The sequence below is a fragment of the Syngnathus floridae genome, chromosome 4 (assembly GCF_059516105.1).
Source record: "Syngnathus floridae isolate MCC-2025c chromosome 4, RoL_Sflo_1.0, whole genome shotgun sequence".
In the NCBI taxonomy this organism is placed as follows: domain Eukaryota; kingdom Metazoa; phylum Chordata; class Actinopteri; order Syngnathiformes; family Syngnathidae; genus Syngnathus; species Syngnathus floridae.
In genome coordinates this window covers 4,937,296-5,009,384 of record NC_142416.1, presented here as the reverse complement: position 1 = coordinate 5,009,384, position 72,089 = coordinate 4,937,296, and the positions used below count along the sequence as shown (strand labels likewise).

Sequence of the window (72,089 nt, the reverse complement as noted above, 5' to 3'; positions counted from 1 at the left end):
TCTTCATTATATTTACTTGCTTATGTTTGTTAATCGGGGTGACAATCATATGATAAACAGGAGGGAAATGTTAGGGTTGATAGACTATTTTGATCGTATGATTATGTTGGAATGATTAATCAAACTTCTCCTGCTCTCACAACGCAGTAAAATAAAGTGGTTGCATCCTCTGCACTGGTTGACCAGAGGCCGGGGGTTCACCAAACCTGTCCACTCTCACCCCCACCCTGTTTTCTCTCAATAAATACTCTCTTGCAGGAATCCAAAGTCAGACTTCGTTCGAACATCACTTTATGCACAGTGACGAACGTTTTCTCCACATGCAAGTGTCAAAAGGGCATACTGTCTCCCGTGTGGTTCTTGCAAATAAGTTAGTGAGCACCACTCTAACATGAGCCGTGGCAGGTGCTGGTGATTGGCTTGATTGGGTGCGTGGCTGGAAGTCACGTGACGCAGGAATGTGACAGGAAGAATGCAAAGTATATGCAAGTAAACCAGCTACTGTAACGCCAACTCCATCTTCCTTTTTTCTCCAATAATTTTCGTGTGCGGGGAAAATCTGTTCACCCTCAGAATTGGTTTAGCTAAGATATGGGTCAAAAGTCGGCATCAAATCAAATTACATCAGAAATGAGAAATTACATGTGATCAGAAGAAATAAATGTGTAAAGTGGGTATGATAATCGTTTATTGTTTTGAAAATATGTCAAAAATGAAAGGCTGTAACAATAATGACGAGCAGAGACTGTAGAAGAGAAAGCAAAGGCAAAGAGAAAAGATAAGCAGAGACAAACAGGAGATAGCGAGTAGGGCAAGCAGTGAAGCATGGCTAACATGTTGGCAGCCAAGGCAAAAAGAAAGGTGGAGCAGAAGGCTTGTAAATGTTGGATGAGAGAAGTATACATGGCTCTGTGACTCACTGGAGCTGCCCCGGCACTTGTGAGGGCAAGTGCTTTACACTCTCTCGCACACACAAATTAACACATGTACGCAGGCAGGCAGGCAGGTGGGCAGGCGGGCAGGCCGGGCAGGCAGGCAGGCCGGGCAGGCAGGCAGGCCAGGCAGGCAGGCCAGGCCAGGCCAGGCCAGGCAGGCAGGCCAGGCAGGCAGGCAGGCAGGCAGGCAGGCCGGGCAGGCAGGCAGGCAGGCAGGCAGGCCCGGCAGGCCCGGCAGGCAGGCAGGCCAGGCAGGCAGGCAGGCAGGCAGGCAAACAGGCAGGCAGGCAGGCAGACAAACAGGCAGGCAGGCAGGCAGACAGACAGACAGACAGAGAGACAGACAAACGCACACATGCACGCACACACACACACACACACACACACACACACACACACACACACACACACACACACACACGGACAGCCCACTATTCTTTTCTTTCTTTTTCAATTAAATACAGTATTTCTGAAGATACTATATTTTGGCAATGCGTTGTCAAGGTGAGAATAGTGTGATCCTTTCTCGAGCAAGGTGGGAATTATCTGATGAAAGCAGAATTAAATGTCGGCAACAATTTCCATTTGCATGTGTGTGTCCTTGTGTCCATGTTCTTGTTTTTCTTAATGATTTATTTTTCTTTTACTCATGAATTGTCATATGGGGGAAAAAAATCGTATTTTCTTTTATCAAAATAAACTTAAGTCACGATTGTCTTGTGGAGTTACAATTCTGTTGGGGTCCTGAAAAAAGGTTTATGGTGGATGTTTTGGAATAAAATATTAATGAATTTTCGAAAAACACAATACTGCATTTTGTCAAGGCTTGATAATAGGATAAAACTTACTCACTCATTCATTGACGATTTCCCAAATGAAGGTTACTGAATAGGTAAAATAAAGCAGAGTGGCTTCTTAAATGTAATTACAACATAATTACTCACATCTGCATTATTCATCAACTGTAATGAACACGTTTCTTTTACTCTTCTGAGGATTGCACAGCAGACAAGTATAGTGCATTTTGCTCCCTTGGTTGGGCAGTTAAAATATTTACGAGTGTTTTAACCTCTGTCTGACCCCATTGCAGCATTACACAAGGTTTTTTAGAGCGTTGCTAAGAAAAAGGGATGACATTGGGTGGTCTACTGTGAAGAAAGCACAAAAAACTATCTACAATGACTAATTTGTACTAAAATTGTGAATAAAAATGTCATTAATATTTTTATTTTTATAAATTGTGCAAGCATTAATATTACCATATTTTTCCGGACTATAAGTCGCTCCGGAGTACAAGTCGCACCAGCCATAAAATGCATACGAAAGAAGAAAAATACATATAAACGTCGCACCGGAGTATAAGTCGCATTTTTGTGGGAACTTTATTTACTTATTATACTTTTGGGGGAAATTTATTTGATAAAATCCAACACCAAGAACAGACATCTCATCTTGAAAGGCAATTTAAAATAAAAATAGAATAGGCAAACATAGGTTGAACGGTACAGTATGCTAACGTTACATGAACACAGAAACAAGGAACTAAGAATGTGCCTGACGTAACATATTGAGTTATTCAGATAACTATAGCATAAATAACATGCTGAGAAGTTCGACCAATCCGTGTCACTCCACATAATTAAATCTAACGAAATCTTCATCCTCTGTGTCCCTTATAAAAAACACCGCTAACGCCGGAAGTAGAAGACGTGGCGCTTCCTCTTCTATGTCACTTACGTCAGATTTATCGTCAGTTGCAGTTCGAATTATTACACAGGCCTAGAGCGCTCTCTTGCGGTTTAGTGTGAAAATAACTTGTGAAATGATATGTGTCAATAATTTCACAAATAATTCGCTCCTGAGTACAAGTCGCACCAGACGATGAAACAAAAACTGTGACTTGTAGTTTGGAAAATACGGTAGTAAATAATAGTACCTGGACTCACACCCCAAATCTCATTATCGATCAAGTGCCAGATTAGATTGAATCAATACATAATATGGATTATGATTTTTATTATTGACTAAATGTGATTAAAATGTGTTAAATTCTAGAGCAGTTCATGAAAAATCTAATGTGAATTTTGTGAAGATACAGATTTTAGAGTATATGACACACAAAAGACAAATACTTCACAAACTAACAAAATTATCAAATTATACATACGTATTTGCCGGTGTATAAGTCGACTCGGTGTATAAGTCGACCCCCTAAACTTCGACGGAAATTTACGATTTTATGATATATCCTTTGTATAAGTCGAGCTCAATTGTTGCATTATATTAAACTTCAAAATTCAATCAGAAATATGCGAAATTTATTGACGAAATGTGTTCAAATTCCGGGAGGCCGTGCGCATGCGGCTGTTTATAAGCACCGCGGAGGAGATCGCGGAGCCTCATTCGACTTCCAGCGGCCGGCGAGCTCGCGCACGCCGCCCGGCACCACCGGCAGGCCGGAAATAGCCGAGCGGATCGGCACTTTATAAGCACCGCGGAGGAGATCGCGGAGCCTCATTCGACTTCCAGCGGCCAGCGCACTCGCGCACGCCACCCGGCACCACCGGGAGGCCGTGCACATGCGCCAAGTGGCCAGAAATAGCTCCCGCCGAGCGGACCGGCTCTTTATAAGCACCGCGGAGGAGATCGCAGAGCCTCATTCGACTTCCAGCAGCCGGCGAGCTCGCACACGCCGCCCGGCACAGCCGGGAGGCCGTGCACACGCGCCGGGTGGCCGAAAATAGCTCCGGCCGACCGGATCCGCACTTTATAAGCACCGCGGATGAAATCGCGGAGCCTCATTCGACTTCCAGCGGGCCGCGCACTCGCGCACGCCGCCCGGTTCAAATTTTCAACGGCTCTTGCGCCATAAAGAGTCCGCCTCGGCTGGTTGCCCATGTCGGCCAGAACAAGTGAAAATTCGGCCTCTTCCCCTGGAAGTCCGGCCAAGTTTGGCGAATATTTTCTAAGTGCCAACGACTCAACCGCCGTAAAGTGTCCGCCTCGATTGGTTCCCCATGTCGGCCACCACAAGTGAAAATTCGGCCTCTTTCCCTGGAAGTCCGGCCAAGTTTGGCAAATTTTTTCAAAGTGCGAATGACTCAACCGCCGTAAAGTGTCCGCCTCGGCTGGTTCCCCGTGTCGGCCACCACAAGAGAAAATTCGGCCTCTTCCCCTGGAAGTCCGGCCAAGTTTGGCGAATATTTTCTAAGTGCCAACGACTCAACCGCCGTAAAGTGTCCGCCTCGGCTGGTTCCTCCGGTCGGCCAGAACAAGTGAAAATTCGGCCTCTTCCCCTGGAAGTCTGGCCAAGTTTGGCGAATATTTTCTAAGTGCCAACGACATTCATTTAGACATGGCGATTGAATGTTTACGTACCGGTAGTTATTGTCATTGCTTGACGCGCGATGACTCGCACATTCACTCAATACCCAGTACTTCCCCCTAGCAGTCATCGTCGCTGCCTGGCTTTCGATGTCCGTTATTGAGGTGAGAATATTTGAAATTGTTGCTGAGGATGCGTGTTAATGCGGCGAACGCTTTATAATGATTCAGTTTCTCGCTGTTTGATGAGCCTGACGGACGCACACCCACGCACAATGAGATGCATGAGAAACGGCCTTGGTTACCATCACATTTGAAGCGATGAATACGAAGTTAAATTTTATGACTCGGTGTATAAGTCGAGGTCGATTTTTTTCGGTCGATTTTGGATCGAAAAAGGTCGACCAATACACCGGCAAATACGGTATTTCTTGAACAGAAACATTTCTCACACAGTTAAATACTGTATAAATTAATATAAAACAATAAATTGAACACTCAATCTCTAATTTAGAAAAAGTGCAATGCCACATTTTTTTAAAATTTTTTGCATATATATATACATATATATATATGTTCATATATATATACTATATATATGTATATTTCCTCTGAGATTTTGATGCTGTGAGAAATGGTTGGTCTATGACTACTGCAAGACATGTCATAGTTGAGGCTCACTATGAGCTCATCTTTAGTTCAGCTGAATATTTGTTTCACACATCTGTCCACTTACTAATCATAAGACAAAATCCTCTCTACAAACCCAGTGGAAGAGGGGATGTTGTGGACAAAGGATACTGCTGCTTTGATTTTGGGGAGGTTGACTTTCAGGGGGACATAATTGTCAATAAATTGTACTTTTTTTTTTACACTCTAAATATTATGTCACATTTGTTCATTTCACTCAACTTTATTTATTAAGCACTTTCGAACCAACAGTAGCTAGACACAAAGTGCTGTAAATTAAACCACAATAATTAAAACAATAAATAAAATAGCGAGTATAATAAAACTAAACTAAACTGTAAACAGGCACTAAAACAAGAGAAGGCTCTCATGTAGAGTTGAAAACCAAGGAATGCAACTGTGTCTTAAGATGAGTTTTAAAACTGCACAATGAGGGGCCCTGTCTGATGGCTAATGGAAGATTATTCCATAGCTTGAGAGCAGCAACAGAAAAAGCTCTATCAGCCCTGAGCTTCTGTTAGGACCTCGATACCTCGACGTCACTGCTCATCAGAGCTGTAGAAAAACAAAATAGGAGCAAGCTTGGAGGACTCTGAATGAGAAACTTGGCATACCTTGTTTGTTTTTCCTTTTTTCTTTGTTCAGTTTTCAGCTGTTGAACTGTACGAAAATGCAACATTGTTTACATTACCAAATAGTGAATTGTTGGCCACTGCATGCGCTAACTTAATTTTTCTCTCATCAGAGGGGTTTTGCCATAAAAAAATAAAAAAGTGTGCAGTCTGCGTGTCCCGCTGATGTGAACACTTGTTGGGGAGTGGTGTGACACTATATTTATTTTTTGCTTAATTTACATTGTTGTTCAAATTTAAGTTCAAGGAAGTACTGGTCTATGCTGTTCTATTCTATGCAACTGTATTAACACATGCTCAAAAAATCTGAATTATTTTACATAATTGAATGTTTTTGCAAAAGTAGCGCAATAATTACACTCCCTAGTAACTAGTTACATACATACAGAAAGAAGTAATTTAATTACTAAATCAATTACTTTATGGGAAAAGTAACCAGTAACTGTAACCAAGTACATTTTGGAAGTATTTTGCCCAAACCTAACCCAACACTGATAGAGCTGGTCCATTGTTTCACGGCCAGAATGCAAACCGCACCGCTCGTCCTGAATCCGAGATTCGACCTCCTAATGGACCCTCCTCTCCAGCACCCCTGAATAGATCTTACCAGAGAGGCTGAGGAGTGTGATTTCTCTGTACTTGGAACACACCTTAAAAAAGGTCTGCCAATCTAGAGGCACTGTCCCCAATATCCACGTGATGCTGTAGAGGTGTGTCAGCTGGGATAGCCCCACAACATCCAGAGCCTTTAAGAGCTCTACTGCCTTGCCACAGAGGAGCTTTTTAACTACCTCGATAACTTCAACCCTAGAGATGGGAGAGCCCACCTCAGTCTCCAGGCCTTGTTTCCACAAGTGGTGGAATTGAGAAGGTCTTCGAAGTATTCCCCGTCCTGCATCAAGGTCAGCAGCACCCCGTCTCCACTGTACACAGTCTTAACAAGGAACTGCCACCTTACGACCATTGTTTTGATCAGCCACTTCCATAATGGAGCGCGGAACGTGGTCCACTCTGACTCAATTTCCCCCCCGCCTCCCCTGGGATATGGGCGAAGCTCTGCCGGAGGTAAGAGTTGAAGGCCTTTATGACAAGGGATTCTGCCAGACGTTCCCAGCAAACCCTCACAACACGTTTAAGTCTGCCAGGTCGGACCAACATCTTCCCCCACCATCGGAGCCAATATGACCATGTGGTAATCAGTTGACAGCTTTGCCCCTATCTTCGTCCCTGTGTCCGAAACATGGGGCCACAAATCTGACGACATGATATATCCATCGCTGGTATTTCTTTAATATATGTTTGTTTAATTTTTGTTATTTTCCCTGCTGACCTACACATGTATACGTCATGTGGATATGGATGTATACAGTATGTGTATATATTTCACTAGTTTCCATGTTTTTAATTTGAATACAGTCAAACCTCGGTTTTCGAACGTCCTGGTTCTCGAACAAATCGGAATTTGAAAAAAAAAAAAATCGAGATTTTTTTGCTTCGGTTGTCGAACAAAATTCGGAGGTCAAACCTCGCGAGATGAGCTGAAAGGACCCGAGAAAACCCGACTGCGCGGCCCGGATGCCGACTGACTACATTCGTTATTGTATTTTAGTTACTTTGAGGATTGTATTAACCCCTAATCATGCCTCCAAAGAAAACAAGTGGGAGCAGTGGAGCCATCCGAAAACACACTCGTTGCGCGATGGGACCAAATTAAGCTCCCTGCGCGCTGAGGTCCACTTAAATTTTGAAAAGTACATCAGGACTTTAAGAATATTGTCTAAATTTCAGTGACGGCTCTGTCACAATAATGCGACCAGCGCAGTGCAGTTGCGCGGTCAGCGGCGCGCTACGGTTGCGCGTTCGGCGGTGCGCTGCAGTTGCGCGAACGGGCAAAAATGCGCAGATGAATTTGTGCTTAAAAAAACGCATGTTTTTTAGTCTTGGAATGGATTAAATTTTTTGCCATTATTTGTAATGGGAAAAATTTATTCGGAATTCGAACGATTCGCTTCTCGAGCCGCCTTCTGGAACGGATTGTGGTCAAAAACCGAGGATTGACTGTATTATGATTCTGATTTTGTTTGTTGGCGCACTTCTTAAATTGTTTTACAATATCACAATTTAAAGTTCGTTGATGTGCAGGTAATGCAGCAGCCTACTTGGTCCTGCTCTGCCGGCATTCCAGCCTTTCTTATCTCCTTTAAACTAAAAAGCCTGTGATGCATTCGGTTGTCCTGCCTCGTTTTTGACAAATCGAAGCACAAATCAGAGATCCTGCTGATTCTGCTGACGCGAACGAAGTGTAAGACTGCATACAAAGGGCGACTACGGGAGGCTGAGATAAAGCGTGGTAGAACTGCACTTACAGTTCTGAGCCAATATCAAGGATACAGATCAATATGTTCCCATTGGTCTCGTCTCCTCTACCGGCTAATAGTGTGCTGTAAAGTAATATGGCCAGAAAAAGCACCGCGCTACACGAGATGAAACAAAAACCCGCAATGCTCCAAAATATCCGCACTATTTAATATTCTTATAAACTGCCGAGGCCGCAAAATACGTACCGCGAAATAGTGAGTAATCACTGTATCTTGTTTTACAAATTTCAAAAAGTGAAAAAAAACCTCCTTCGAATTGTGTTAAACATAGGCATATTGCTAAATTTATTACACATTGTACAGCATAAATTTTATTTTAACCATCTTAGTGACATATTTACATGGTGAACGTTTTATTCATTAAGCACTACATGGGGTTTGTAGCCAGTACATTCTGAGTGCCGGTCACAAGCCCGGGGATAAATGAGGAGGATTGTGTCAGGAAGGGCATCCGACATAAAACAAGCCAACCAAAACATACAAAATAAAAAACAAATTGCCATCCCGGATTAGACGTGACCCGGCTTAACAATGTCCGCCGCCAGTGCTGTTGCCCAACAGGGTGCCGGTGGAAATTGGGCTATTGCTGGATGAAGAAGAAGAGGAGGAGAAGGTGTCCACAGACAGTGGGAGAAGAGGAAAACAATAAGGGTTGTAGAGAGAGTTGGGACTTTGAATGTGAGTAGCATGACTAGTAAAAGGAGAGAGCTGGCTGACTTGGAGAGAAGAAAGGTAGACATACAGTATTGTGTGTGAAAGAGACCAAGTGGAAGGGAAGTAAAAGTAGAAGCCTGTGGGCTCAAGTTGTTGTATCATGATGTAGATAGGAAGAGAAATGGTGTTGGGGTTATTTAAAGGATTGATATGATAGGTGCCTGTTTGCGGTTACGTCTGACAGGGTGATGTGTGAAGCTGGAAATTGAAGGGGTGATGATGAACATGATCAGTGCATATGCCCCACATGTAGGTTGCGAGTTGAAGGTGAAAGATGAATTCTGGAGTGAGTTAGATCAGGTGATCGGGAGTGTGCCCATGAATGAAAGAGTGGTGATAGGAGCGGACTTCAATGGACATGTGGGTGAAGGGAACAGAGGTGATAGGTAGATATGGCATCATGGACACGTATGTGGAAGGGCAAAAAGGGCAGATGGTAGTTGATTAGGCAACAAAGATGGAAATAGGGGTGGTTAACATTAACATTAAGAAAAAGGAGGTGTCACACTGACCCGGCAGAAGTGTGGCTGTCGCCGTGCCCCGTCACTTTCTTTCCACCACACCCAGTGAAGGTACATGCACTGAAATAGCTGTGTGGTCACCAGCTGAGCGCAATCTAGACTAATGATTTAGGCGCATGGATCAGGTATAAAAACTGTTTGGTGCACCTCATTTTATCAAGCACATTGGAGCTGAGAGGATGGAAAGGTGCTGGTTTTCAGCGATCACTTTTGGACTCGATAGACCAGGGTTCACCAAGTTCGGTTCTCAAGGACGCCAATCCAGCCTGTTTTAGATGCGTCCCCACTGCAATACACCTGATTCAAATCATCAGGATCGCCTTAATAGAGCTGATCATTTGAATGAGATGTGTCGGGACCAATGTGATAGACTAATGGGCTCTCTTTGAGCTCTTTACAGGCTGATTTTGTTTTCTAGTTTTCATGTTGGGTTAAACAATAATGTGTGCATTGCATGTACCGTATTGGCCCAAATATAAGACAGCCCCGATTATGAGACGACCCTCTCTTTTTCAAGACTCAAGTTTGAAAAAAGACTTTTTAAACACCAAATTTAATTTTTATACAGAAAATAATTACATCTGACACAAATGAATATAACAATATATTCGAGAGAAAAAGCATGTTATTTTGCCTCATTCAAATCATGCAAAAACTGTATCACATCTTAATATCTGAACATTTAAATATGTAAACTAAAGTGCAATCACATTTGGAAATGAATGGCTTCTGGTTTTTGAAATGTAAATAAACCAATCTACTGTGATAAAATAACATTTCAATAACTGCATTAACCAGTAAAGTGAAGTCTAACTGTAGTCTTGAAACAAATCTTAATTAGGAAAAACATCGCAACAAAATAATGCAAACTGCTACTGCTATTGTTGGGGAGCCTGAAGACTGTATAGGGGGTTGGCTCGGATGGTTATGCTCCTTTCGCCCCCGGGTGTCGGTCAGAACACAGGAGGGAAGACGTGGTTCAGTTTTGATTGCTTTATTGAATATCGACAAAAAAAAAAAATAAATAACCATAAATGAAATCGATCGAGACAACAAAATACGTTTGCTGGCGACCATTAGTCGCTGTGCCGCTGCATAATGGCCACTCGTACGATGCGAGGCAAACTTAAAGGAGCACGCTGGAGCTGTCAATCAAATGGCGTGCACACGAAGCAAACCGCGATCGGACAAACGGCACAACAGTGGACAGTAGTAACAATGAAATGTATATACTCACTTTTTGTCAAAGACACACACGATCACAGGAACATACTCAGTCGATACCAGCAACCTTTAACTTACCACTGCGCACAAGTGAAAATGGGTATAATGTCTAGACCCCGAATATAAGACAACCCCCACTTTTTCAGTCTTATTTCAATGCAAAAAACCTCGTCTTATATTTGGGCCAGTACGGTAATATTTAAATGTGTATTTGGGATAAAAGATCACGTGTGCATTGCAAAATCTAATTTGTTTGTTAAAATATAATCCTGTAGTATAAAAATATAGTAAATGTTAAAATCTATATTTTGTCTTAAAAGATAAAAAATAAGTTTAAGATTAACTTAAAGCTTAAAGTATTATATGTGTTAGAGATTTGCTCACTCCAACTTATTTTGCAAGAACCACACGGGAGACAAGTAAGTCCTTTTTGACACCTGCAGGTGGAGAGTCCATTCGTCGCTGTGCGTGCAGCAAAGTTCGAATAGAGCTCTGGACTCTCCTTCCTGCAAGAGGATATTTATTAAGAGAAACAGAGTGGGGGTATGAGTGGGCTGAATAGAAAGCCCTTGTCCTCTAGTCTAAACATCTCAGGGGATGTTTTACGATCTTGTGATAAGGAGGACAAGGTAAGGTATTTATTACCTGTTGCATTCCAACATAATCCTATGATAAAGATAACCTGGAAAACCCTAACATCATGCACTAAAACAGTCAAAGCTAATTGGTTAAAATATTTTCTAAAAAAAAAGTGTTTTAATAGCATAAATAATTTAAATGGACTTTAGTAAATCTTTTGAAGCAAATGTTTAAAATATTCGAATTATTGCCCAGTAAAAAATAAGGAAATTTGGTTTAAGAATTGTATATTTATTTGTTTGGTTTATATCTGTTTAAGGTTTTCATCTACCACTTTTACTACCTCATCAACTATTTTTAACAATAAACTGAGTGAAACCGAGTCTGGTCTAAGTCCTTTACCAGTGTTGTGCAAAGATACAATGAACAAAAGGAGCATAGGGGAACCTATAAGGTTGGAGGAAGTGCACACAGGTGGACTACATACTTTGTAAGAGATGCAACTTGAAAGAACCTCGAGACTGTAAGGTGGTGGCAGGTCAGAGTGTAGCTAGAAAACATAGGATAGTGGTTTGTAGATTGACATATGAGGTGAAAAATAAGAGAGTCAGAGCTCAACATAGGAAGATCAGATGGTGGAAGCTGAAGGAGTTAGTTTGAAATTAAGTAAGAAGGTGAGGGAAGAAGTGGATGGTGGAGAAGCAATTTTATACAACTGATAAAGTACTGCAGATGTGGTAAGGAACACAGCTAGAAAGGTACTGGGTGTGACATCTGGACAGCAGAAGGAAGACAAGGAGATTTGGTGGTGGAACGAAGATGACCAGGAAATCATATGGAGAAAAAGGTTGTCAAAAAAGAAGTGGGATAGTCAAAGAAGTAAATTGAGTACAAGGAGATGCAGTGAAATGTGAAGAAAAGTAGCAAAAGCTAAGGAACAGTGTTAAGAATTCTTCGTTATGTTATTCAGCTGTGCTTTTATTTTGAACGCTGTGTTCATGCGAGGCCTCTTCCTGTTTTCCCGTTCGAGTACTTGTTCGTTTCTGTCATTGTTTTGGTGATTGAATTGGCCCACATGAAGGAAACCAACTAAGAAGTTCAGAATGAGTGTTTATTAGAGGAGATGCAGTGGAGGCTGAGCCGGAGGATCTGAGCCAGGAGCCAGGAGCAAGGAGCGGCAACGGCGGAGTGTGTGGAGTTCAGCCAGACGGGGTGGATCTTGGCGGTGAGCCGTGGAGGGAATCTGCGAGCAAAACACACAAGTCTTGGTCAGAGGATTCAACGTGGCTGTGGCGGGGATCTTACTGCAGACCGGAGAATCAGGAGAACGTGGCGTCGATGAGCAAGAGGGTTTCGAGGAGCTAGAGGCACAACTGTGGAAGTGATCACAACAGGTAGAACACTCAGGAAACGAGCGTTTGACAGCGTGCTCCTTAAGAGCCCTCCTATAACGAGCCTGATGAGCTGCACCTGGGACCTCTGCCACTCTGCTCATGGATGCTCCCTGTAGAAAAAAGGAGGTACACCACCCCGGACCCTGACAGTTTCAGTGGAAAAGCAGTCATTGACAACGTAACTTTGGTCTCCTAACAAAAGGAAATAACGATCATATGTATCTACCCTGGGCGGCTCGGTGACGCACTGGGTAGCACGTCCGCCTCACAGTTAGGAGGGCGCGGGTTCGATTCCACCTCCGGCCCTCCCTGTGTGGAGTTTGCATGTTCTCCCCGGGCCCGCGTGGGTTTTCTCCGGGCACTCCGGTTTCCTCCCACATTCCAAAAACATGCTTGGTAGGCCGATTGAAGACTCCAAATTGTCCCTAGGTGTGAGTGTGGGTGCGAATGGTTGTCTGTCTCTGTGTGCCCTGCGATTGGCTGGCAACCGGTTCAAGGTGTCCCCCGCCTACTGCCCGATGACGGCTGGGATAGGCTCCAGCACGCCCGCGACCCCCGTGGGGACTAAGCGGTTCAGAAAATGGATGGATGGATGGATGTATCTACCCTTTAGGACAATGTTTTGTTGATCCAAATGTTTGTTTTCTTTATTTAGAGGTCCGTTTCGCGAATTAGCATCGTTTCGCTTGCTCGTTAGCCTGCACAGTTAACGTGTGTGTTATTCACCGACAGTTTAAGACAGCATTGTAAATATAACGTCATCTGCGGTCAATAGAGGCAATTTATTTCCGAGAAGTGTTTAGTTACAGTGTCTGGGTTATATTTACATGGTTTTGAATTTGTCCTCATTTCTTTATATTTCAGAAACTGCTTATGCTTATTCTTGTATTTGTGCTTGCTACCGGCTGCTCACTTGCTAACTAGATGGCTTGTTTGTTTGCCTAAATACATGTTCTACTCCACTGCATAACTGCACGGCGTTGTACTGGAGCGCATCATTTCAAATGAAAGCAAGAAAATCTTCCCTGATGTCCAACGTGCTTTCTGACAGAAGCCCTGTCGTAGTCAATCACCTTAAAGTCCAGCATTAGAGGTTGCTATCCTCAACAAACAGCCTGTCCATATGATCAGCATTATGGTCAGCTCCATTTTTCCACGATCTCCTCTCACTGTTATTTCTGCTCCCCGGTCAGCCCCTTTCTTCCGCCTGCAAATAATCAGCACTCATTGCCTGACACCTGTTCAATACCACACCTGCTCCTGGCTCTCCTATTGAAACCCTGCACTCCCATCACTCCTGGCTGGTTCATCGGCTTTGACACATGTACACCTGCCACCTGTTGCTGCTCTGTTTCCTGACTCCTGTTTGCCTGATCTGCTGTGTAGCAGTATGCCTGCTTGCTTGCTTCCTGCCTTTTGCTTTCTCTGTAAGATCTGACCCTGTCTGTTCCCGACGACGAACTTGCCTTGCTCGTGTCTGCCTCGACGATGAACGACGCTCGCTCATCAACTGGCTTGCCAGCCTGCTTTGTGCACCGGGCGGACAGACGGACAAACAGATGGACAGATATTCTATTGATCCCAGTTCAGTGTCCAGCAGTATTCATACCCAAAAGTGGGCACATAGAAGTTACGTAGGATAACAGATTATTATGAAATTGGCATGCACCAGTAAGATATAATTAAATAAACAAAAAATAAACATCAATCATGTTAAACACGTCAAACATTAACCCATGATCAAATCCGTGATCATCCACTTGATCTTGTCTCACGGCACGGGGGAGAAATAATCCCCTCAGCCGTGGAGCAGGACGGTGTCAGCAGCCTTCTCTCTCTCTCTCTCTCTCTCTCTCTCTCTCTCTCTCTCTCTCTCTCTCTCTCTCTCTCTCTCTCTCTCTCTCTCTCTCTCTCTTGCTCTGAACTTTTGAACTCAACATTTCCTTATAACCAAGTGAGGGCACTCAAAGTGCATGGCACTTGTTTCTAAGTGACTCCATCTGGAAACTGAAGTATGAGTTGACAGAAAGAGTAGAAAGCCTTACCTGTGTTTTATTTGAAAACATCTGAGTGCAAAGGTTCTTACACACAAAAAAAGAGTGAATGGAACACAAATTTTGAATATTAGGGCTGATGTGTACCAAGGGGAAAATAATCACAGTTAAATAACTGACGCAAAATGGTCTGTACACATCCCCACATTATTCTGACAAGGGAAAGGCTATTTGCAATTTGGTGATCATTTCAAAGCATTAATAATAAAAGTGAACATGTTCTATCTAAAACTAATTATACTGTACAGTTTGTCTTCGATATATTGCGGTTCACCTTTTGTGCCTCAATGTTTTGCTGATTTTTTTTGTAGTGTTGGTATCCTGTTTTATTTATTTATTAATTTCACAACATAGGATTGGTTAATGGAAAATGAAGTGCACTTATAGTTTTTGCACTGCCTGACACACTGTGAGTTGCAATGGAGTCTGACAGGGGTGTGGTGTTAGAAAGGGGGGGGGGGGGGTCTAGAAAGATAGAAACGTCAACTTGTGTTTTGCATGAGCAGCCAGTGGATTATTGGGTATGGTGGCTTTGTTGGGTGTGCCTTGTCATAAACATTGTGTCTTCTATCAAGACTGATAGCATATTCATTTACCGTATTTTCCGGACTATAAGTCCCTCTGGAGTACACGTCGCACCAGCCAAAAATTGCATAATAAAGAAGAAAAAAAAAACCCACAAATAAATCATATCGGAGTACAAGTCGCATTTTTGGGGGAACTTTATTTGACAAAATACAACACCAAGAACAGACATAAATAGACAACAACAGGCTAAACGATACAGTATGCTGATGTTACTTAAACACAAATGAGGAACTGAGAACGTGCCTGACGTAACATATTATGAGTAATTCAAATAACTATTGTTAGAGGTGTGCACACTCCAACTTATTTTGCAAGAACCAAAGAGGAGACAAGTAAGTCATTTTAAGCACCTGCAGGTGGAGAGTCCATTCGTCGCTGTGTGGGCATCGATGATCGAATGAAGTCTGACTCAGGCCTCTTTCAGGAGCATTTTTATTGAGAGAAACAGAGCGGGGGTGAGAGTGGGGGTCAGAGGTCGACAGGATGGGGCCGAAGCCCCTGGCCTGCTGATCAAAGCACAGCAGGGGGTCTTTCACGATGTTGTGTAAACAAAACAACTTTGATCGCTTCCTCTGCAGCTAGTCAATCAGTTCAGAAGATCGTAGCACTTTGTTCTACTACTTTTGTTAAGACAGGATAAGCGAGTTTAATTATTACAGGTTACATTCCAACATAAGCATCCGATCAAACTAATCTATCAACCCTAAAAACTATAACATAAATAAAAAGTTTATCAAACCATCGGTGTCACTCCAAATCATTAAATCCATCGAAATCTTCATCCTTTGTGTCACTTATAAACAACGCCGCTGCTGACTCTGAGGTGCGTACGGAGCACCACTCAAGTGAAGTTGCCCCAGATGCAGGATTCCTGGTTGAGCAGCAAAGCAGACAAGTTCCGGGGCTTTGCAGATAGGAACGACATGAAGCGCTTTCACGACAGCTTGAAGGAAGTCTATGGCCCTTCTACCTCAGAATCACTGTCTCCTCTCTTCAGTGCTGATGGTAAACGATTATCACTGTTACAGTGTTCCTCACTCTAACTTCTTTGCAAGAACCACACGTGAGACACTTCACTGGTTTCTTTTATATCAAACAAATTGTTTTAAGTTCATTACCTGACATGTTTCGGCGGTTTCTTCTGCCTTCATCAGACTTCATTGACTCTGATGAAGGCGGAAGAAACCGCCGAAACATGTCAGGTAATGAACCTAAATCAATTTGTTTGATATAAAAGAAACCAGTGAAGTGATTAAAAAGGAAAAACAAGATGAACTTAGTACAAACACACATGAGACAGTTTGGCCATTTTACGCCTGCAAGCGGAGGAAGCCATCAGCACCCTGTGTGGTACAGAGATGCTTGAAAACAGTCTGCCTTTCACCTCTTGCAAGTGAGTATTTATTGAGAGAAAACAGGGTGGGGGTGAGAGTGAACAAGTTTGGTGTTCTCCTCGGCAGCTGGTCAATCAGTGCAGGGGGTCTTCACACTTTGTTTTACGATGTTGTGGGGACAGAACAAGTTTGGGTGTGTCCTCAGCAACTGGTTAATCATTATAGTCTACATTCCAACATAATCATACGATCAAAATAATTTGTCAACCCTAACAATCACAGACGGGGAAGATTTTGGAGAGATGAGCGAAACACTTCCACAGCGTCCTGAACAGGCCTTCCACCATCAACGATGATGCCAGCGACAGGCTACCCCAAGTGCCTGTTGAAAAGACAATGGATGCCCCACCTACCTTGGATGAGATTCAGAAAGCAGTCCAACTACTTTCCAGTGACAAAGCACCTGGTTCTGACTCAATCCCAGCTGAAATCTACAAGGAAGGTGGTGCGGCACTGGTCGTGAAACTTCACCAGCTGTTTCAGGTCATCTGACAGCACGGGACAGTGCCACATGACTTCAAAGACGCCTCAATCATCCACCTCTACAAGGGCAAGGGAAACCGCCAAGTCTGCGACAATAATAATAATAATTCACTCAACTTACTATATAGCGCTTTTCAAGGACCCAAAGACGCTTACAGAGAAACAGGGTGTGGACGTACGGAGGGGTACGAGGGTGAGACATTAGGATAAAGTTAGAAACAGGAAATAGCTTATGGGTAGAAATGGTCATAGGCTTGAGAGAAGACGTATGTTTTCAGACGGGACTTGAATATGGGGAGTGAGGGTGAGTCGCAGACAGATTGGGGGAGAGAGTTCAAGAGTTGGGGTGCTGTGCGGGAGAAGGCTCTGTCACCAAAGGATTTAAGATTGAATTTTGGGACTGTCAGGTGTGAAGTAATGGAGCATCGGTGAGGACGGGTGGGGCGATAGTGGATGAGGAGGTTGGATAGGTAAGGGGGGGGCAGGTGGTGAAGGGTTTTGAAGGTGAGGAGGTGTATCTTGAAAATGATGCGCTGTTTGATGGTGAGGCAGTAGAGAGAGTGGAGAAGTGATGGGAGTGATGTGTTTGTGGGACTGGGTGTGGGTAAGGAAGTGGGCAGCAGAGTTGTGGACTAGTTGAAGTCTATGGAGGGAGTGAGCAGTCGTGCCAGTGAGAAGGGAGTTGCGGTCGTCAAGCCGGGAGGAGATGAAGGCATGGATGAGGGATTCAGTGGCAGGGAGAGAGAGGCAATGTCGGATTTTGGTGTGCGGCAGAGGTGGAAGTAGGAGGTCTTGACAATGGAGCTAATATGTGGGTGGAAGGAGAGGATGGGGTCCAGGATAACGCTGAGGTTGCGTACCAGAGGGGAGGGAGTGATGGTCGAGGAGTGGATGGCTGATGGGCAGTGAGATGTGTGGAAGCAGCAGTGGACCGGGTTGTGATGCTGGTGCAGTGAGTGGTGTTGGTTGACCCCGACTGTACCTGCATGAATGGTAGGCCCCAGTGTGCCATGGTGTCACACAGCTGAGCCACAGCTGGCGAGCTCACAGGGAGTAGAGGCTCCGCCCGAGAACGCCGGCCGCATGGCCAGAGAGCTGGGTCAAAGCTGTTGCTGTTGGTGTGGAGGGGCAATGTTAGGGTTTTCCAGGTTATCTTTATCATAGGATTATGTTGGAATGCAACAGATAATAAATACCTTACCTTGTCCTCCTTATCACAAGGTCGTAAAACATCCCCTGAGATGTTTAGACTAGAGGACAAGGGCTTTCTATTCAGCCCACTCATACCCCCACTCTGTTTCTCTTAATAAATATCCTCTTGCAGGAAGGAGAGTTCAGACCTCCATTCGAACATCGCTGCACGCACAGCGACGAATGGACTCTCCACCTGCAGGTGTCTAAAAGGACTTACTTGTCTCCCGTGTGGTTCTTGCAAAATAAGTTGGAGTGAGCAAATCTCTAACAGACGCAGCGGGCCAGTTAAGGCCGGCACAACTACCACCACACACTAGTGCACTCACCTGAGTCCAGAGCAAGCGGCCCCAGGCTCAGAGCCGAAAAGCAGGAGGGTCCGGTGGTGGTTTGGCCAGCGGACTGTTAGCTAGCTAGCTAACGTAGGACGTAGTCCAAGGGAGAGGAAACAGATGAGTGCGAGTGGAGCTGTGCGGTGGACGGGAGCGACACGGAAAACAGAAAACAAGACAACACGACTAGAACAAAACAAAAGACGGGCACACTGAAATTGGGACAACGCAAAACAAGTAGCGAACATGGTCCAGGATAAAAGTGGCAGTCAAGAGACCAGACGCCAACGTTGCTCTAACCAGGAAGACAACTCTAACCCTCCCAGGTCAAGGATCCCTGACAATCATCACGGAATCTACTTGCTGGCCATCACAGGTAAGATCCTGGCCAGAGCTTTGCTCAACCGCCTCATCACGCACCTCGAGCAAGGCCTCCTACCCAAGAGCCAGTGTGGCTTGCGGAAAGAAAGCAGAACTATAGACATGGTATTTGCTACTAGACAACTACAAGAAAGATGTCAGGAAAAGAATGTCGACCTATAGACTCCACCGCCGTCGATTTGACCAAAGCCTTCGACATTGTTAGTAGAGAGGGTCTATGGGGAATCATGGCGAAGTACAGATGCCCCAGAAAGTTCATCTCCATCATACGTCAATTACACGACAGCATGTTGGCAAGAGTCCAGGATAACGGTGAGAGGACTGCTTCATTCCCTGTCTCCAATGGAGTGAAACTAGACTGTGTCCTTGCCCCCACCTTGTTCAGCCTCATGTTTTCAGCCATGCTGACAGATGTCTTCAGAGATTCTGATGTAGGCATTCGCATCAAGTACTGGATGGATGGTTCAATATTCAACCTCAGGAGGCTTGAAGCAAATACCAAGGTTTAGACTGATGTCGTCAATAAATTCCTATTTGCCGATGACTGCGCCCTCAACGCTGCCACTGAAGCTGACATGCAAAAGTGTTCTCTGACGCCTGCAACAACTTTAGCCTCGTGTAAAAGCACGAAAAAGATTGAGGTAATGCATCAGCCAGCTCTAGGGTTTACCATCAATGGGCAGTGACCAATGTTCCCTCTAACTTTTCAAGTGTCTGTGCAAACACACAAGCTCCCTGGGCACACTGTGGACCACTGTGTTGAACACTAGCATAACGAACTAACTAACTAAATAAATAAATAAATAACAAAATAAATAACTAACTAACTAACTAAATAAATAAATACATGAAAACGGAATAAAAACGGGTTGCAGGTGAACCAATATTAATGCTGTGAGAAGATCTGAAATGACCAGAAATGAATACAGAAACTGAAACTGCAGAGTCCATTTCTGTCTGGATGCAGCTTTCTTGTCACCAATTCCAATCGCTTTAGATTGGTGTAGTTTTCCATATTGTGTTCTGAGTGAGGCAGCTTTCGACTGGACCTCTCCAACAGTTACATAACAAAAGCACATTTGAAAGGTTTGTCAGACAACAGACTTGGATCCTGTAGCCGCTAGTCTCCTTGGAACTGCTATTTCGCCCTGGAACCTCAGTGTATTCTGCTGCTGGAAAATATCTGCAACTTGGCCTTGATTGATTGATTGATTGATTGATTGATTGATTGATTGATTGAACATTTATTGATCCCGGGGGTGGGGAAATTCAGGCCCCACAGTATCCATACCACAGAGCGGGTATACAAAAGACACACAGATGGCATGAGCGCAACTCAATAGGCTCTCATAAGGCTGCCACACAAAGGTGCCACAAAGAAAGCCAGAAAGTGCAAAAGATAAAAGCCATCAAAGCAAAGCAAAGCAAAGCAAAAAGACAAAGGAAAAAACCTCGGCCAACCAGCACCCCTCAATATCAGGGAACACCCCAAAACACACAAAATAGCCTCCACGGGGTCCATAGACAGGTGTAAGGGCAGTCCAGTTCAACGGCGCCCAATGGACCGTGGTCGTGAATCGGTGAAAACATCACAAAGCAGGCAAACGTGTGAGCAGCGTCCTGGGCACCCAGTCGGGGCACGTGCAGATGGTCACCACGGGGCTAGCATGGCGAAGGTCGTTGGTTCCGACGAGCATGAGGGAGCGGACTCCCCACAGGTGTTGCGGCTGCGAGGCCAAGGCGAGGGACCCGGTCAGCACCGGCCGGATAAGTAGGAAGCCGTCGTAGAGTTACGCCGGTCTCGACCGATGTGTGCAGCCATCTCTGTTAGCTGTGGTTAAGCCTGTGTTTGAAGCCCAGCTAGCAGTAACTCGGGCCCAGCTAGTTGTGGTTGGACTAGTTGTTGAGTTGCTCTGAAGGGACTACAGCTCTGCTGATAGAAGGGTGTAGCAGCTGCTGGGTTGTTAGCCCTCAACTTTGGAAATACTTTTTGAGTACTGATGGTGCCTGAGCATGGCGAAATGTCGATAGCATCCGGCCATCTGGATTGTCAGCCCTCAATTCACTGGTGCTGGTAAACCACATGGTGCGGTGATGGTACCACAGTGTAGCACATCGCTTTCAGCGGCGGGCAGGTATTGTTTCAATGTTGTCCAGGTTAGCTGGAAGGAGCATGTTGTTTTGGCTCATAGAGGTCCCTGTGGCTTTGGGAATGTCTGGAAAGTTGTGAGAGATGCTTTTATGGGCCAGGGTTTAACTCCATGTGACCAGCCAGGACTGCTCTGAAGGTTAAGTGGAAGAGACTGGATGATCGTCCTGGACGAATCACTGTCATGGTCTTAGTTTATTTGGTTTTGATTTGGACTTTTGTTCATTGTCATGTTTTCTTTGTGTTTCTCATCTTCAATGTCAGTGCCGTCAGGTGATTGTTTCCACCGGTTCTTGTTATCTCGTCAGTTTGTTTGTATTTAGTGCCCTCCTTTCTGCTTAGTTATTGTTGGATCATTGTCATTTGTCCTCTGTCATATGTGCTGTGTGTCTCGCCTTGTTTTGGCTTCCCCAGCATTGTCTTGAGCAACTGCATGGGCACATGAGGCTTCATTAGGTTTCCAGGCCCTCCAGCCAGGCGGTTTGCAAGTAGGTTTATTTTTTGAGGCTTCATGTGCACACAAAACCCTCTTTCTGGTCAAAAAGTGCTCCTGGAGTAATTCATTCCATGAATGAGAATACCTTTTATATCTTGGTTCATGTAGCCTGATTCAAATGTATAAAATCTGCATGTGCATTAATATGTAACATAGAAGTGGAATTTTGTGTTTCAATATGTAATTTCTGATAAGACAGTCACAAAGATGACTGAGAGATTTTTGTTTTTTTTGTTTTTAAGTGCTGCTGTGTGCACTGCAAGAAACACTGTTCAAGATTCAAGATTCAAGAATTTTTATTCGCCATGTTTGAGCATGCCAAACAAGGAATTTGACTTCGGTACATCACAGCCTCTGTTCAACATTTAGGTGACTAACAACACTCAGGACGTGTGAAAAATGACAAGTATTATCAAACATCCCCTGATCTTAAACTCCCAGGAGGGCAACGGAAAACTCAAAACTCCAACTAGGGGAAATGAGAAACCTTGAGAAGAGACCACAGATGGGAGGATCCCTCTTCCAGGATGACCAGCCTGCAATGGATGCAGAGAGGACACATAGTACAAATAGTGTAGACAATTCAAAAAAGGAGTGGAGAGCAGGATGTTATTGCAAAGCTATGACTCTGAGACTCTAAGAGTGGTAGTGGATATGCTTATGGATAAAGATGACTTGAATAGGATTGTGCTTGTGAACAGTGAAGAGGGCGGTATATGTGCTTGTACAACTGATACGGATTTTTTATTGTTGCTTATTCACGAAAAAAACAATTGGCTCCATGGAAACGATTGCAAAGAATCTCTCTTAAGCACAGAAACTCAAATCGCGCAGGAGGGACAGGGAACGCATTGACACTTTTGTGTCAGCCAATCGCAAAAGCCGTTGAGCCAACGAGGCCTCGTCTGTCATCTGTGACGTCACCGCTCCAAAATGGGACATGCCTCGATATGTGCTCCACTAAACACTTCCTGCATTACTCAACACTCCACGTTCCAACACTACCTAAAAGCAATAATGACATGACTTTATGTGGTATATTGCAACAAGCCTGTGATCAGTGTACAGCGACAAACATACCCACGTGAATGTTGTCCTTGAAAACTGCATTTGTGAGATTGAAGATGACATGTTGACTGAAATTGTCGTCTGACTCACTGAGTCAAGTTAAAGTACTTATATAGCCCTTATTCACAAACATGTCTCAAAGGGCTTCACATGGCCACAGTTAAGAATTATTCTCAACATCCGTTTATCTAAACTCCGAGTCTGGTCCCACTACTGCAGCCCCGAGTTCGGTCTACTTGACTGCTGCAGCCCTGAGTCCGGTCACCTACTTGCTGCAGTCTCGAGCCCGGTCTCCTTGAATGCTGCAGCCCCCGAGCCCGATCTCCTCGACAACTCCTCATCGCGCGTGCGTAAGAGCGTGTGTGTGTGTGTTCACATTCTATATAAAATACGACTTCAGTCAGTCTGGTGTGTGAACATATCCGTCTTCAAAGTGACCCGCACGCGCAGCAGAAAGAGACATCACTCGCAATGTAGTGTTTGCGGAAGTAAATGCGGTGCCAATATATCTATTTCCTTGCCTGCACGGGGCACATGATGACCTCTAGATCGGATATGGGCAACCTGGTCATTACGATGACATGCGATTACTTTGCAAACCATCGGATACATATCTGATCTAGGACCACGTGAATGTGGCCCAGGTTGAATTTGAAAAAAAAAAAAAAACAATTGAGCGATGCAGACTGTCTTAAAGAACTCAAGATACAGGTTGCATATGGGCAGAAACAAAAAGAAATTGACCTGTAGGTTCAATGGAGCCCAAGTGTGACAAAAAAGCAGTGACAATGCAAATTAATGAAAAATTGAGAAAAAAAAGCCTTTCGTGTTTTCAAAGGAATGGACACCGCTCAAGCTCAGCTCCACTGAGAGTACAGCAAAAGGGGGGGAAAAGTGTCCCTGCCATGACCAGGGGACAGAGTGACAGAATCTGTGTGCATAAAAGAGAATGACAGAGAAAAAATGTGTGTGAGAATTTGACAGATAGAATGACAGGGACAGGGAAGCAGCGACGTCCCCAGTGATTATGATTTCACGTCTGGTTACATATTCGGTCTTGACAGATCTTGGGGGCTATCTAAGGTTGTCAGTGAAAATTTGCAGAGAAAAGGCCTCCACGTAATTTTTGGCTTCTCTATCAAACTACTATTAGTTATACCTCGTTGTCCCAAAGTTGTGTGTGAATATGACTGTTACGAGGCAATAACCAAATAAGCAGTACTCACTAAAAGACAATGATCCTCCACCATGGGCCTGCTAAACACAAATTGATGCAGCCAAACCCCACTGAACTGTTGCACCATGTGCGACATTCCGACACTAGTTTTGACATGATATAGAATTTTAATTGCAGGTGCAAAAGTCAGTCAATAATACAATGTTATATCTCAGGAAATTTCACAACTAAAACATTTGCGGGTATGCAGCGAAGTCTACATGGCTGCCGCTAACCGCACCACCATACTAGTATGCGTGTGTATTGTTTCACAATACGATATTAAAACTTTCATATGCATCGGAGGCTAAATAATAGCATGGTGAGTTTGTCGCCAAAATGTACGTGTGCAGTTAATGAATGGAACGAATGATCTTCCAAATATTTACTTTCTGCTTTGTTTGTCATACGTTTTTTCTCAGTCTATGATAATCTAGCTGCATTGTCAAGAACAATTCAATCTTTGCTTGACAATTATGGCATACATGATTAATAATACAATAATATATACATAGAGAGAGCGAGAGAGAAAGAGAGAGAGAGAGAGACAGAGAGAGAGAGAGAGAGAGAGAAAGAGAGAGACAGAGAGACAGAGAGACAGAGAGACAGAGCAGGCCAAAAATATTGGCACCCCAGCAATTCTGTCAAATAATAGTCAATTTCCCTCAGAAAATAATTACAATTACAAATGCTTTGATATTAAAATGTTCATTTTGTTTGTCCGTCCATCCATTTCCTGTACCGTTTGTCCCCACGGGGGTCGCGGGCGTGCTGGAGCCTATCCCAGCGGTCATCAGGTAGTAGGCCTGACACCCTGAGCCGGTTCCATCCAATCGCAGGGCACACAGAGACAAACAACCATTCGCACTCGCACTCACACCTAGGGGCAATTCGGAGTGCTCAATCGGCCTACCAAGCATGTTTTTTGGGATGTGGGCGGAAACCGGAGTATTGGGAGAAAACCCACGCGGGCACGAGAACATGCAAACACCACACAGGGAGGGTCGGAGGTGGAATCGAACCCGCACCCTCCTAACTTGTCTTTAATGTAAAATTACAAAAGGAATTGTCAAAAAAGCCCAATTGGATATAATTCCAGAACAAACATAAAAAAGGAGGTAAACAAAAGTATTGGCACCCTTTGAAAAATCATGTGATGCTTCTCTAATTTGTGTACTTAACAGTACTTACCTGTGGCATATAAGAGGTGGTGGCAATGACTAAATCTGACTTGTAGACAGTTAAAATGGATTAAAGTTGACTCATCCTCTGTCCTGTGTCCTTGTGTGTACCACATTGAGCATGGAGAAAAGAAAGAAGACCAAGGAACTGTCTGAGGACTTGAAAGCAAAATTGTGAGTAAGCAGGGACAATCTCAAGGCTACAAGTCCATTTCCAAAGACCTGGATGTTCCTGCGTATATTATGAGCAGTGTCATCAAGAATGTTGAAGCCCATGGCCCTGTGGCTAACCTCCCTAGATGTGGACAGAAAAGAAAAATTGACGAGATATTTCAACGAAAGATTGTGCGGATGGTTGATAAAGAACCTCGACTGACATCCAAACAAGTTCAAGCTGTCCTGTAGTCCGAGGGTACAACAGTTTCAAGCCGTAATGTCCGCCGGCTTCTGAATAGAAACAGACTTGAAGTTAGCAAACCCAGGAAGACCCCACTTCTGACCCAGAGACATAAAAAAAGCCAGGCTGGAGTTTGCCAAAACTTACCTGAGAAAGGCAAAAACTTTTTAGAAAAAGGTTCTCTGGTCAGATGAGAGAAAAATAGAGCTTTTGGGAAAAGGCATCAACACAGAGTTTACAGGGGAAAAAAATGAGGCCTTCAAAGAAAAGAACACGGTCCCTACAGTCAAACATGTCGGAGATTCCCTGATGTTTTGAGGTTGCTTTGCTTCCTCTGGCAATGGACTGCTTGACTGTGTGCATGGCATTATGAAGTCTGAAGACTACCAACAAATTTTGCAGCGTAATGTAGGGCCCAGTGTGAGAAACTGGGTCTCCCTAAGAGGTTATGGGTCTTTCAGCAAGACAATGACCCAAAACACTCTTCAAAAACCTCTAGAAAATGGTTTGGGAGAAAGCACTGGAGACTTCTAAAGTGGCCAACAATGAGTCCAGACCTGAATCCCATAGAACACCTGTGGAGAGAGCTCAAAATGACAGTTTGGCGAACACACCCTTCAAATCTCAGGGACCTGGAGCAGTTTGCCAAAGAAAAATAGTCAATAATTCCAGCAGAGAATTGTAAGAAACTCAACAACACGGTTGTTCGCAGTTATTTTGTCTAAAAGTTGAGCTACCAAGAATTAGGCTAAGGGTGTCAAAACTTTTGTCTGGCCCATTTTTGGAGTTTTGTGTAAAATGGCAATTCATTTGACTCTTTTTCCATTCTCTTTTGTGTTTTTTCATTGCAAGCAAAATACATGAAGATGATAATACCATATCATTTGTAATTAAAATCATTTTCTGGAAGAAATTGAGCATTTTCTGACAGAATTGAAGGGGTGCCAATACCTTTGGACAGCACTGTCTATATTAGGGCAAACTACGGCACGCGGGACACATCTGGCCCACGGGGTTGTTTAATCCGGCCCGCCAAACCTGAATAAAGTGTATTATTAAACTTTTTTTTTTGGTTAGTTTCGCTGCAATCACTATGTTTCCCAAATAGATGGGGAAGCGCTCGCCCGCGCATTTACTCCCGGAAGCCGTGTCAGAAAGCTCGGTGCACACTCACAAGTGGGTGTACGTATTAAGTAGTACGGACCCGGCGCACTCAGCGCTCTATTTCCATCGTTGCTGAATTTCGAGTGTGGGCTGTGACGTCAGTATTCTCGCAATTTGCGCGCTGAGCTTTCAGATAGTTTTACGCTAATGCCACCCACAAACCTTACCCTGGAATCCTTCCATTAAAATGAGAGGCCCGAGGAAAAGAAAGGTGGACACAGTGCCGAGTGTTTAAAAAAAAAAGAGTGGACAATTTGGCTCGACCTACGTGTGTGAGTAGACGTTCAGCCCCATTAACGTCAACAAAGCCCGTCACAGATTTAGGTTCACGGACCAACACCTCGGCTCTATCCTAAGAATTACCACAACAAATTTTACTCCAGACCATGATGCACTAGCAAAAAAGGGAGACCAACAATATTATTGATTTCTTTATTACTTTATTTACATGTATTCTTTCACTGATTGTTAAAGATGATGTATTTGGTCAGAATGTTTGCCATTTGATGTGATTTTGCCTCATTGTGTGAAGGCAATGGCCTTCACATATATGTTATTCTACACCATCCATCCATCCATCCATCCATCCATCCATCCATCCATCCATCCATCCATCCATCCATCCATCCATCCATCCATCCATCTTCTTCCGCTTATCCGGGGTCGGGTCGCGGGGGCAGCAGCTTCAGGAGGGACTCCCAGACTTCTCTCTCCCGAGCCACTTCATCCAGCTGATCCCGGGGGATCCCTAGGCATTCCCAGGCCAGCTGAGAGACATAGTGTCTCCAGCGCGTCCTGGGTCGTCCCCGGGGTCTCCTACCGGTGGGACATGCCCGGAACACCTCCCAGGGAGGCGTCCAGGAGGCATCCTGATAAGATGCCCGAGCCACCTCATCTGGCTCCTCTCAACGTGGAGAAGTAGCGACTCTACTCCGAGTCTCACCCGGATGACTGAGCTTCTCACCCTATCTCTAAGGGAGAGCCCGGACATCCTGCAGAGAAAACTCATTTCGGCCGCTTGTATCCGGGATCTCGTTCTTTCGGTCACGACCCATAGCTCATAACCATAGGTGAGGGTAGGAGGATAAATCGACCGGTAAATTGAGAGCTTTTCCTTTTTGCTCAGCTCTCTCTTTACCACGACGGACCAGGACAGAGTCCGCATTACTGCCGACGCTGCACCGATCCGCCTGTCAATCTCGCGCTCCATCCTCCCCTCACTCGTGAACAAGACTCCTAGATACTTAAACTCCTCCACTTGGGGCAGTCTGGGGATTTAAGATACAGCAGGCCTCCATTTCCGGAGAGGGCATTCCACCCTTTTCCGAACGAGGACCATGGACTCGGATTTGGAGGTGCTGACCCTCATCCCGACTGCTTCATACTCGGCTGCGAACCGCTCCAGTGAGACATGGAGATCAAGGCCTGAAGAAGCCAACAGCACCACATCGTCAGCAAAAAGCAGAGACGCGATGCTGAGGTCCCCGAACCGGACCCCCTCAACGCCTTGGCTGCGCCTAGAAATTCTGTCCACAAAAATTATGAACAGAATCGGTGACAAAGGGCAGCCCAACCCTCACTGGGAATGAATCGGACTTACTGCCGGAAATGCGGACCAAACTCTGGCATCGGTGGTACAGGGACCGAACCGCCCTTATCAGTTCGCTCGGCACCCTTTACTCCCGAATCACCCTCCACAGAACCTCCCGAAGGACACGGTCGAACGCCTTCTCCAAGTCCACAAAACACATGTGGACTGGTAGGGCGAACTCCCATGCACCCTGGAGGATCCTGCTGAGGGTGTAGAGCTGGTCCACTGTTCCACGGCCAGGACAAAAGCCACACTGCTCCTCCTGAATCCGAGGTTCGACCTACCGACGGACCCTCCTCTCCAGCACCCTTAGACCTTACCAGGGAGGCTGAGGACTGTGAGTCCCCTGTAATTGGAACACACCCTCCGGTCCCCCTTTTAAAAAAGGGAACCACCACCCCAGTCTGCCAATCCAGAGGTACTGTCCCCGATGTCCACGCAATGTTGTAGAGGCGTGTCAGCCATGACAGCCCCACAACATCCAGAGCCCTTACAATCTCCGGGCGGTTCTCATCCACCCCCGGGGCCTTGCCACCGAGGAGTTTTTTAACTACCTCAGTGACTTCGACCCCAGAGATTGGAGAGTCCGTCTCAGAGTCCCCAGGCCCCGCTTCCACAATGGAAGGTGTTAGAGATTTGCTCACTCAAACAATATTTTGCAAGAACCACACGGGAGACAAGTAAGTCCTTTTTGACACCTGCAGGTGGAGAGTCCATTCGTCGCTGTGCGTGCAGCGATGCTCGAACAGATCTCTAGACTCTCCTTCCTGCAAGCGGATATTTATTAAGAGAAACAGAGTGGGGGTTGAGAGTTGACAGGTTTGGTGAACCCCCGGCCTCTGGTAAGATCAGAGCAGGGGGTGTTTTACGATGTTGTGGGAAACAGAACAACTTTGATTGCTTCCTCTGCAGCTGGTCAATCAAGCAGAGAATGCAACCACATTATTTTACTGCGTTGTGAGAGCAAGACAAGATTGGTTAATCATTATAGTCTACATTCCAACATAATCCTATGATAAAGATAACCTGGAAAACCCTAACAGAAGGCGTGTAGATGGAATTGAGGAGGTCTTCGAAGTATTCCCCCACCGACTCACGACGTCCCGAGTCGAGGTCAGCAGAACGCCATCCCCAATGTAAACAGTGTTGACGGTGCACTGCTCGCCCCTCCTGAGAAGCCGGATGGTGGACCAGAATTTCCTCGAAGCCGTCCCGAAGTCATTCTCCATGGCCTCGCCAAACTCCTCCCACGCCCGGGTTTTTGCCTCGGCAACCACTGAAACCGCGTTCCGCTTGGCCATCCGGTACCTGTCAGCTGCCTCCGGAGTCCCACAGGCCAAAACGGCCCGATAGGACTCCTTCTTCAGCTTGACGGCATGCCTTACCGCCGGTGTCCACCAGCGGGTTCGGGGATTGCCGCCACGACAGGCACCAACGACCTTACGGCCACAGCTCCGGTCGGCCGACTCAACTATGGAGGCGCGAAACATGGTCCACTCGGACTCAATGTCCCCCGCCTCCCCCGGGACATGGGAAAAGCTCTGCCGGAGGTGGGAGTTGAAGCTCTTCCTGACAGGGGATTCTGCCAGACGTTCCCAGCAGACCCTCACAGAGTGTTTGGGTCTGCCAGGTCGGACCGGCATCTTCCCCCACCATCGGAGCCAACCCACCACCAGGTGGTGATCAGTTGACAGCTCCGCCCCTCTCTTCGCCCGAGTGTCCAAAACATGCGGCCACAAATCTGATAACACGACTACAAAGTCGATCATCGAACTGCGGCCTAGGGTGTCCCGGTGCGAAGTGCACACATGGACACCCTTATGTTTGAACATGGTGTTCATTATTGACAATCCGTGTCGAGCACAGAATTCCAATAATAGAACACCGCTCGGGTTCAGATCGGGGGGGGGGGCATTCCTCCCAATCACGCCCTTCCAGGTCTCACTGTCATTGCCCACGTGAGCATTGAAGTCACCCAGTAGAACGGTAGATTCCCCAGAAGGAGCGCTCTCTAGCACTTCTTCCAAGGACTCCAAAAAGGGTCGATACTCTGAGGTGCCGTTTGGTACATAGACACAAACAACGGTCAGGACCCGTCCCCTCACCCGAAGGCGGAGGGAGGCTACCCTCTTGTTCACCGGGGTGAACCCCATTGTGGACATTCCATGTCCCAAGAGCCAGCTTCTGCAGCCGGGCATCGGACCCCCAAGGTCCCTGCCTTTGGCCGCCGCCCAGCTTACACTGCACCCGACCCCTTTGGCCCCTCCCACAGGTGGTGAGCCATAGGAAGGGGGACCCACATTTCCTTTTCAGGCTGTGCCCAGCCGGGCCCCATGGGCGAAGGCCCGGCCACCAGACACTCGCCTTCAAGCCCCGCCTCCAGGCCTGGCTCCAGAGGGGGGCACCGGTGACCCGCGTCCGGCCGAGGGAAAACGAAATCCTTTTATGTTTTTCTTCATAAGGGGCTTGTGTGAGCCATGCTCACCTAGGACCCGTTTGCCATGGGTGACCCTACCAGGGGCATGAAGCCCCAAACAACGTGGCTCCTAGGATCATTCGGGCGCGCAAACCCCTCCACCACGGTAAGGTGACGACTCACGGAGGGGGAACTTTATCACAATATTGTAATTTTCTGAGACAGCTCTGTATATGTATATAAAAGAATGTTGATGGGGTGTGAAGAAACAAAGGATATCTCAAACTGTATTTTACTTCAACATTTTTTCCATCACACAGTTTCAGTAGAACTATTGTAACTTACCTTTTCTTTCCAACTAATTACTGGAAACGGGAATGGCACATGGTGGTGAATAAGAGAGCAAATAATTTGTTCTATGTATTGTTCATCTCGTCAATATTTCAACTCTCTGCTCGCTCATAATTGAAAGGCTAGGCAGGGGACTGGAGCAACAAATAGCATGATCAATACAAGGTCTGATGCGTAAATTGATCGTACTTGTGTGTTCGACACTGTGCATGTGCACAAGCATGTATGTAAGTTATGGAAGAGGCTTTCACCCGTGCAACGCTGTACATGTATAGTTACACTCTCACATATTGAAGTGTTCAATCAGTGTAATTCATTCTCGCCAGGAGAATTGAGTGGTTGCAGGACGATTCATTTACTCTGCATGCTCCAATCAAAACTATTCCCAGCTTTCCCTGCTGTAATAATCACTGCATATGAAATTAGAAGATCCATAATGCCAAACTGCTTCCCACCAAGGTCCAAGTCGGCACACAAGGGATTGCGAGTCTGTGTTAGTCATTATGGCAGACATATTTTCAGTTTACATTACACTCAGTATAATTAATTAGGAATAAATTTGGATTTGTATAACAATGTTTTTTATCGCTTACCAAGACTGTTAATATAAAAAAAAATATTAGTCTCTGTATTTATTATGTGAGTTGGTTATACTGTAAATTGGTTCTGGTGACTTGTTGTTTTATATGGTTTGTTTTTGTGTATTGTTGGTATATCTCAGTTGAAAACTACAAATAAAGTTTGCAAAAAAAAAAACGAATAGGCTCTGGATTCTGTGCCGTCGGAAAGATCGTCTGTAATGCTTGTAAAATATCTTACATTATGCACAATCACAACAAAGCTATGAATTTCAATTTTGTAACAGTATTTGCTAAGCAGCACATTTTAAGGTGTATTCATCCAATATTCCTCTGTACCTTAGATTTGTGGGTCCTGTGTCAGCAATTCCACAGTCATGAATATTAATGTTAACATTCAAACCTTGCGTCCTTTGAGACGCATAATACCCACAATTGACAAGAGGAACCTGAGATAAAATAAAATTGTCATGTTTTGAGTTTTATCTGATAACAGTTTCTATTGAGAGTCCCATTCTTTCAAATAACATTTTGAAAATGTTTGGTGTCGGGGCACCATGCTGAAGTAGCGATCAGCTCGTCTTCCTCACATTTTTAAATTTCTAAGTTCGAATCTTGGCTCAGCCTCAGGCCCCCTAGAGGCGAGCTTGCATGTTCTCCCTGTTTGTGAGAGTTTTCCAGCATTTGAACAAAATGCATGTTAGGGTAATTGAAGACTCTAAATTGTTTGTTGGTGTTACTGTGAGTGTGAATAATGGTTTGACTTTCTGCTTTCGGATGGATGGATGGATGGATGGATGGATGGATGGATGGATGGATGGATGGATGGATGGATGGATGGATGGATGGATGGATGGCTGGCTGGCTGGCTGGCTGGCTGGATGGATGGATGGATGGATGGATGGATGGATGGATGGATGGATGGATGGATGGATGGATGGATGGATGGATGGATGGATGGATGTTATCGCTATTCATGAAGTGCAAATTACCCTCTGTCACAATCCCTCTCAAAATTGTTTTGATATGTCAGGTATTTGTTTGAGTTCTTGTGAGAATTCTAGAATTGGGGGTTCTATCCCTAGCCTTTGTGATCATGTTGAAGTGTCTTTGAGCAAGACACTGGACCCTAGTTGCTTCTGATGGTGTCATTATAGGGGAATGAAGAAGCAGTATGAAGCACCATAGAAAAGCGCCATACAAGTGACAACCGCAGCCCTTTCAACTCTGAGGCAGTTGAATGTTAGTTACTGCAGCAAATCAGACAAAAAGGTAAAAAAGAGTGTTTGTGGAATCTCTTACAGTACATTGTTCGGTGCAAACATAACCACAATATTTAAGATTGTAGTGCCACAAAACATTATAAATTAAGTTGTATTGTCTTATGTGGCAATTAGTCCACTGCTTCCTAAACACAAACAACACCCGCTGAACCTCTGTCAACCGTTTAGCAAACATTTACAAACTGGGACAGGGGCTTTAAATAAAGACCGTGTACCCTGCGAGATGATTTTAAAGGAAATGAGAAGACCCTTTCATTGTCTAGGAAGAAAGTCGATCGTATTCACCTCTACAATAGTACAAATGTTTGTTTCTAGCTGTCCTCGTTCGCAAAAACACACAAAAGAGAGCTGGTGGAAAGGCAGTAAGGTTGTTTTACCATGGTGTTGATGGGAAAAGAAATAGAGTGGGAGTTATGATAAAGAATAATTAGTTAAGAATGGATGGATATTCTAGAGATGAAAAGTGTCAGACTGAGTGATGATGTTGAAACTTGAAATCGAGGGTGTTATTCTTTTGTTATTCTTGTTTACTTGTTTGTCTGTTGTGGGCCATGTCTTGTCACCGTGGGATAGGGGGGAGCGAAATTTCGGTTTCTTTGTGTGTCTTTGGCATGTGGAGAAATTGACAATAAAGCTGACTTTGACTTTGACTTTGACTTATGTTTAATGTAATAAGTGGTTATTACAGGTAGGATGTGAAGTCTAAAAGAAATTCTGGAAAGAGCTTCATGAAGCAATTCTGAACAACCCAGGCAGAGAGAGATACTATGCACTAGTGTGGCTTGACATGCTGCTGCAGGAAAGAAAACCGCCTTCTCCCACCTCCAGAACCTCACTTACCTCTGTCCATTGTTCTCACAATCAGCTGCTGAAAGTCTCATTAACAACACCGCAAATAACGTATTGTTGTCATGCAGGAGGTGCTTTTCCTAGTCCGGCCAAGGTACTAGGTTGGGGAGAGTGCACCGTTTCCGGGGAACTCTCCCCTCAATGTTGTCACATCTCCCTTTGCCAACTTCCGCACAAGCTGAAGACAAATAACCATCGTTTCAGCGTGGTTAAAAGTGGTTAAAATGCTTGCGCCCTTGTGTGTGGCTGTCAATGTGTCAGAAATAAGATTACTAAAAATGTGACCTTAATTTAAGGTTAATCTGATGTGCTTTAAATGGTGGCAGATATCTGCCGACTCCCACTTTGAATCTAATAGGAAAATCTAAACACAGCTACATCCAGTTTTAAAGGGTGTGCGGAACCACATTATCTCAGTTATTTCTGTTCATTTCCCCTCTCTTACAAGATTTGTTTTTCCATTGACTTGTACAAGTTAGGAGTACCTCTAAGGGTGGAAAAAAAAATAATTGATAGTTTTTATATAATACAAGTGCAAGCCAATTAATTATTTACAAAAACTTTTTGACTTTGTAAAAAACAATTTTATTATTTTCTTGCGACTGTGTTAAAAATAAGTATGAAAGTTCAGTATTTCCTTTTTTATTTATTTTTTTTTAATAAATAATTTTGCCAACAGGTGCCATTTTTTTTGCTAGAGCCCATCCCTCTAAAATTGTATTTGCTCATGCCTGGTGCAGTGTGCCGCGTTCTGCAGCTAGTTTTTATAAGTCATCAGCTGTGGGCAAGTAATTTAGCTGCCGTTTGAAACAAATGAATTGCAGGTGAACAATGTCACACCATTGCAGATGAAACGGTCAATCAAAATGTTTTGTATCACATTATTTTCTACAGCAAAAAAAAGTGAAAAGACATCCACCAGTATTGTCATGTCATTACTGTCAGCGCTCCTAAATACAAAAGCTCGGCTCACCAATGCTCCCCCTTGAAACTACATTAAAAAAAAAATAATTTTTGCTGCTAATAATTTAAGAAGTGTACATATAATGTTTCACTGTCATTACAAAAATACATGTATATTTTGTGCATTTCAACAGAACACTAAATCTGTTTGATTATGTGTTTATGTGTGCATGAGTACATTGTTATGTGCTTGCATGTGGCATTGGAAGGTGTGGTTGGATAAAGGTTTAAAATGGCGCAGGTCCATTATGGTCCATTATTTTAGTCTTCGTAACATTCCTGACTCACTCTTTTTTTCCTCTTTGTTTTCTCTCTCCCTCTCTCGCTCTCTCTCTCTCTCTCTCTCTCTCTCTCTCTCTCTCTCTCTCTCTCTCTCTCTCTCTCGCTCTCTCTCTCTCTCTCTCTGCCCCCTAAAACCATGTCTGTCTCAATGTGTGTTGTCTCCAAACTTCTCTCTAGCCAATTAGTGCACTGGCTCTTTCAGCAGAAGACAATGTGTCTCCTCTAAATCCAGAGAGGAGGCTTTAAACATTCTCTAGAGATTCAGGGAGTAGGCAAAAGGAAGGGCAAGAGCGATGGAGAATGAGACCACACGCACGCACGCACGCACGCACGCACGCACGCACGCACGCACGCACGCACGCACGCACGCACGCACGCACACACACACACACACACACACACACACACACACACACATACACAATCAAAGGTCTTCTGGGTCCTCTAGCCTTTTGCTCAAAGCACCTGAATTACTTTTTGCATAGATTTGCATGTTTGAGTATCTTTATTGGGGCTGTTGTTTTTCTGCCAACGCACTTAAAAACATCAACAACATTTGACATTCATGTGTCATTTTTCACGAACATAATTAAAACAATAAAAACACCAAGCTTATAGGAGGGATATGTGTGTGTCCAGTGTCCAATGATACATGGTCACTGGGGAGGACTGTATAGACAATTATCTAAATAAGACATACCGTATTGGCCCGAATATAAGATGATGGTTTTTGCATTGAACTAAGACTGAAAGAGTGGGGGTCATCTTAGATTCGGGGTCCAGACATTATACCCATTCACTTGTGCGCAGCGGTAAGTTAAAGGTTGCTGGTTTCGACTGAGTATGTTGCTGTGATTGTGTGCGTCTTTGACACAGTGAGTATATACATTCATTGTTACTACTGTCCACTGTTGTGCCGTTTGTCCGATCGCGGTTTGCTTCGTGTGTGCGCCGTTTAAGCGACAGCTTCGGCGCACTCCTTTAAGTTTGCCTTGCATCGTACGAGCAGTGTACACGCATGACTCCAGCCGTTACGCAGTGGCACGGCGACTAACGGTCGCCAGCAAATGTATTTTGTTGTCTCAATGACTTATGTTTGGTGTGTTGCCGAGAGTATTTCATTTATGGTTATTTAGTATAGCGAAACCGTTACACTCAGTTAGTTATGTAATGTGTGCCGTCTACTAGTGTTGTGTGACGTCAGAGGTTGAGCGTTGACTTACGTGCTGTATTTCTGTCTGTTGCAGAACCACGCACACACACACACACACACACACACACACACACCACACACACACCACACACACACACGCACAAACACACCAGACACACACACACACACACAGTTTTACGTTTTTCTATCTTAAAGAGAAGATAACCAACTTTTCAAATTATAATAAAATATTGTTGTTTCATAGGAGCAATAGAGACCGATTTTTCTTGTGCAGATATCAAGGGGGGGCAATTAAAATTCTTGAAAATTACAGTCTATTCAGTACTGTGTTAAGCACAACATTGTGTTTGTAAATTGTGCTGATAAATGAATAATGTTTTGATGCCTTTTCCCATCTTATAATTCCTTTAACTAGGTGTCTAATGATGGTTACATTTTTTTTATTTTGAATTTTTTCAACATTGTTTTCAGGAGCGTTTCTCTGATGCAGATAGCAACAAGGGCTACATTGCCTGGAAGCTCAAAAACACACGGCGAGAATTCAGCGGCGGCAGTAACAGTCGATATCGGAAAAGTAGCTCTCAAACTTCTGACAGCAGTGGGCCGCAGTTGGAGAGGGAAGTAACTAAAGAGCAACAGCTGGAGGGTGATCAATGCTGCGAGGCCGTATCTCTACTGAAACACAGCACAGACAATGAACAGATTTTCATAAAAATGAGAGCAACCTTCCAACACAGACAAAAGTTGATCCATGATCCTGAGCGATGCAGCACAGTGCTTACAGTTTTCCCCAGGTTCCTTGACACAAAAGGCCTTGTAAGTTCACATGAATTATGTTAATGTTTTTTTTTTCATCAATAACGTAAAGATGAAAATGGTAACTTTCTTCCATTGCAACCATCATCAAGTACACCTGCATTTGCTTCTTCTCCTGTCGGTTCTGCAAGACTTTGAGCTGTTGTTTGGAGCAGAGACTTCATCAAAATTCTTGGAGAAGTGGGGAACACTCCTGAAGGCGAAAGTAATCGAGCAAGCTAAAACCCTCAGTAGGACACCCCAGCTTGACTATCTCATTCAGTTGGCAGACAAGAACCCTGATGAGGATGACGAGGTCTCAAGGAAGTGTCAACCCTGTGTATATCTCCCCTTCATTTCAAATGTTGCCTTTTTGTATTGGCTGTGATATGATTGTGCTGATAGCACTTTTATTGACAAGAGTCTTATGACTGTTTATGTTGATTTGTCAGGTGCATCTCATGCTAAAATTAAAGTTTCTCCTCCCTTCTTCTCAGGTTGGGATAGTGACATGGCCTCAATCCTCCTGCTGGTCTACCTCCTTCCACCAAATGGAAAGAAGGGATCCGTGAAGATCAATAGCTGTGGGTCGTGTAGTGGCGTTTCATAATGTTCGTGTATCCTGATTTAGATTTTTGAATTGATCCAATATCATCGATTGGAATCCACACTCCAAAAACAAATGAATGTTTTTACCGATTGTCATTTCTCTTGATTCAATGGGACCTAGGGAGAGAGAGTCGCAAGATGAGGTAGCATGACAACATACTGGATAAAGTAAATTTCAGTCAGCAAATATCTGGAGCTAAGAATATAGTTAAGAGGGTTTACGTAATGTGAGGGCAAACATATACTTTTTTTTATAATTGCAGTACTTTATAAATAGCAATAAAAATGAACCCATTTTCATAATATTATGAATAGCAATTAACATAAATTGATTTACATATTTAATTAAATTGTTGATATTCTTATGTTCTTTCCTATTTCCTTTTTAAGTGATTCTCCAACTGTGCTATCAGATTTGTCTGATTTATCCATGAAAAAAACATGTATAGCCTAGTTATACTAGGCAGGTCGTAACCTTCAGGAGCACTCTCGGGAGCACTCTGGTCCAGCCCAGCGGAGACAGCCCTACATCCTGGCAGTTGGCATGACAAGAAACAAAATCTACGAATACTACATTGCGATGGATGGTGAGCTCCTTCCCTGCAAGGCCAAGTCTTCCCTGTCAGCCTTTGATGAACATTTCAAGACACATTATGTGTTTGGCATCTCCTATGGCCAGGCCCTAAACAGCATATACATACCGTATTTGCCGGTGTATAAGTCGACTCGGTGTATAAGTCGACCCCCTAAAATTCGACGGAAATTTACGATTTCATGATATATCCTTTGTATAAGTCGAGCTCAATTTTTGCATTATATTAAACTTCAAAATTCAATCAGAAATATGCAAAATTTATTGACGAAATGTGTTCAAATTCCGGGAGGCCGTGCGCATGCGCAGTGGCCGGAAATAGCTCCAGCCGAGCGGATCGGCTGTTTATAAGCACCGCGGAGGAGATCGCGGAGCCTCATTCGACTTCCAGCGGCCAGCGAGCTCGCGCACGCCACCCGGCACCACCGGGAGGCCGGAAATAGCTCCAAGCCGAGCGGATCAGCACTTTATAAGCACCGCGGAGGAGATCACGGAGCCTCATTCGACTTCCAGCGGCTAGCGCACTCGCGCACGCCGCCTGGCACCACCGGGAGGCCATGCGCACCCGTCAAGTGGCTGGAAATAGCTCCCGCCGAGCGGATCGGCTGTTTATGAGCACCGCGGAGGAGATCGCGGAGCCTCATTCGACTTCCAGCGGCCGGCGAGCTCGCGCACACCGCCCGGCACATCCGGGAGGCCGTGCGCACGCGCCAAGTGGCCGAAAATAGCTCCCGCCGAGCGGATCGGCACTTTATAAGCACCGCGGATGAAATCGCGGAGCCTCATTCGACTTCCAGTGGGCCGCGCACTCGCGCACGCCGCCCGGTTCAAATTTTCTAAGTGCCAACGGCTCTTGCGCCATAAAGAGTCCGCCTCGGCTGGTTCTTCATGTCGGCCAGAACAAGTGAAAATTCGTCCTCTTCCCCTGGAAGTCTGGCCAAGTTTGGCGAATATTTTCTAAGTGCCAACGACTCAACAGCCCTAAAGTGTCCGCCTCGGCTGGTTCCCCGTGTCGGCCACCACAAGTGAAAATTCGGCCTCTTCCCCTGGAAGTCCGGCCAAGTTTGGCGAAAATTTTCTAAGTGCCAACGACTCAACCGCCGTAAAGTGTCCGCCTCGGCTGGTTCCCCATGTCGGCCATAACAAGTGAAAATTCGGCCTCTTCCCCTGGAAGTCCGGCCAAGTTTGGCGAATATTTTCTAAGTGCCAACGACTCAACCGCCGTAAAGTGTCCGCCTCGGCTGGTTCCTCCGGTCGGCCAGAACAAGTGAAAATTCGGCCTCTTCCCCTGGAAGTCTGGCCAAGTTTGGCGAATATTTTCTAAGTGCCAACGACATTCATTTAGACATGGCGATTGAATGTTTACGTACCGGAAGTTATTGTCGTTGCTTGACGTGCGATGACTCGCACATTCGCTCAATACCCAGAACTTCCCCCGAGCAGTCATCGTCGCTGCCTGGCTTTCGATGTCCGTTATTGAGGTGAGAATATTTGAAATTGTTGCTGAGGATGCGTGTTAATGCGACGAACGCTTTGTAATGATTAAGTTTCTCGCTGTTTGATGAGCCTGACGGACGCACACCCACGCACAATGAGATGCATGACAAACAGCCTTAGTTACCATCACATTTGAAGCGATGAATACGAAGTTAAATTTTATGACTCGGTGTATAAGTCGAGGTCGATTTTTTTCGGTCGATTTTGGATTGAAAAAGGTCGACCAATACACCGGCAAATACGGTATTTGTGCAAACCACCATCTACAATATTGAAGTAGGGCTGTCTCATGAAACTCCCAGAGTCAAGGACCTTAGGGCCAAGCTCCTCAACCGATATAATGATGTACAAATGCTTTGTTTTGTCACTATTCAGCAGTTGATTCATCATCTGTCAGGGTCCGGGGTGGTGTACCTCCTTTTTCCACAGGGAGCAAACGTGAGCAAAGTGGCAGAGGGCCCAGGTGCGGCTCATCAGGCTCGTTAAAGGAGGGCTCTTAAGGAGTACGCTGTCAACCGGTCATCGCCTGAGTGTCCTACCTGTTGTGATCACCTCCACGGTTGTGCCTCTAGCTCCTCGATACCCGCTTGCTCATCGACGCCACGTTCTCCTGATCCTCCGGTCTGCAGTAAGATCTCCGCCACAGCCACATCGAATCTTCTGACCAAGTCTTGTGTATTATCAGGCTCCTGCAGAACGTGAGGATGAACTGATCATTTGAATCAGGTGTATTTAATGAGGGAAATTTGGAAAACATGTAGGAATGCGGCCCCAGAGGACTGGAGTTTGAGACCCCTGCTCTACAATATCTCACGCACCAAGAGACAAGCTATGGAGACATACAACAATGAATCACTGGCTGCTGGCATTCGCCCTTCCTCCTCACCCCTGGGAGCAGGTTTCTTCTTTGTGGGCAAAAAGCATAACACTCCCCGCCCTTGCATCGACTACCGTGGCCTCAACCTCATCACCGTCAAGAACAGGTATCCTCTTCCCCTCATCTCATCAGCATTCGAACCTGTCCAGGAGTCCACCGTCTTCACCAAGCTAGATCTCAGAAATGCATATCACCTGGTCAGGATACGCCAGGGTGATGAGTGGAAGACCGCTTTCAAGACCCGGCTGGGCCACTTCGAGTACCTCGTCACGCAGTGTTTCAACCCCTAGTCAACGACGTACTTCGGGACTTTCTCAACATATTCGTCTTTGTTTACCTCGATGGCATCCTCATCTATTCACGGAACTTCTCCGAACATCGCTGTCATGTCCGCCTGGTGCTGCAGCGTCTCCTGAAGAATCGCCTGTTTGTCAAATCTGAGAAATGCGAGTTCCACAAACAGTCTGTCACGTTCTTAGAATTTATTCTTGAGAGAGGTCAAGTTCGGCCTGACCCCAATAAGATCAAGGCCGTCCTGGACTGGCCTGATCCAGAGAACCACAACCGGGTCCAACGTTTCCTTGGGTTTGCAAACTTTTACCGCCGATTCATCCGCAATTACAGTCAGACAGCCGCTCCCCTAGCAGCCTTGACCTCAACCAAGATAACTTTCAGCTGGACTCAAGAAGCCAACGCCGCGTTCATCGGTCTAAAGGATAAGTTCTCACAAACACCAATCCTCATCCATCCGGATCCCTCCAAGCAGTTTAACCTGGAGGTTGACGCTTCCGATACAGGAGTGGGGGCTATCTTGTCACAACGCTCGGACACTGACGGAAAGCTTCACCCCTGTGCATTCTTCTCCTGACGTTTAACATGACCGCAATCGTCGGCAACTGTGAAGTTAAAGCTGCATGCAGCAGCAGGAGTCAGACGGGTGATTAAGCAGTGAGAGCAGCGTCTCTGGTGATTGCGGGTCCGGCACTGTTGGCACGAGGCCCAGCAATGCCGCGGGTCCAGTGACGCTGGGGTGGGACCCGATGGCGGCCGCGATTCCAATGGCGCCGGGAGGAACTCCAATGGCGGCCGCGAGTCCGGCGTCGTTGGAGTGAAGTCTGATGGCGGCTGCGGAGCCAGTGTCGCGAGAGCGAAGTCCGATGGCGGCCGCGGAGCCGGTGTCGCGGGAGCGAAGTCCGATGGCGGCCGCGGAGCCGATGGCAACGGGAGGAACTCCGATGGCTACCGCGGAGCCGGTGTTGCTGTTGCAAAGTCCGACGGCGGCAGCGGACCTGGTGGCGCTGGAACAAGCACCAGGAGAAGGACATGGATCCGGCGTCAGGGCGGGAGCTGGTGATGGAGGTTAGTCCAGGCACTGGTCGCTGATGTGGTCGGATCATTCTGTCACGGGTCGGAATGGAGCAGGGCGACCAAATGCAGCTTGGACCTGGGTTTATTAAGGGAAAAGGTAGTTGAAAGAGAGGATAAGGGGAACAAACTAACAGAACCAGCGAACTGACATAACTCAACTGACCGACCGACAGACTGGCTAACCGAAACAGAGTTGACAACAACAGGAACCAAAAAGACATCAATGATCCGACAGGGAGTGACGCACAGACAGGACTTAAATATGAGACAGGTAACGAGAGGCAGGTGACTGTGATTAGTACATGGATTGCGAGTTGACACAGGAAGGGAGGGATGAGTACACAGACGGACAGAAACCACGACAACCTACATATAATAACACAACCGGGGACGAGTCGTGACACATAGAGGAGGATTTACCAGTATTCAGTCAGATAAAACAGTGGCCCAGACGGCGTGTCACCTTCCTGCTTGAAAGTCTGCGCTGAGCAGCTGACGCCCACCTTTGCACGGATCTTCAATCGTTCCCTGGAGCTGTGTGAGGTGCCCTCGTGCTTCAAGAGCTCCACCATCGTTCCAGTGGCCAAGAAGCCCGCCATCCCAGGTCTGAATGACTATAGACCTGTTGCACTGACATCTGTGGTCATGAAATCTTTCGAGAGGTTAGTGCTGAACCACCTGAAGGGTGTCACGGGCCCCATGCTTGACCCCCTCCAGTTTGCCTACCGGGCAAACAGGTCGTGGATGATGCGGTCAACATGGGACTGCACTACATCCTGCAACACCTGGACACCCCAGGAACGTACACCAGGATCCTGTTTGTGGACTTCAGCTCGGCGGTCAACACCATCGCTCCTGACATCCTCCAACAGAAGCTCATCCAGCTCGCGGTGCCTGCCTCCACCTGTCAGTGGATCATCAGCTTCCTGACCAACAGGAGACAGCGTGTGATGCTGGGGACCATCACATCTGACACCCGGACCACCAATACTGGAGCCCCTCAGGGGTGCGTCCTCTCCCCACTGCTGTTCTCCCTCTACACCAATGATTTCTCCGCAGGTGACTGTCCTGTGAAGCTCCTGAAATATGCAGACAACACCACTCTCATCGGACTGATCCAGAACGGTGATGAGACTGCGTACAGACAGGAGGTGGAGCGGCTGGTCCACTGGTGCAGCCAAAACCACCTGGAGCTGAACCCGCTCAAGACCGTGGAGATGACAGTGGACTTCAGGCGAGGGCCTTCACCACTTCCACCCCTCACTATCCGCAGTAATACTATTCTCTCAACAGACACCTTCAAGTTCCTGGGAACCACAATCTCTCGGGACCTGAAATTGACCGGCCACATAGACTCTGTCCGGAAGAAGGCCTAGCAGAGGCTGCACTTCCTGAGACAGCTCAAGAAGTTCAACCTGCCTCGGGAGCTGCTGAAGACCTTCTATACTGCCATCATCCAGTCTGTCCTCTGCACCTCCATCACTGTCTGGTTTGGATCGGCCTCCAAACAGGACAAGCACAGACTGCAACAGACAATAAGGACTGCAGAAAAGATAATTGGAATCAACCTCCCATCTATCCAAGACTTGTACCTGTCCAGGACCAGGAAACGTGCAAGTAACATCTCTACAGACGCTTCTCATCCAGGCTGCAGTCTGTTTGAACTACTCCCCTCCGGACGACGTTATAGAGCTCTGTACACTAAAACCAGCAGACACAGAGACAGCTTCTTCCCCCAGGCTGTCGCTCTGATGAACTCACACCACTCTTAGAGTCTCAGAGTCATTACTGTGCAATAACATCCTGCTCTCCACACCTTTCTTTGTACTATGTGTCCTCTCTGCATCCATTGCAGCCTGGTCATCCTAGAAGAGGTACCCTCCCATCTGTGGTCTCTTCTCAAGGTTTCTCATTTCCCCCAGCTGGAGGTTTGAGTTTTCCTTGCCCTCTTGGGAGTTTAAGATCAGGGGATGTTTGAGAATATCTTCCATTTTTCACATGTCCTGAGTGTTGTTGTTAGTCACCTAAATGTTGAACAAAGGCTGTGATTTACCGAAGTCAAATTCCTTGTTTGGCACGCTCAAACATGGCGAATAAAAAACTCTGGAATCTTGAATCTTGAATATTATGCAGAGTGGGCTTGGTGCGTCAGAGTCACCTGTGGCAATAAATCCATATTTTAAGTAGGACTCCAGAAATTTTCTTTTAAATGCAGCTTTCCTTTCCTTAGAAGTCGTAGCCTCTTTTCCTTCCGTCTCTTCATTGGGCTTTTTTCCCTTTCCAAAGAAGCTTTCCAAACATCTCTGTTTCTTGCTCATATTTGCTTGCATCGCGGGCTAGACTGATGTGACATGTGACGTGACCGAGACGAGCATTGTGACCTGAACCGACGGATGAAATTGGGAAAGAATCGCCAATGTTTTTTATATTTTTCAAAATAAATTTTCACTCATTTTTGCTAGCTTTGCGGGCTCGACTGGGGAAGCATGTCACGTGAGTGGGACGAGCGTCTTGACCTGAATTAATTGATTGTCGATAATTTTTTTTTTTTTCTGTGCGGCTTGGCGGCCCGGTACCAAGTGACCCACGGACCGGTACCGGTCCCCCTGAGATAAAATACATTGTTGCATTTAATGGAGACTTCTTGTAGTAGAAGATTTTTAGACGCTTAGTTTTTCAGAGCATTTTCTTTATTTTTATGTCAAACAGGGAAATCCTGAAAATGTATCTATGCTGAAAGTTGATCAATTGCTCTCGTTTAAGCCATATGATCTGAAGGCAACGTATGGTTTTGACAGAGATGATCAGTATGTGGTTCCTGTGCATGTTTTTGTATAAGAAATGTGTCACTAAAGTGGTAACATGCTTTTTTTTCAACTTGGCAATTATTTTTGTAAAAAAATGTCCAGTTTTTGTGATGATGGATAAGACAGTTTTTGAGATCGCTGCAGTATTGAGCGGGGCAGGCAGTTGACTGAATGCCAAGGGTTCTTCGAATAAGAGTTGACTGTTTAGTTCAACAACACTAAGATACTTGTAAGAATCTTTGATAATACTTATAACAATAATAATAAAGATGTTATATTTTCAAGATGCTCTTGTGTGGACTTCACATTCCTGAAGTGTTAATATTTAACTTCAAACGTGTTGGATGTACACCACCCATAGAGTACATTCTCACTCTGAGTGTTCCATAATCAGCTCTGCAGAGTGCTCCAAATTACTTACAAGTATATCTTTTAGAGTCTGCGCACCAAATTAGTGTCTAAAAGTACTAGTGACAGAGTAGAATGCACATTAACAGGGTTCAAATCTGATCTTTCATTTGAGTACATAATTTACACTGTTGTCAGTGTTCACTGAACACCAAACTCTTGGACCTACGTATATATACACCGAAACTGGAGTTAAATGTACACTTATAGAGTACAATCTACACTGGGAATTTTGCTGTGTAGAAATTCTGTCCATAAAAGTTATGAACAGAATCGGTGACAAAGGGCAGCCTTGGCGGAGTCCAAATCTCACTGCGAATGAATCCGCCTTACTGCCGAAAATGCGGACCAAACTCTGGCATCGATGGTACAGGGACCGAACCTCCCTTATCAGTGGGCTCGGCACCCAGTACTACCGAAACACCCCCCATGGAACTCCCCGAGGGACACGGTCAAATGCCTTATCCAGGTCCACAAAACAGATGTGGACTGGTTGAGCGAACTCCCATGCACCCTCAAGGATCCTGCCGAGGGTATAGAGCTGGTCCACTGTTCCACGGCCAGGATGAAAACCACATTGCTCCTCCTGAATCCGAGGTTCGACCTCCAGACGGACCCTCTTGACGAACCTCCCGACGAACCATCCGTTTGACTACAGGGATAGTGTTTCTTTCCTTGAAAGCCTTATTCCGTTTTTAGGAAAGAACATTTTGTCGTGCTTTAGCAAAAAGCTCAACTTTGGTCTCATCTGTCCGTATAAAATTCTCCCTAAAGGGTTTTGTCTTCTCTCCATAAATGTTTGAAAACTCCAACCAGGGTGTTGGATAATAGTATGGTGACCATGAACATGGTAAATGGACTGCACTTATATAGTACTTTTTATCTACACCACATGGTGCCCAAAGCACTTTACAATGCCTCACATTCACCCATTCACACACACATTCAAATACCAATGGTAGGCTGATACCCATGCAAGGCGCTGCCAGGTCCACACTAGAACATGTACATGATCTAACTAATGCATTGGCGCTGCAGGCAGTGGTATCTGCAAGTAAAAAAGACACATCGATTTAAACTTAAAATTACAGTCTTAGTAGGAAAGAGGCAAGAAAAAACTTACAGCAGAAAAGTTACAACCACAAATAAAAACACTGGATGATTAAACAGCTGAAGAAAAAAAGGCAGATGAACAAGGAAAACAAGCTTGAATCACAACAAAAGAAGTTTTACAACAGCTATAATTTAAATCTAGCAAATTTACTCTGTGCTTTGGTGTGTATGACTGAATGTGAGTAGCAAGAGTCCATTAAAAAGGACCTATGTGGCACATAACAAGGCGAGGACCCGCAATTTTACCACAGGGAACTCATGCACACAGATACACACACAAATGCACGTACGCACACACACACACACGCACACACATGCGCACACAGTTAAAAAAAATAAAGGCAACACTCAATTCCGAATGAAATATTCTCAGGTCAGAGTGTAGCTAGACAGCATAGGATGGTGGTTTGTAGATTGACTTTAGAGGTGAAGAAGAAGAAGAAGACAGTCAGAGCTCAACAAAGGATCAAATGGTGGGAGCTGAAGAAGTAAGTTTTGAAATTAAGTGAGAAGGTGAGAGAAGAAGTGGATGGTGGGGAAGCAATTGTGAACAACTGATAACGTACCGCAGATGTGGTGAAGGGCATAGCGAGGAAGGCACTGGGTGCGACATCTGGACAGCAGAAGGAAGACAAGGAGATCTGGTGGTCTGTACGATCAGCACCATGGTCAGCTCTATTCGTCCATGTGCTCCTCTCACTGTTATTTCAACACCCTGGTCAGCCCCTTTCTTCCGCCTGCAAGTAATCAGCACTCATTGCCTGACATCTCTTCATCACCATACCTTCTCCTGGCTCTCCTATTTACACCCTGCACTGGCGGGTCCGTCTGCTTTGCCACATGTACGCCTGTTACCGTTGTTTTCCCGCTCTGTTCCCTGACTACTTTTCACCTGATCCGCTGTGTAACAGTACACCTGCTTGCTTGCTTGCTTGCTTCCTGTTTTTTTTTTTTGCTTTCTCTGTTAGATCTGACCTCTTGTCTGTCCCAGACTACGAATCTGCCTTTCCCTTGTCTGCCTCGACGCTGCACAATGCTCGCCAACTGGCTCGCCAGCCTGCTTCGTGCACCGGGCGGATGGGCGGACAGACAGATAGACAGATTGCATTGGTACTGCATTTATTGACCCCAGGGGGAAATTCAGTGTCCAACAGTATCCATACCCAAGAGTGGTTACATAGAAGAGAGGATCACAGATCAGGTGGCATGCACCGGTAACATAGAATTAAATAAACAAACAATAAATATCAGTCATGTTAAACATATAATTAACCCAATATCATGTCTGTGATTGTCCCCCGTGTTGAGTTATGTCTCACAGCATGCGGGAAAAATGATCTCTCTCTCTGTCTCGCCCCCCACCCAACCCCCCCCCCCCCTCCCCCTCCCCCCCACATGTGTGTATGCGTGAGTGTGTGTGTGTGGGGGGTTGGGGGTGATGTCCATGTGTGCTCATGTGTATGATGTTGCTCTTTGCGGTAACACAGTAAAAAAAACGGCTCCTAGTCTCTGACTGGTTGGCCACCCCTGGTCTATAACACCTCCCCGTTACGCCCAATTTTACCTGGGCCAAGTCAAGCAAAATGCCAAAAGAAAGAACACTCCACCCATACGCACAGTTAGACTGAGCTTTGTGATAGACTTGCACTCAAAACAAAAATAGGGCCCACTCAATAATTAGCTGTCACTGATTCAAGAATGTAATTTGTTTATTGTTACTTGGTCATCTTTGTGTCGTCCTCATACCTGGTTAGTTGCTACTGAGTACTTTCAGTGTGCAGGTGTGTCGGTGAATAATAAATCTATTCTGTCTATTCTGTCTATTGATGAAAGTCCTTGTCACTTTGAGAAGTTTTGCTTGTTGTAAAAACTGTCTGGTCTTTGAATTAGTATCCTAAACTTAATATTTGGGAGCAAACAGTTTCCATCCATCCATCCATCCATCCATCCATCCATCCATCCATCCATCCATCCATCCATCCATCCATCCATCCATCCATCCATCCATCCATCCATCCATCCATCCATCCATCCATCCATCTTCTACCACTTATCCAGGGTCGGGTCGCGGGAGCAGCAGCTTTAGGAGGGATGCCCAGACTACCAGCTAATTCCGGTAAAGAGTCCAAGGCGTTCCCAGGCCAGCTGAGAGACATAGTCTCTCCAGTGTGTCCTGGGTCCTCTCCGGGACCTCCTGCCGGTGACATGGCCGGAACACCTCCCCAGGGAGGCGACCAGGAGGCATCCTAATGGGATGCCCGAGCCACCTCATCTGGCCCCTCTTAACGTGGAGATGCAGCGGCTTGACTTAGAGTCGCTCACGGATGACCGAGCTTCTCACCCTATCTCTAAAGGAGACCCCGGACACCTTGCGGAGGAAACTCATTTCAGTCGCTTGTATCCCGGATCTCGTTCTTTCGGTCACGACCCATAGCTCATAGGTGAGGGTAGAGGCGTAGATCGACCAGTAAATCGAGAGCTTCGCCTTTCTGCTCAACTCTCCATCTAGACAGACCGGTACAGAGTCCGCATCACAGCAGACGCTTCACTGATCCGCCTGTTAATCTCGCGCTCCATCCTGCCCTCGCTCGTGAACAAGACCCCAAGATACTTGAACTCCTGCACTTGGGGCAGGATCTCATCCCCGACCCAGAGGGAGCATTCCACCCTTTTCTGACTGAGGACCATGGTCTCAGATTTTGAGGTGCTGACCCTCATCCTGACCGCTTCACACTCGGCTGCTGAGGTCACGGTTTGAAGAAGCCAACAGCACCACATCGTCTATAAAAAGCAGAGATGCAATACTGAGGTCACCAGACTCGACACCTTCAACGCCTCGGCTGCTCCTATCATAGCAAATGCCAGAAAGTTAAAATCCCAGATATTTGATGACAAGAGTATTAATTTTACACTTTGGTGTCAAATGGACACAAAGTACACTTGTCAGGTTGCACCTCTATAAATAGTGTTAGTGTAGAGTTATTGAGGAGTTTATTTTATAATGATGGACTCCTAGAGTGTCTATTTGCTTGATTGAGTCTGCATCAAAAAATAGGTTTTGATTTCATCATCAGCTCTCCAAGCCCTCTCATTGGTTGAATCGAGTAACGTGTTTTGAGCTCTTCTGCATATCTCCAGCAATGGCGCACTAACCCACGATGGCTAGACAAAAACTCGCTGCAGCAGATAAAGTCTAAAGTGAATAAATAATGCAAAATATCAAGTATTTCAACCCTCAAAAGTAACAGGGTAAATAACTAAAAACGCTCACGTCTACAGGCAACCACAATTTGAATTTAGTTTAGCTAATGTGATATAGCAGTTGTAAAGTCAGTACAAATGTTAAATTTATCAGAATTGATATTGTGTTTGTAATGTTAGCCATTACACACAATTGAATGTTATTGCCAAAAAAAAAACACATAATTTGTTTGTTGGCTATCTTTAAACACACGTACTAAAGAAAACACATAAGTGGTTTGTTGGTCTTAAATAGCGTGACCAGATTTGGTTTTATGAAAAAAATACATGTTTTTGGGGGGGTGGGGCTTGTGTCCAAATAACAAAAAACAACATATATACAATAACAAAAACATATTTACACTAACAAAAACACGTGTACACTGGCATTTTTTAGTTTTATAGTGGTGCTTACTTACTTACTTAGGCCCATCACTCCCCGTGGAGCATAGGCCACAGACGACTCTTCTCCATTTAACACAGTTTTGGGCAGTCCTTTCTGCCTCCTCCCAGCTGATTCCAAGGCCATTAAGTTCTGCCTCAGTGTCCCGTCTCCAGCTGTTTTTGGGCCGTCCTCTCTTTTCTCTTCCCCTGAGGGTTCCAAGTCAGGGCCTGGCGTGTGTAGAGGCCGGTTTTCTCAGGGTGTGTCCGATCTATCCCCATTTTCGTCTCAGGATTAGTTTCTCTACTGGCTCCTGTCTTCTTCTCCGCCACAGTTCTTCATTTCTGATTTTGTCTGGCCATCTGATTCTGAAGATGCTCCTCAGACAGCAGTTGATGAAGGTTTGTATCTTCTGCCACGTCCTTTTCATCCTTATCCACGTCTCTGAACCGTAGAGAAGGATGCTTTTCAAGTTGGAGTTGAAGATATGCACTTTAGTTGTTGTGGCTATTTCTTTGGAGGACCAGATGTTTTTTTAGAATAATGAACGCTGCTTTGGCTTTGCCTACTCTCGCAGTGATGTCGCTGTCTTGCCCCCCTGACCATCTATGATGCTGCCGAGGTAGGTGAAGGAGTCAACCTCCTGTATGGAATTTCCCTCTACTGTGACTGGGTTGTTGGTTGAGGTGTTTATCCTCATCAGGTTGGTTTTCTTATGGTTTATCCTTAACCCCACCCCAAGAGATGTGGTTGCTAGTTTGGTAGTCTTGTCCTGCATCTGATTGTGGTTGTGTGATAGGAGAGCCAGGTCATCCGCAAAGTCAAGGTCGTCTAGTTTTGTCCAGAGGTTCCACTGTATGCCGTTTTTCCTGCCCGTAGTAGTGGTCTTCATGATCCAGTCTATGACATGAAGGGAAATAGGAGGCATCCCTGTCTAACACCGGTCTTAACCTCAAAGCTCTCCGACAATTGGCCTGTATGTAGAACCTTGCATGAAGGTAGGTGCTTTGGATCAGAGTAATGATCTTCTCTGGGATCCCATAATGTCTCAGCAGTTACCACAGTGTTTCTCTGTCTACACTGTCAAAAGTGTTTTCATAATCTATGAAGTTTATGTATAAGGGGAGTTCCATTCTGTTCGACAATTATGCGCAGGGTGGCAATCTGGTCCGTGCATGATCTGATACTCTGGAAACCTACCTGCTGGTCTCTGAGCTGGGGGTCAACTGATGTTTTCAATCCCTCCAGTAGGATTCTGTTGAGCACTTTGCCAGGTACAGAGAGAAGCATGATTCCTCTATAGTTGTCACAGTTGGTGAGGTCTCCCTTCTTTGATATCTTGATCATGACTCCCTCTCTCCATTCTTCTGGATTTTTTTCTTCCTCCCAGACTTTAGTAAAAAGGGTGTGGACCATGTTGGTGGCCGTCTTCAGGTCGGCCTTGATTGCCTCTGCTGGTATTCCATCCGGTCCTGCCGCTTTGCCGTTCTTCAGTGTCTTGATGGCTTTCCTAATCTCTGCTCTACTGGGTTTATCACAGCTCATAGATAGTATTGTCACAACTCGTCCCTGGTTGTTTTATTATATGTAAGTTGTCATGGTTTCTGTCCATCCGTGTACTCGCCTTTCCCTTCCTGTGTCAACTCACAATCAATGTACTGATCAGAGTCACCTGCCTCTCGTTACCCGTCTTGTATTTAAGTCCTGTCGGATCATTGTTGGTGTCATGATGTCTTTTTGGTTCCCGTTGCTGTCACCCTGCTCCATTTCCATCCGATCCTGACAAGTACTGCCTCTGCTGGTGGAATGTCCGGCAGTTTGTGTGGAGCAGGTTGGTTCAGTATCTCCCGGAAGTGTTCAGCCCACCTTCGCCGCTGGTCCTCGGTTGTGGTAAGTGTGTTTCGCTGTAAATCTTTTACTGGCTTGTCTGACAGCTGGAACTTGCCTGCTCGCTTCTTGGCTATCATGTAGAGGTCTTTCAGGTTGCCTTGCCCCATTGCTGTTTCTGCTTGTTGTGCCAGGTTGTCTATGTAAACCGTTTTATCCTTCTTTATGCTCTTCTTCACCTCTTTATTGGCATGTGTGTACTCTTCCTGTGCCTTTCCTTTTGCTGTTCTTGTTCTGCTTGTGTTCAGCTTCTCTTTCTTGTCCTTTCTTTCTTTCAGTTTCTGGAGTGTTTCCACAGTGACCCAGTCTTTGTGTCTTGTTGTCTTCCTCCCCAGTATTTCTTCACAGGTGTCCTATCATGCCTTCTTAGAGTGTTGCTATCAAGTCTCCACATCCGCATCCACTTCATCATACTGCTCCTGTAGTAGTTGGTACCTGTTGGTAAGGGTGATCTGGAATCCGCTTTCTACTTCTTTATTCCTGAGAAGTCCCACTTCGTATTTTGTTGTTGTGCTGGTGGTTGTGGAGTGCTTCTTCAGACGCAGTTTTATAGTCATCAGCAAGAGGTGGTGGTCTGATGCCGCGTCTTCCACTCTCATTACTCAAACATCTTGGATTGACCTCCTGAACTTTCGGCTGATGCATAAGTGGTCTATTTGGTTGTCCGTGATGTGGTCTGGAGATCGCCAAGTGGCCTTGTGGATACGTTTGTGGGGAAAGATGCTGACTCCCATGACCAGCTGGTTGAAGGAGCAGGGTCTGCAAACCTCTCTCCATTTTCATTCATTTGCCCCAGCCCATGGCCACCCATGATCTCTTCGTATCCCGTGTTGTTGGCTCCAATTTTGGCATTGCAATCACCCAAGAGAATGGTGATGTCTTTCTTTTTCTGTCTGTCCAGTACAGCCCGTAGTTGGTGGTAGAAATTGTCCTTCTTGTCCTCTTCTGCATCATTTGTTGGAGCGTAACATTGGATGATGTTCAATTTGATGTCTTCCATCTTCGTGACGAACTTGGCGGTGATGATCCGTGAGTTGACCGGTTACCAGCCAATGAGAACGCGTTGTGCTGCCGGGGCCAGCATCAGAGCGATGCCTTCTGTGTATGGGGTGCCCACTTCTGTGTGATCAGAGTACAACACTCTCTCTCCAGATGTTAGCCTCAGCTGCCCTGTCATTAGCCACCTCGTCTCACACAGCTCCAAGCGAGAGATGCTGTAGTTTCTCATCTCTTGTGCTACCTGGACTGTCTTCCCCAGTTTGAACATTGTCCTGATGTTCCAGGTGGCGATTTTGATGGTTAACCTGGGGGTTAGAAGGGGAGTCGGCCTGGCAGCTTCCGTACGGCTTTCACTGGCATGCGTCACTCGGCCCCTATGTGGCGGTCCTTCCTCTCCCAGGCCGTGTTGTTCTCAAGTTTTTGTCGTCGGTGTTTCTGTAACAAACCTTTTTTTTTTTACGGGATGGGGATGTTAGCCCCATGCCCAACCCCCAACCTGGTGGGCCAGGGACTGCGCTTCGTCTGCCTCCTACCCCTTGACCTGTCCGGTTTGGTTGAACCTGCCAGCGGTGTAGACCCCCTCCGGCATCGCTCTCAGGGTCATCGGAGCACTCAAGCCTCTTCATCACGACAAGGTATGCAGGCCAGGGATTTTTTTAATTTTATAGTGGTACACTAAGTAAGAAAAAAAGACAAAAGAAATACGGCCATCGGTGCGGCATTTGAAGAAAAAGAAAGGGCTCCTCTTTAGTCCTTCTCTTGCGGGGTACGTTGGAAAGAACTCAGCTTCATAAGGATCACGACCCTGACAAAAGCACAGGACATTTTTTATTCAACTCCTTCATGAACGTACATTTTCGTTTCGGCATTGCTTGTAAACACTTGGTGTAGACTGGCCAGCCCACCCTACTTCGTAGAAAAGTGACTAGATTTGAGGAGAAGGGCGTGACTTATTTACGAAGGATACCGAAAAACCTGGAATTGAGTGAAATGGAACAGAGTAGCAACTCTATTGAAAATGTACTGTACATGTATTATGTTTGAGGCAGTCCAACAAAATCCTGGACAATTTTGTAATTTCCCCCGGACATTTTTTTGGGGCTCAAAAGTAGGACATGTCCAGGAAACAGAGGACGTCTGGTCACCCTATCGTTACCAAAGCTCACGTTACTTCAAAGCTTCCAACTCCCGCCCAAAATTAGCTGCTAGTGGATAACTGCACTAGCAGAGAAAATAGCCCGAGCAAAACGCTGGCGCGTCATGCCCATACTCAGGCGTCGCTGTCAACGGAAGGCGGGAATGCTATGCCGCCAGCCAAAATGATGAAAACCGAAGCTTATGCGTGTCTGAGCAGAGGTCAGCACTGTGGCAGGTCCATACGAGGCGAGCTGTCCTCAACAAAGGCCTCCTGGTCCCTGTTGCCAGTGACGGCTGGGTATGGGTCAGATGATCCCGCGCTTTGCTCTGACTGAATTGCGCGACACCGGCGATTCACACATGCCCCAAAATAAATCGTGGACAAAGCCTGACTATGCAGTGTGTCCACTGACATGACACTAATTGTATGTTTTTGTTGTAGTTTTGGGAGGTCTACAGCAATGCTGTTCAAAATAGAATACAGAGGAAATAAGAAGTACATCAATCTAAATGGAGCCTCACTCTGAGTTTCTCAAGGTGGGTAAGTTAATGTCTGCTTTTTGTAGCCTAAACCAGTGGTCCCCAACATTTTTTGCGCCACGGACCGGTCACGCGTCAGAAATATTTTTGCGGACCGGCCTTTATATATATAAATATTCCATTTCTATAAATAAATAATACATGTATAATAAATATATAAATGCGATGAAATAAAATGATACGACTGGCATAAAAACAAATATAAACAACATAAAAATAAAACGCACCATTATGTTGAATTATTGGGAGCACCGAGCTTGAGTCTCAGAATCGAGCCGGTCCCATCTAGGCGTAATCAGAGACAATGACACCCAAAGTGGTTAAGGTTTGTTTTTTCATGCAGGATGCTTGGTCTCCATGTGCCAAAGCAGTTTTGAAGGCTTCATTGTCTCGTTAGCTAGCCTGTCGCCACATATGCCGAGTGCGCTTGGCGCGTCAGAGTCACCTGTGGCGATAAATCCATATTTTAAGTAGGACTCCAGAAATGTTCTTTTAAATGCAGCTTTCCTTTTCTTAGAAGTGGTAGCCTCTTCTTCAGTCTCCTCATTGGGCTTTTTTCCCTTTCCGAAGAAGCTTTCCAAACTTCTCTGTTTCTTGCAAATTTTTGCTTGCCTCGCGGGCTCGACTGGGGTGACATGTCACGTGACCAAAATGAGCGGCTTGTGTCAAGGGACACACCGACAGATATAATTGATTGCATTTTTTTTCATATTTTTCAAAATAAATTCTTACTCATTTTTGCTAGATTTGCGGGCTTGACTGGGAAAACATGTCACGTGACCGGGACGAGCGTCTTGACCTGAATTAATTGATTGTCGATACTTTTTTATTTTTTTTTTCTGTGCGGCTTTGCGGCCCGGTACCAAGTGACCCACGGACCGGTACCGGTCCGCGGACCGGGGGTTGGGGACCCCTGAGATAAAATACATTGTTGCATTTAATGGAGACTTCTTGTAATAGAAGATTTTTAGACGCTTAGTTTTTCAGAGCATTTTCTTTATTTTTATGTCAAACAGGGAAATCCTGAAAATGTATCCATGCTGAAAGTTGATCAATTGCTCCCGTTTAAGCCATATGATCTGCAGGCAACGTATGACCAGAGTGAATTGATCGTAGATAAAAAAAAAAAAAAATGTACGTACGTATGTATATATATTTTTTTCCTGTGCGGCTTGGCAGCCTAGTACAAGGTGACCGGGGGTTGGGACCCATGGCCTAAACCCGATATGGGATAACTACGAACCACGGGCCACATCCGGCCCACGGGGCCGTTTAATCCGGTTGTTCGCATTTATTTTGTCTAAAAGTTGAGCTACCAAGAATTAGGCTAAGGGTGTCAAAACTTTTGTCTGGCCCATTTTTGGAGTTTTGTGTAAAATGGCAATTCATTTGACTCTTTTTCCATTCTCTTTTGTGTTTTTTCATTGCAAGCAAAATACATGAAGATGATAATACCATATCATTTGTAATTAAAATCATTTTCTGGAAGAAATTGAGCATTTTCTGACAGAATTGAAGGGGTGCCAATAGTCAAAGTCAAAGTCAAAGTCAGCTTTATTGTCAATTTCTCCACATGCCAAAGACACACAATGAAACCGAAATTTCGTTCCCCCCTATCCCACGGTGACAAGACATGGCTCACAACAGACAAACAAGTAAACAAGTACAACAAAAGCGTGCTGAATAAATAATGAATAAATAACACAACAATAAATAAATAAATAAATAAGAGGAGCAGAAAAAAAAGGAGCAAGTGCGCGTACAGCAGACATTCCCGAAAATAGCGCAACAGTGCCGCACGCTACGCAGAAGGGGGTAGCGAGTTCGGGCCGTAACAGCCTGGAGAAAGAAGCTGTTGGCGAGTCTGGTGCACTTGCCCGCTGAAGACCACTCCCCCTGTATCCTGCTGTATCGGGCAGATACAGTTTTACGCTAATGCCATCCACAAACCTTCCCTTGGAATCCTTCCATTAAAATGAGTGGCCCGAGGAAAAGAAAGGTGGACACGGAGTGCCTAGTGTTTAAAAAAAAGAGTGGACAATTTGGCTCGACCTATGTGTGTGAGCAGACGTTCAGCCACATGAATGTCAACAAAGCCCGTCACAGATCTAGGTTAACGGACCGACACCTCGGCTCTATCCGAAGAATTACTACAACAAATTTTACTCCAGAACATGATGCACTAGCAAAAACAGGGAGACCAACAATACTATTGATTTCTTTATTACTTTATTTAGATGTATTCTTTCACTGATTCTTCAAGATGATGTATTTGGTCAGAATGTTTGCCGTTTGATGTGATTTCGCCTCATTAGATGAACATATTTCATAAATCTGACCTGCAGGCGCTGAAGTGATGGAAACTATTATTCATAACAGTGTCGTATATAATGAGAATCACTGAGTAGTTTTTTGGTGAAATTTTTTTTTAATGCTTTTAATAAATGCATTTGTTTTCAAAAAGCTTTTTTTGAATATCCATGCTTTACTAACTACTAAAAGTACAAACCTTTTATGCAATGACCTTTACATGTCATATCTATTACTTCACACAAGCACGACATCCATCTGCTCCTGGTCCCCCCCCCCCCCCCCCGGTCTAAATTTAGAACCAAATTCGGCCCGGCAGTCAAAAAGTTTGCCCACCCCTGGCCTAAAAGATAAGTAACGGTAAAGAAATACAGTGGTTTTCGACCACAATCCGTTCCAGAAGGCTGTTCGAGAAGTGAATCGTTCGAATTCCGAATCATGTTTTCCCATTACAAATAATGGGAAAAATAAATCTATTCCAAACAAAAAAAAAAAAAACGCCTTCTTTAAACATTTTTTCAGTTGCGCATTTTGTCCGACCGCACAACTGCACCGCGCTGGTTGCATTATTGTGACAGAGCCGTCGCTGAGATTTAGAAAAGTCCTGATGTACTGTTAGAGATTTGCTCACTCCAACTTATTTTGCAAGAACCACACGGGAGACAAGTAAGTCCTTTTGGACACCTGCAGGTGGAGAGTCCATTCGTCGCTGTGCGTGCAGCGATGTTCGAATAGCGCTCTGGACTCTCCTTCCTGCAAGAGGATATTTATTAAGAGAAACAGAGTGGGGGTATGAGTGGGCTGAATAGAAAGCCCTTGTCCTCTAGTCTAAACATCTCAGGGGATGTTTTACGACCTTGTGATAAGGAGGACAAGGTAAGGTATTTATTACCTGTTGCATTCCAACATAATCCTATGATAAAGATAACCTGGAAAACCCTAACATGTACTTTCCAAAATTTAAGTGAACATCAGTGCGCAGGGAGCTTAATTTTGTCGGATCGCGCAACCGCAGCGCACCGCCGAACGCGCAACCGTAGCTCGCCGCCGACCGCGCAACTGCACCGCGCTGGTCGCATTATTGTGACAGAGCGGTCGCTAAAATTTGGAAAATATTTTTAAAGTCCTAATGGACTTTCCAAAATTCAAGTGGACCTCAGTGCGCAGGGAGCTTAATTTGGTCCGATCGTGCAACCGCAGCGCGCTGGGCGCTCACTGTCGCATTGCTTTAGGAGCGTCTTTGTGTTTTAGGATGGCTGTACTGCTCCCACTTGCTTCCTTTGGAGGCATGATTAGAGTTGATGCAATCCTCAGAGTAACGAGAAGGTAATAACGAACGGTGTCAGTTGGCATGCGAGTCCTCTCGGCTCATCTCGCGAGGTTCAACAACCGAAATTTCGTCCGACATCCGAAGCAAAAAAATCTCGAATTTTTTGTTCGAATACCGATTTGCTCGAGAACCGGGACGTTCGAAAACCGAGGCTCCATTGTATTTGTATGGTATTCACTGTTACATTGTTTTTATTATATTTTGCTGTCTTGATCTTTATGTTGATCATTATGTTACCTTGTTTTATAGCAATTATGTTTTAAAGTAATTGTATAGCACCTGGTTCAACTCATTTTAATTGAATTTGGAGATGACAAACTTCTGTTTGGGCATTGGCCCATGCATACAACTTCTTGTCAAATGATATCTAGGCTTTAGGGAACGATAATATATTCATATCAACATGTGTTTGCATGCTCAACCTCTTGCACAAGTAAACTAATCAAAATTATAACCTCAAGTAAACGTTGTACTTTGAACAGCATTGCTGCAGACCTCCCAAAACTACAACAAAAACATACAATTAGTGTCATGTCAGTGGACACACTGCATAGTCAGGCTTTGTCCACGATTTATTTTGGGGCATGTGTGAATCGCCGGTGTCGCCCAATTCAGTCAGAGCAAAGCGCTGGATCATCTGACCCATACCCAGTCGTCACTGGCAACAGGGACCAGGAGGCCTTTGTTGAGGACAGCTCGCCTCGTATGGACCTGCCACAGTGCTGACCTCTGCTCAGACACGCATAAGCTTCGGTTTTCATCATTGTGGCTGACGGCATAGCATTCCCGCCTTCCGTTGACAGCGACGCCTGAGTATGGGCATGACGCTCCAGCGTTTTGCTCGGGCTATTTTCTCTGCTAGTGCCGTTATCCACTAGCAGCTAATTTCGGGCAGGAGTCGGAAGCTTTGAAGTAACGTGAGCTTGGGTAACGATAGGGTGAACAGACTACTTTTGAGCCCCAAAAAAATGTCGGGGGAGAATTACAAAATTCACCACGATTTTGTTGGACTGCCTCAAACATAATACATGTACAGTACATTGTCAATAGAGTTGCCACTCTGTTCAATTTCACTCAATTCCAGGTTTTTCTGTATCGTTCGTAAATATGTCATGCCCTTCTCCTCAAATCTAGTCAATTTGCTACGAAGTAGGGTGGGCTGGCCGGTCTACAACGAGTGTTTACAAGCAATGCCAAAACGAAAATGCACGTTCATGGAGGAGTTAAATAAAAAAATCCCTGTGCTTTTGTCAGGGTCGTGATCCTTATGAAGCTGACTTCTTGCCAACGCACCCCGCATGAGGAGGACTGAAGAGGAGCCCTGTCTTTTTCTTCAAATGCTGCACAGATGGCTATACTTCTTTCATCTATTTTTCTTACTTAGTGTACCACTATAAAACTAAAAAAATGTGTACACATGTTTTTGTTAGTGTAAATATGTTTTTGTTATTGTATATACCATAATTTTCAGACTAAAAGTCGCTCCGGAGTATAGGTCGCATTAGCCATAAAATGCACAATAACATGAAAAAAAACATATATAAGTCGCTCCGGAGTACAAGTCGCATTTTGGGGGAAATTTATTCGACAAAATCCAACACCAAGAACAGACATGAACGAGCAACAACAGGCTAAACAATAGGTATGCTAACGTGACATGAATACAAACGAGGAGCTGAGAACGGGCCTGACATAAGATTCAGAATTATTTAAATAACTATTACATAAATAACACGTTTATAAAACCATCTGTGTCCCTCCAATTCATTAAATCCATCGATCGTCCTTTATGGAAACGATGTGCCGCGCCGCTGACGTCTAAATATTCCACAGACCCATATAAAGATATATAAAGCTTATATCAAATAACTATCATATAAACAACAATGTTATCAAACCATCTGTGTCACTCCAAATCATTAAATCCATCGATCAAATTCCTCGTCCTTTGTCAACAACGCCGCGTGCGCCCTGACGTCAGCCTCGTCGTTATTCCACAGATCTAGTATATAAATATATTATATATAGTACAAGGAAAGATGTGGGTTTGGTAAAGTCAAAAGTCAAAGTCAAAGTCAGCTTTATTGTCAATTTCTCCACATGCCAAAGACACACAAAGAAACCGAAATTTCGTTCCCCCCTATCCCGCGGTGACAAGACATGGCTCACAACAGACAACAAGTAAACAAGTATAACAAAAGCGTGCTGAATAAATTATGAATAAATAACACAACAAATAAATAAATAAATAAGAGGAGCAAAAAAAAAAAAAAAAAGGAGCAAGTGCGCGTACAGCAGACATTCCCGAAAATAGCGCAACAGTGCCGCACGCTACGCAGAAGGGGGTAGCGAGTTCAGGGCCCTAACAGCCTGGAGAAAGAAGCTGTTGGCGAGTCTGGTGGTGCGGGAGCGCAGGCTCCTGTACCTCTTCCCAGAGGGCAGAAGGTCAAACAAAGAGTGAGCCAGGTGACTCACATCTCTGGCAATCGAGGTTGCCTTGCGGGCGAGATGGGAGGTGTAAATGTTCTTCAGGGAGGGGAGCGAAGCACCAATAATCTTACCAGCCGTATTCACTATGCGCTGCAGGGCCTTCAAGTTCTGTTCAGTGCAGTTACCAGTAAACGTCTCTTTATTTAACAAAACAAGAGTTCAACGAGCCAACAAGTACTGAACTGTAACGATAAAAACATATACAAGTTGCTATACGAAATAAAATATATCAAATGACTATAACGTAAATAGTTCACCACCACACGGCCCCAAGCACCGGCGTGGACTTCCAGGTGTGTGGCGGCGTGGACTTCCATCCCCGGAGGTGGCACTTCCAGCCACGGAGGTGGAAGAGAGCTCCATAGAATAGGACCAGGCGTGCGTAAAAGCCATGTGCCGGCCCTCGACTTCAATCCACGGAGGTGAAAGATAGCTCCGTGGAGCAGGACCGGGCGTGCGTAAAAGCCATAATAGTTTTTCAAACCTTCTGTGTCACTCCAAATCATTAAATCCTTCAAACTCTTCGTCCTCCGTGTCACTTACAAACAAAGCCGCTCATGATGCCGGTAGTACATGGGGCCCTTCGTGATCGAATCTTTGTCCTTTATGTAAACAACTGCCACGCCGCGCCACTGACGTCACTTGAAATTCAAATTACAGTAATCCCTTGCTACATCACGGTTCGTTTATTGCAGTTTACCTTTTTTTTCTTTTTTTTTTGAATTTTGAAAATTTGTGAAAAAAATTCACATATAAGTCGCTCCTCAGTATAAGTCGCCCCCCACCCAAACTATGAAAATAACCACTACTTATTGACCGAAAATTACGGTATGATGTTTTTAGTTATTTGGACACAAAGCTCTCCCCCCCCACACAAAATTCTCTTTTTCTGAAACCCAAATCTGGTCACATTATTTAAGATAGCCAACAAACCATTCGTGTTTTCTTTAATACACGTGTTTAATTAGTGTGTGTCCTGCTTAGTTATCCACTACCAGCTAATTTCGGGCGGGAGTCGGAAACCGCTTCTTATTGACCGAAAATTACGGTATGATGTTTTTAGTTATTTGGACACAAAGCTCTCCCCCCCCCACACACAAAATTCTCTTTTTCTGAAACCCAAATCTGGTCACATTATTTAAGATAGCCAACAAACCATTCGTGTTTTCTTTAATACACGTGTTTAATTAGTGTGTGTCCTGCTTAGTTATCCACTACCAGCTAATTTCGGGCGGGAGTCGGAAGCTTGCCACCGAGGGAGGGGGGGGTTGGTTAACTTAAAGATAGCCAACAAACAAATTATGTTTTCTTTGTCAATAACATTCAATTGTGTGTAATGGCTAACATTACACACTGGGTAGCACGTCCGCCTCACAGTTAGGAGGGTGCGGGTTCGATTCCACCTCCGGCCCTCCCTGTGTGGAGTTTGCATGTTCTCCCCGGGCCCGCTTGGGTTTGTCTCCGGGCATTCCAGTTTCCTCTCACATCCCAAAAACATGCTTGGGAGGCCGATTGAGCATTCCAGATTGCCCCTAGGTGTGAGTGCAAGTGCGAATGGTTGTTTGTCTGTGTGTGCCCATTTGCTGGCAACCAGTTCAGGGTGTCCCCCGCCTACTGACAGCTGGGATAGGCTTCAGCACACCCGTGACCCCCGTGGGGACAAAGCGGTACAGAAAATGGATGGATGGATGGTTGGTTAACATTACAAACACAATATCAATTCTGATAAATTTAACATTTGTACTGACTTTACAACTGCTATAGCACATTAGCTAAACTAAATTCAAATTGTGGTTGCCTGTAGACATGAGCGTCTATTATTATTTACGCTGTTACTTTTGAGGATTGAAATACTTAATATTTTGCATTATTTATTCACTTTAGACTTTATCTGCTTCAGCGAGTTGTTGTCTATCCATCGTGGGTTAGTGCGCCATTGCTGCATATAGTATGCAGAAGAGCTCAAAACACGTTACTCGATTCAACGAATGAGAGGGCTTGGAGAGCTGATGATGAAATCGAAACCTATCTTTTGATGCAGACTCTCTAGGAGTCCATCATTATAAAATAAACGGTCAGGATGAGGGTCAGCACCTCAAAATCTGAGACCATGGTCCTCAGTCAGAAAAGGGTGAAATGTGTCAGGCAGGGAACAAGGCGGAGGACTCGGATGCAGAGTCTTTCTTTTCATGGATTTATTCCAACAAAAAGATGACCAAAAAGACAACTCAAAGCGCCTCTTGCGAGGGAAACACTCGGCAAAAAGTCCAAACAAAAAGCGTCGCACTCGGGCGAGACAAAAAGGGCTATGGGGAACAAGGCACTAACAAAGAAACAGCGAGACAGAAAGGAGGAATCTTACTAGGAATTCGGACGGCAAGGAATCGCTGGTGGTCGGGACGAGGCAAGACACACTGGCACAAGACAAGGGGAAGACACGGACTAAATACACACAAAAGGGCTGGGACACAGGTGCTGACAATCAGGATCAGGGAATACAAGACAACAGAAACAGAGGAAGGAACCACGAACTGAAACGGAAGGGATGACAAAATAAAACAGGAAGTGAAGTTACGACACAGACAAGACAGAAATCCGGAAAATAAACGTGACCGCATGACAGAAATGCTCCCTCTGGGTCGGGGATGAGATCCTGCCCCAAGTGCAGGAGTTCAAGTATCTTGGGGTCTTGTTCACGAGCGAGGGCAGGATGGAGCGTGAGATTGACAGGCGGATCAGTGCAGCGTCTGCTGTGATGCGGACTCTGTACCGGACTGTCGTGATGGAGAGTTGAGCCAAAAGGCGACGCTCTCGATTTACTGGTCCTCCCCTCACCTATGGTCACGAGCTATGGGTCGTGACCAAAAGAACGAGATCCGGGATACAAGTGGCCGAAATGAGTTTCCTCCGCAGAGTGTCCCGTCTCTTCCTTAGAAATAGGGTGAGAAGCTCAGTCATCCATGAGAGATTCTTAGTCAAGCTGCTGCTCCTCTACGTTGAGAGGAGCCAGATGAGGTGGCTCGGGCATCTCATTAGGATGCCTCCTGGTCGGCCTACCTGGGGAGGTGTTCCGGGCATGTCTCACCGGCAGGAGGTCCCGGAGACGACCCAGGACACACTGGAGAGACTATGTCTCTCATCTGGCCTAAGAACGCCTTGGACTCTTTACCGGGATGAGCTGGATGAAGTGGCTGGGGAGAGGGTAGTCTGGGCGTCCCTCCTAAAGCTGCTGCCCCCGCGACCCGACCCCGGATAAGCGGTAGAAGATGGATGGGAACTGTTTGCTTCCAAATATTAAGTTTAGGATACTAATTCAAAGACCAACAAGCAAAACTTCTCAGAGTGACAAGGACGTTCATCAATGAAGACAGAATAGACAGAATAGATTTATTATTCACCGACACACCTGCACACTGAAAGCACTCAGTAGCAACTAACCAGGTACGAGGACGACACAAAGATGACCAAGTAACAATAAACAAATTACATTCTTGCATCAGTGACAGCTAATTATTGAGTGGGCCCTATTTTCGTTTTGGGCGCAAGTCTAGCACAACGCTCAGTCTAACTGTGCGCATGGGTGGAGTGTTCTTTCTTTTGGCATTTTGCTAGACTTTGCCCAGGTAGAATTGGGCGTAACAGGGAGATGTTATAGATCAGGGGTGGCCAACCAGTCAGAGACTAGGAGCCACATTTTTTACTGTGTTACCGCAAAGAGCCACATCATACACATGAGCACACATGAACATCACCCCCCCCCACATACGTACACACACTCAGACACACACACACACACAGACACACAAACGCACACACACACACTTCTGCTCAGCCAAATTTATTGTGTGGCATTATCATGTCACCCACCATGATAATGACAGAAATTAACTCCTACAGTACTAAGACCACAGGCCAGTCGTTTTCAACAATGAACATTGTGTGCACTGTCACACACAAACTCTCAGTTCAACAAAGTCCACAAACAAAATCATAATAATTTACAATCGTGTTTTTTCACTTACTATGCATGTTGCTGAGTGCATTCCTTGCCTTGAACAATCGTTTTCAAATCTGGCTTGTATTCCGTTGTTGCTACTCGAAGCAATTGTTTTTATTGAATGTCTGATACCATTCGTTTTAGTTTGTCGTTTTCAGGAGACAAGATTTCAACACTGAGGCATTTTGTAATGAACTCCCCTTCATTGTATGGCTTTTTAGCCCGTGCAATGTTCCAAGCCAGTTGATGCGATGCAAGCATGATAGTCTCTGAGTGCTTCGTAATTTTTGGGAAAAACTGTATCTGTTTTTCTGCCTGACTTTTCAAAGTGTCCAACTTGCGCTTGTGAAATTCAGTCCCTTTTGGAAAGTCCTTATCGATATTAGCATGAAGTGAGCTGAAGTGGCGCTGAAGATTCGAAGCTTTGAAATGCACTAATGACGTCTGACATGTCAGGCAGAATGGCTTACCATTGCATTCAACAAAAGAATATCAACTTTCCCACTCTGTTAAAAACATCCTGTGTTCATCTTCATATTTTCGTTTAGCTGTGTATTTTCTCCCTGCCATTTTGAGAGGGAAACTGACACCATTTGTTTCCTCAAATGGGTTTGCGCCTCCTTCTTTGCGGGATTTCACCTCATGCGCATATGCGTTTGACGGAAATACCATATTGAAGTCAAGCGAAGCAACACGCACAAAAAAAAACACAAACACAAATGTTGATATGAACGTAAAAGAGCCGCATGAAACCAGGCAAAGAGCCGCATGCGACCCGCGAGCCGCGGGTTGGCCACCCCTGTTATAGACTTTTCCCAGCCAATTTGTGCCGTGGAGGCGGTCGAAAGACTAACCCGACTCCGCCATTCCTGACATTTTGGAAACAAAAGAATCACCCTACTTGGTCATTGTACACGTGGCCCCGGCTTAGAAACGCAGAGCACTATTCGTTGACCTGTTAGGCCGGGTCACCGGCTTGCCTCATTGTCTTATAATTGCCCTAGAATGTTCCATCCATTAAACTCATATTTTGGACCATTCTCGAAGTATACCCTCCCCACCTTATTTGCAGATATGTACAACTATTCTGATTTCTCTCAAGACAATATACCATACAAGCGACAAGATTACCTCTGAATTTAGGAAAGCAATAACATAAAAATAAGTCATCAATAAATCTAAATTAGACCAAATTAATTGTGTTTAGAATTGCCAAAACAGTCAATCACATAAGTCGCTGATGGTGTTAGGCTAATTTCATCTGACTTGAGTACGAGCAGCGTGGGATTGATTCCCGCTCAGTGACGGTGTGCATGTGGGTGTGGCTGGTTGTTTGTATATTTGTCCTGCGACTGGCTGGCAAGCAGTTCAGGGTGTAGTCTGCCTTTCGCTCGATGTCAGCTGGGATAGGCTGCAGCACGCCCCGCGTTCCTTAGCAGGATAAGCAGTGTTAAAAACGGACGGATGTGTCATGTTTTTAGTTTGTTTGGTTTTAATTTGTTACCCAAATAGTTCCCTCCTTTCTGTTCAGTCTTTGTGGAGTCATTGTGCTGTGTTGATGTTGTCAGAGATTCGCTCACTCCAACTTATTTTGCAGGAACCACACGGGAGCCGTCGCTGAAATTTAGAAAAGTCCTGATGTACTGTTAGAGATTTGCTCACTCCAACTTATTTTGCAAGAACCACACGGGAGACAAGTAAGTCCTTTTAGACACCTGCAGGTGGAGAGTCCATTTGTCGCTGTGCGTGCAGCGATGTTCGAATGGAGGTCTGAACTCTCCACCCTGCAAGGGCATATTTATTAAGAGAAACAGAGTGGGGGGATGACTAGGCTGAGTAGAAAGCCCTTGTCCTCTAGTCTAAACATGTCAGGGGATGTTTTACGACCTTGTGATAAAGAGGACAAGGTAGGGTATTTATTACCTGTTGCATTCCAACATAATCCTACGATAAAGATAACCTGGAAAACCCTGACAGATGTCTTGCTGTCACGCTCGCTCTTGTTTCTATTACGTTCTTACTCCCTTCTATGTGAAGTCCAAGTCATTTTTCGAGTATTTATTTTGATACTTAGTTCCCTGTTGTTTATTTAGTTTTCCATCTGTAATAGTACACTGTTTGCCTTTTGTTTCCTTTATATTAAATTAGTCCTTGCCAGCTCAGTGACCTTGTGGTATGAGTGTCCGCCCTGAGACTAAGAGGTCGTGGGTTCGATCCCCGGCAGAGTCATACAAAAAAGACTATAAAAAATGAAACACGATGCCTCCCTGCTTGACAGCATTAAGGGTTGGATTGGAGATGCTGTGAGGAGCTGCGCCCCACAGTCATTACTAATGCACAATGTATAGCTTCTACTATGGAAGCTCGTCTGAGGACGACCACTATATTGCCTGCACCTCCTGCCTCGCTTCCCTGCATTTGGGTCACCTGAATGTCCTCAATCCGTGGCCCCAGCATTACATCCCAGTCAGTAGGTAGTCCCAATGCAATCCGCCAGAGACTGCCCAGCCTCAAAGTTAAAAGTTAAAAAGTTAAAGTCCCAATAATCATCATACACACATCTGAGTGGGGTGAAACTTGTCCTCTGCATTTAACTCATCCCCGTGTAATTTTAATCCATCCCCTGGGGGAGAGGGGAGCAGTGAGCAGCAGCGGTGCCGCGCTCGGGAATTATTTGGTGATCTAACCCCCCAATTCCAACCCGTAATGCGGAGTGCCAAGTAGGGAGGCAATGGGTCCCATTTTTATAGTCTTTGGTATGACCCGGCTGGGGTTTGAACCCACAACCTTCCAGTAGCAGTGCGGACACTCTTCCACTAGTCCACTGAGCAACCCTTCCTGAACAGGCGAGTGGTCTCCTCAATTTTGTCTTGTAATGCGGCCGAAGCAGGACAAAGTTGTGATCTCCCTTCTCAACTGCAGGTAAAGCGGTGGCATTGTATGCATCCTCAAGAGTCACATTCAGCAGGTCAATAGTCTTATTTCCTCTGGTGTAACAATCCACATACTGGGTGAAGGCAGGTGACTTGTCCAAAGTCACGTGATTAAAGTACCTGGAGATCAGCAGCAAGTCAGCAACCGCGGAGTGGATGACGTCATACGCTACTCCCGTGTCGCCACACAGAGGAACGTAAACAAGAACAGCAAAGGCTTGTCCAAACTCCCTGGGCAGATAGCAAGGACGCAAGCTCACTGCCTAAAGTTCAATGCCTCTGCAGCAGATGGAAGTCTTGATGTACTACCTAACATTCACATACAGAGCGAGACCACTGCCTTTACTCTTTCCACAGGCTTTGATGTTTCTGTTGGCTCTGATTGTGCTGAAGCCTGGTAGCTCAACGCTAGCATCTGGTATGCTCACCGTGAGCCACGTCTCACAGAAGCACAACAAACTGCACTCTCAGGACTGCATAGTCTTCACCAGCATAGCCAGCTCATCAGTCTTGTTCTGCAGTGAGTTCATGCTCGCCAGGATCACGGAGAGTACAGGAGGTCTAAAACGCAACTTCCCGCTTAGTCCTTAGCCTAGGCTTGAGCCACGATAGGACTTCCTCACCTCCACAGGCAAGTGTGGAGCCATATACCTACCCGGGACCGGGATTTCAGGTTGAATAGCAAATCGCTTGAGTAAGCAATAGTCACCGTAACACAGTGGATGAGAGTAAGTTTTAGAAAAGTGAGCGAGAATACTGCTGGGAGGCTCCCACACACGAAAAAAAAAAGGTAACTTTCTCTAGTGCTGCCATTACTGAAGCTTTGCTTCCACATTATGTCTATCTTGCATTTTTTGTCCTCACAAGTGAAATTAACAGTATTTTCCCCATTTTATACATGTTCCAAATAGACTAAAAACAGTTGAGACTGTCACAATTTTTTTCCATGAATTTTTAGCGTTCTGTGTGGAATGATCAGATTTTGCCAGTTTTTGTTCTCTGCCTTTTGTGATGCTTCAATGCACACAGGAGAAATTAACTAGAATTTGTAATTAATATAATTAAGCCTAGAAAAGTGGTGCATTATGTGACCGAAACGCAGAGATGCCAGCATTTTGGTTATGCCTGCATAGCTTGACTGATTAGATTACCGTATTGGCCCGAATATAAGATGACCTTGATTATAAGACGACCCCCTCTTTTTCAAGACTCAAGTTTGAAAAATGACTTTTTGAACACAAAATTTAATTTTTATACAGAAAATAATTACATCTGAAACAAATGATTATAATATATTCGAGGAAAAAAGCATGTTATTTTGCCTCATTCAAATCATGCAAAAACTGTCTATCACATCTTAATATCTCAACATTTAAATATGTAAACTAAAGTGCAATCACATTTGTAAATGAATGGCTTCTTGTTTTTGAAATGTAAATAAACCAATCTACTGTGATAAAACTACAAAATTGCAATAACTGCATTAACCATTAAAGTGAAGTCTAACTGTAACTGTAGTCTTGAAACAAATCTGAATAAGGAAAAGCATTGCAATAAAATAATGCAAACTGCTACCACTATTGTTGGGGAGCCTGAGGACTGTATAGGGGGTTGGCTCGGATGGTTATGCTCTTTTTGCCCCTGGATGTCAGAACACAGAAGGGAAGACGTGGTTCAGTTTTCGTTGATTTACTGAATTATTGCCCAAAACGTAACAGGCACTATGGCTCATAGGGGCATACAGGCAAACTGGCAAAAGGGTATAGGCACACGTTTGGTCGTAAGAGTAAGTGTGTGTAGTGTACATGGGTGAGTCTTTGAGTGTGTGAATGTGATTCTTGTGTGTGTGATTATTGTATGAAGCGTGTGAAGGGTGTGTGGGGTGTGTGTGTGTGTGCGTGTGTGTAATGAGGTGCTGCCGATATGTTGATGCAGACGGAGTGAATAAAGTACAGGAGGCTGAGATAAAGTGTCGTTAGACCTGCTAAGCCAATCAGCTGCAAGGACACAGATCAACATGTTCCCATTGGCCATTAGTGTCATAAGGGCAGACAAAGCCCTGCTCTCCAAGCTCCAAGTGACGCAGCTAAAAGCCGCAACGTATCGGAGAGTGTAGGGGTGCACTTGCCTGTCTTGTTGCCTGTCTTGTGTGCTTCATTGCAGATGACGCTGTGAATGTTTGTGTGAGACGTAAAAAAAATAAATAAATAAATAAATAAAAAAAATTTAAAAAGTCCGCAATGCACCGAATCTATCCGCAATAGTTGTTTTAAAAAAAGAAACCCACAATGGACCGAGGCTGCGATAGGTGAACCACGAAGTAGCGCGGGATTACTGTACTCCTTCTTGTAATTTACTGTATAATTTTTTCAAAAATAAGAATTATGTAAAATAATTCAGATTTTTGAGCATGTGTCAATACAGTTGCATGGAGTACCGTATTTTCCGGACTATAAGGCGAACCTAAAAACCGCAAATTTTCTCAAAAGCCGACAGTGCGCTTTATAGTCCAGTGCGCCTTATATATATGGACCAAATACCGGCCTGCGGGCCACAATTGATCTAAATTTAAACTGGCCCGAAGCATTGTGTCATAAAATCAATCATAAGTGGCCCGCTGAAGACGATGAATCATGAATGAAAAAGACTCATCATTATTTCATCATTATCATTATTTTGTGATTATAAAGTAATTTGTTGCATCCGAAGTTGAAATAAAAAAGACAAAATGATTTGATTTTGATTAAAAATCTGACATGATGCAACCTGACCTGTTTACTGCAGTCACAAACACCAATATCACCCTTCTTATTCACACAACAATAACAACAATAAAACAAACTTAATACAACTAATAAAAAAATCATTCAACTTTCGTAAAATTGTTAATTTGTTATTATTTTAATCTTGAACTTTTCTGGTAGTGCAATTGACAACAGATTCTCATTTGCAATATCAACCTATCTGCAAAGGATATAGTAAAGGGTATAGTTACATATTTACGAGTTCATTCACAATGGTAATGGTTCGTGGAATGTTGGTGCGAATGGTCAGCCCTTATACAGGGCTGTCTCCGAAAATTAATGCATTAATGGTGCGCCTTATAGTCCGGTGCGCCTTATATATGGACAAAGTTTTAAAGTGTGCCATTTATTGAAGGTGCACCTTATAGTCCGGTGTGCCTTATAGTCCGGAAAATATGGTAGTAGAACACCATAGACCAGTACTTTATTTAACTTAATATTTATTGAACAACAATGTAAAATAAGCATAAAATAAATAATAAATTGTCACACAACTTCCAGACAATTATTGACGTCGGCTGGACGTGCACACTGCACACTTTTCCATTTTTTTACGGCAAAACTCCTCAGATGAGAGAGAAAAAACACTACAGCACGGATTCTTGTTAGGAGAACCACGTACATCGTCAATGACTGATGTACCACTGTAACCAGCATGTATGTACGCTAATGTGAAGCAGGAAGTGGTATCGCATTAAAACAGCCTTCAAAATAAAGCACCTTACTTCAAATTAAAGAATAACGTAACTAACATGAAGAATTCTACCAGGTACAAAGCGGTTTTCTACAGCTAGGGATGAACACGGATGTCGACAATGATCATGGCTTTGTTTTTGGCCCGCCGTTACATTATGCAGAATGTCACGTGACACATTCCTGCAGCAGATTGGCTGACGTGAGGGGTAGCAGGTCAAAAGTTAGAGGGGTTTTTGAGTTGGCCGTCGACCCGTCTCAAGCAGCATAAGTAACGTGCCATATTTCACTGTTAGTAACGGTAACGGCGTTACAACAATTGACATAGTAATTGAGTAGAATATCCGTTACTAGAAATCTATTGACACCGTTACCTCTAACACTGTTAGCCGTAACGCTGTCAGTCGCAACGCTGTCAGTAATAAATATTTTACTGGATTGTTGATTATTTTAATGATTTAGTGTACCGCTGATCATCTGTAATATTAGCTGTAATATTTTCAAATTTATTTAATTAAAAAACATCTCTAACTGATGCACTTAAGGTAAATGTAATGCGATAGTTGTAGGCTACGGTTTTCTGAATCCTCAATGAGAGTGTAGCGCGACAAAAGTGGTGTGTGCTCTTTATACACATAAAAATGAAAAAAAAAAAAAATTTATTGCACTTACCCACTCAGAAAGTTGTGTGAGAAAATGACAATATATGTAACTATATTAGTAACCCCTAACACTGAAGTTTGAAAGGTTGTCATAGATGCAGCTAGAAATAGTGTTGGTATTAAAAAAAAAAGTGGTATTGAAAAGATATTGAAAGGTAGAGGTCAACCAATATATCGGTTGGCCGATGTACCAACCGATATATCGGTCCGATATTTGCGATTTTTTAATTCATTGGCATCAGCAATATTTGTGTTTAGTAGCACCGATTTAAAGTCGGGTACGTCCGCGAGCAGCCCCATGTAAATGATACAGTGGAACATGCTGTTGCCGGCTTCCTTACTGAAGGACCCCAAACCATAACGTTTGGAATATGTACCCAACAACAGGTAAGGCTTAGATTCTGATATTTCAAAGTCCTATGTCCATACATTTTCTATATGTTACTAGTAAAGTATAAGTGTTGCTTCATTTAAATCAAATCAAATCAATCTTTATTTGCCAAGTTTGAGCATGCCAAACAAGGAATTTGACTCCGGTACATCTCGGCCTCTGTACAAGCTTTAGGTAGCTAACAACATTAAGGATGTGCAAAAATGACAATTATTCTCAAACATCCCCTGATCTTAAACTCCCAGGAGGGCAAGGA

At 44.8% G+C, this 72,089-nt stretch overlaps 1 protein-coding gene, 1 long non-coding RNA gene and 1 pseudogene across 2 annotated transcripts; 2 read left to right on the top strand and 1 right to left on the bottom strand.

The window, feature by feature from the left end:
• Positions 1–18,679: 18,679 nt before the first annotated feature.
• Positions 18,680–40,632, top strand: LOC148398605 (uncharacterized). The gene is made up of 8 exons (XM_088372520.1): positions 18,680–18,919; positions 36,444–36,793; positions 36,915–37,096; positions 37,265–37,351; positions 37,886–38,073; positions 39,709–39,810; positions 39,895–39,928; positions 40,364–40,632. The coding sequence occupies exons 1-8, from the start codon at positions 18,680–18,682 to the stop codon at positions 40,630–40,632; spliced, it is 1,452 nt and encodes a 483-aa protein (XP_088228646.1).
• Positions 40,633–41,246: 614 nt separating this feature from the next.
• LOC148398604 (uncharacterized) lies at positions 41,247–52,906 on the bottom strand (annotated as a pseudogene).
• Positions 52,907–53,012: 106 nt separating this feature from the next.
• On the top strand, positions 53,013–59,255 carry LOC148398603 (uncharacterized). Its single transcript, XR_015858128.1, has 3 exons — positions 53,013–53,181; positions 54,126–54,220; positions 59,118–59,255. It is a non-coding gene; the product is annotated as an uncharacterized LOC148398603 (long non-coding RNA).
• Positions 59,256–72,089: the final 12,834 nt, after the last annotated feature.

Excerpts from the sequence above, each read along its gene's own strand:
- LOC148398605 (XM_088372520.1), top strand. The coding sequence starts at position 18,680 with ATGGTCCAGGATAAAAGTGGCAGTCAAGAGACCAGACGCCAACGTTGC. Across the intron at positions 18,920-36,443 it reads AAAGCAGAACTATAGACATG|GAGCGTTTCTCTGATGCAGA; the intron begins GTATTTGCTACT and ends CATTGTTTTCAG. Across the intron at positions 37,352-37,885 it reads ATCCGTGAAGATCAATAGCT|CCCAGCGGAGACAGCCCTAC; the intron begins GTGGGTCGTGTA and ends ACTCTGGTCCAG.